This window comes from Melozone crissalis, unplaced genomic scaffold (genome assembly GCF_028551555.1).
Source record: "Melozone crissalis strain CALT ecotype California unplaced genomic scaffold, PUWL_Pcris_2 ptg000035l_1, whole genome shotgun sequence".
In the NCBI taxonomy this organism is placed as follows: domain Eukaryota; kingdom Metazoa; phylum Chordata; class Aves; order Passeriformes; family Passerellidae; genus Melozone; species Melozone crissalis.
The window spans coordinates 585,340-657,097 of record NW_026535813.1 but is presented as its reverse complement, the minus strand read 5'-3'; the positions used below and the strand labels follow the sequence as shown (position 1 = coordinate 657,097).

Below are 71,758 nucleotides of genomic sequence, written 5' to 3'. Positions count from 1 at the left end.
CCTCCTTTAGGCATCCACCTTCCCCGGCATGGGCACCTCCCCCATGGGCTGCAGGTGGATCTCTGCATTCCCTGTGGACCCATGGGCCACAGGGGGACAACCTGCTTCACCATGGTCATCACCACAGCCTGCAGAGGAATCTTGACTCTGGTGCCTGGAGCACCTCCTCCCCCTCCTTCTGCACTGACCTTGATGTTGCCATGTTTTTTTCCTTCACATGTTCTCACCTCCTCCTCTTCTCCAACTAGGAGCAAAACCTGTGACTTTGTTTTGATTTTCTTCTTAAATATGTCATCACAAAGGCATTACCAACCTCTCCCATTGTCTCAGTTTTGGCCAGCAGTATGTCCATCTTCAAAATCATCAGAGCTTGGCTCTGCTGGACATGGTGGAAACTTCCAGGAGCTTTTCACAGAAGCCATCTTTGTGGCCCCCCTGCTACCAAAAACCAGGCTGTGCAAAACCAATACAGATGGGATGTAGCATTTGATTTAGAGTTCCCTTTGGTGGTGATGATCATCCAAATAAGGTGTCCCACCAGCAATGTTCTCCATGTTTCTTTACTCTTTCTAAGACATGGTGTATCTTCTCTGTATCATGATAAATGGTGATTAAAGTTCTGTGCCCATTGTCATGGACATGCTCTAGCAGTTGACACAGGTCGTCATGCTTCAGTAGTTTCCTCACTAATGTAAGATTCCTTCCAATGAGGGTAGGCAGTAAAGTTTGATACGTGTCTAATTAGACAGTAACAATTTGTGGGTTGTGAGAGGAGCTGAATAATTAGTGTCTCATTTCCCAATTCTGGAAAAATTACAGACACAGATATTTGAGTGATTGCTTGTCTCTACAGTGGTGTTATTTGTAAGTATAGAATCACAAAGGGTCCTCATACAAATACATCCATCTCCAATGTATAGAAGTACAGTTTTGGGGGTTTCATCGGGGGAAATTTTAAATGACAAACATTTTCTTCGGTGTCAAGACACATGTCTTGGGCCTTAATTATGTTACTTTGACAAATAAATCCCTTTTGGTGACATATAACACATGCATCAACATCAGCGGTTTGCCATTTGTTCCCATTTTGTTGGGCCCATACTCTGTTCTAATGGATATAGTCCGTAATGCAAAGATTGGGTATATGGGGTATACCGAAGCACTGCATGTTGTCAAAACAAAAACTGTTGCTTTACTGTCACTAGGGTCAAAAGTGAAATTTACTAGATGTCACTTAGATTGGAATTCCCTTTCAAATTTAGTTGCACTATCCCAAATTACCTTTCAAATCCCAGCGAGTAAGGTAGCCTCATCACTTTGTCTTATAATTGCTGCCACCGTAGATTGAATCCACAACTGAGCTTGCATACAACTAAGAGCAAAAGAGACATTGGTTTGGGTGGTACCTAGAGCATTCATTATCAGTTGATGATCCTTTTTGTCAATCCTCTCCCACTGAAGCAATATATCTGATAAGAGCCATTGGTTGGTTCCTAACATTGATAGAGAAGATGATAATGGATGTTCTAATTGGTATAAATTACTCGTGGTCAAGCTTATTTTGTTTGCTAAAACTTTGGCATCTATTGAAGTGAAGGGGAGAAGGACCATCTGATGATGCATCGAACTCTGATTTATTGATCAATCAGCCACTTTATATAACAGTGTTAATTAACTTCATGCATATTGCAAAATCCAAGCTCACGATAGGTTAACAGAGAAAACTCTAACCACTCCTTTTGTTTTACAATACCTACAATTGTTTATTAAAAACAGAACCAACGTTCCCACTGTGATATGAGAGTTTCCCAAAACTTCCATATCTGTTCCCAGGGAGCCAGCTTTTCCCAGACATAGTGCTTTGCTTGTTATGGGAAGACTGTCTGAGAACCTTATTATTTATAAAATCAAGCCTGGGAACTGCTTTAGGAACTGCTTTACTTCTACCTTTTACTTTTCTCTCAATTGTATGTCTTCATGGCCTTTTTCTTTAAGCCATGCTTGAACTAAACTCTCCAACAGGTATCCATGATATTTAATATTTCTAATCCTGTTCCCAAAATACCAGTCACATCTCTCTTCACTCATTTTAGAGAGGTGGCAGTTCATCCATGTAACCATGCTAACTATCCTATATATGATGTATCCAGGAATGGTGAGCAGGTAGGTTTAACTGCAGATATAACCTGCATTGTTAGTTCCACTCATTTGAGGAACCATGAGGGATTAAATAGAACTTGATACTGGTCCATATATCTGATGGCAAAGGCTCCAGTTTTAGAAATTTGAGAGGATGGAAATTTTTTATCTTTTACAATGAGGGAAAATGTTAAGTGTGAAGTGGATGTTGTTGTACTGGGTTCAGGAATATCTATTTTAAATATAAACATTAGTCCTATGTTTTTATGAGCCCAGAGAGTCTATGACAACAGGTTGTACCTAGGCAAAATTGTATCACCAGTCCAACTTTTGAGTTTCACAAAGTTTAGAATCATCAGTGTTTGATGTAGCATAGTGCATGGAAAATTGAGATGCCTTTTCACGAGTAGACCCATTAATCATTTGGCATCCTACTTTAATTTCTTGTTCTGCCATTTCCCAAAGTTGGAAAACTTTATGAGAATATCTTTCACTTCTACCCCATCTTCATTCATTTTCTAAGCATGCTTTTGTTCCATGCATGACCACAGTGGCGAGATTCAAGTTCTTTCTCTTAAGAGTCTGCTACCATTGTTCTGGTGTATTTAATACAAGCATGAAACCATGGCCACTCTAGGTTTTCTCCAGTCAGACTTCTTAATAAAACTGGGGGAGTATTCAAAATGGGTACTGACACCATTGTGAAAGTTTTAGTGATTCTGAGGTACTGTTCCTAGTATTATGTTGTTCTCCCTTAGTGTTCCATATGCATGATATTTTAATATAATTTCCCTATACTATGTCATGTAATGAGCAACAATTTATATTACAGAATGCCCTATATGGTACATAAGAATTGTTGTGAATAATCATAACATATATATATATATATATATATATATATATATATATCTCCTTCAACAGGTGGTCATGTTTCACTAGGCACATTTCTGTCAAAGAGTTGGTTAAAATTAAGATAGCTGTCTTATCTGTATTGACCCAATCACAGCTGATTTCCTGATTGACAATTAGACTGAGACATATGGGTATTTGTGGGTAAGCAAGTGTTACCAATATCTTCCACAGCAGCAGGGTGATATATTACACTTTCATCTTAAAGGAGGCTGCAAGACAAAAAGGTAAATCAGACTGGTCTCGATGGGGTTTTTCCAGACAAGTTACCCCATTAAGAAGAAGAAAAAGTCCACCATGCACTAATTCTGTGTTTTGCCCCACTGCTATCAGTAGCTTCTCAAGTAACTGGACCACAGGGTTTCATTAGAGTCATAAGCACAGTTTTAATTTGTGGTAAATTTATCAAAATGGGTTGTCCTGGCGGTAATATGGTTGGATTTCTTTTTCATCCGAAGGTGGAGCAATGTGTTTGACTTTTGCAAAGAATGCTCTACTCACTGGGCTCCCAGTGGACCCATACCAATTATTCAATTGGTGAAATATTTTGGAGAGTCGAGTATCCCACTGAGCCTCTATGGCAGGATGTTTCCCCCTACCACAGAAGAGCTTATCTGTCCATCAGCTGGTTCAATAGTTCCGGGCATTCTCCTCCTCACATGAATTGATGAGATAATTGTCATGATCCACTCTATGAGCGGGGAGTCGTGATCGCTCGTTTTACTGATCTCGGAGTGCAAAAAACCAACACAGAAAGGGGATTGCAGTATCAATCAAAACAAATGCACCTTTATTGAATGACCACAGCAAATGCATTAAAGGAATTAGGGAAAGGAAAAGAATAGAAAAGAGGGGAGAGAAAGAGAGAGAGAGGAGTATAGCTACCAAACATAGAGACAAAGTCCTTTGTAGTCCAGCCAAAGGAATCCATCCGTCACGTCGGGGAGATCTCAGAAGGTACTGGTTAACTCAAGGTTCTATTATAGTCCATTACTGAGGGGGGAACAGGTCTTCAAATCACTGAGGGGAAACAGATACAATGAAGAATGAGTCTATTGAAATCACTGAGAGGAAAAGAAGGTACAGACAGTCCATGTTCTCAGCAGTAGGCGAGAATCATTGCCTTCTTGGCCCAATGGCCACACCTGCAGGCAAACATCTTGCTTTTGGTCAGGTCGGCTCCCCCACATACCTCTCCTGTGTTAGGGGTTTCATGTCTCAGTCCTTGAGGGAGAGGTTTCTCCCATTTCAGTCCGTCACGGTGATTGAAAAGCAGATGATGGCTCTTCTGTGAAGCAGGACCACCAAAGGTTACCCTAGAAAACTCCAACCAGGCCAAGAGGTGGGGAAATTCTCAAGCTATTGTTGCGAAACAGGTGCCAGTATATAGGGCGTGTCACCCCCTTGGCAGGCCCTGCCAGAAGCAGTCATTGTAGACACAGCTGCGAACAATCGCTTGGCAGGTCAGAACTCTGCTCAGGGGCCTCAGGATTATTTGGCATTCATCCACCACTGGCAGGCCAGAATTCTGATCAGGGTCCTCAGGGTCCTGATCTCTGTCCTTGAGACGGTCGCGAGGCAAATGAGGGGAACTCCAGACCGTCTCTCACAATAATCCAGGCCAGATGTGTCCGGTAGTGAGTTATCTCTAGCTAGTGAGTTATATCTCTGTCTGGCATCAGAGGTGGAACTCCCAGTTGCCAATAAAAATTTTGTCTTGAGAAAAATATGTACAGAGATAAGCTGCTGGAATTTGACTGACAAACACTTCACTTTACAAACTATAAAAGCTACACAAATTTTCACGAAGTTAGAAGTCTCCTACACACACCCAGGAAATGTGTAGGACTTCTCCCCAAAGTTTGGATGCATCTTTGTGGTTACTTTTCCAGAAATTGAGTAAAAGGACTCTATGTTTACTCCATCATTAATTTGGTGGTGAGCTACATTGACTCCTAATTTATACTATTTCTTTGCTAGCTGTAATAGAGGTACCTTTTATTGTGCACTGTATTTTTATCTAGTAGTTCTTTTTAATTTATCCTGTGTAGTAAGTAGTCTGTTTAAAGTCTTATGTCTGTTGTGTGTCTATTCAATAAGTAATTAATTTTGTAACAGATCTAATTGGCCATTCTTCAGAACTTGGGAGCAAGAACCATTTGGGGTGCAGGTTGCCTCAAACAGAGCTACTACCAGAAATCTGATTCAAAGGCAGGACTTGTCTAAGCTCTCATCTCCATTTGTAACAGCCTCATGTGGCTTAAGGTTCCTTTTCAATAAGCCATTAGCTCTTTCCATAATTCCATTTGATTTGGGGTACTATGGGGTATGGAATACTCATTGAATTACTTCCTGTTTAGCCCATTCTTGCACTAGGGAAAAGGGAGCAGACAAACCCTCACTGCGAATGGGGGAGCCACTAGTAATAAGCTGAAAATGATCTGCTTTGGTTAGCAAGTTCCAGTGCAAGGAGTGTTTGACCATGATAATAATTTCTGTTATTTCTGTCAAATACAAAATTATCAGGGACCGGTGAAGTAGTTACTGTAAGTAAGAGAAATTATTACATACAGAGCGGTGTTTGTGCCAAGAGGCCACCAAAACAGACCCACTTTCCAACAGATCCCCTGCACAGGACTGTTTCCTTGGGGTGACTATGCATGCTGCCCTTGCCAGCAACACTGCAAGAAAGGGAGCAGCTGAAAGTAGGTAAGGCCCTTGCCTCCCCTTCCACTGTCCAGACTCAGTGACAGGGCTAGCTCCTGGTAAAATTTGAAAGTTTAATAAAGGACAATAGGATACAAAAATAAAGCAAAGTTTAATGGCCAGGTGCTTAGCATTCAGTCAAGAGCACACCTGCTATTTCAGAGACCCCCTTTACATACCTTTTCTATTGCATCAGCCTATTGCATATTCATAAACAATTATGCATATTTAAAGTTTTCCCCAAACTAGTTTACATGTTCCAAGAACTGTTTAGCATGGCTCCTCCTCGAGTCCACTTTTTTAGAACATGCACATTTCTTGTCTGTAGTTTTAGTCTGTTCTTATTATCACCTCCAGCTTGGGCTTTGGTCCATACTTTCTACAGATGGTAGGTGCTGATAGTTGGCATGTCAGTAGCAGGGGTCTTCATCATTCGTTCATTGAATGTTATCCCAACCAAGCAGGCAGATCAATTATCAAAAGCATGACTATATCAGCTATTTCACTACTATGTCTAAATTTAGTTAATAGCAGAAATAAAACCTATATCTTTATAGCAAAGTTATTTTAATATTATAGATATAGTATCCATTTTAATATTTGCAAAAAGCCAATGTTATATTATATATTTATGTCTTGGTTTGAAAAGACAGATGTTGCTAAGGAAGACAGGAGCCTCCCCTGAAATGGAAAATGTCAACCCTCTCCCTCCGAAATTGTTATAATTTTGAAATTAAGGGGCACTCTCAGGCAAAGATATGGGAATAGGAATAGCAGTTCTTTACTAAGGAAGCAAATAAAATTAAAATAAACAGTGCAGTAATACAAAACAACACTGACAGAGTCAGAACTCAACCTGACACCCTGTTAGTCAGGGTGTTGGTAGCAGTCCAATTGAAATGGTGGCTGCAGTCCTCCTGGAGTGGCAGATGTCGTTCTGTTGAAGCAGTGATCCTGTAGAAGGGTAAAGTTTTCCTCTGGAGATCCAGTGGTGGTGTAGATGGGCCTGGTCTTCCTCTGGGAATCCAGTGGGAAAAGGCTGCTTGTGGTGTTTGAAATCTCAGATTACATCCAGGTAGGAATTCTTGGCTCCTCCCTCTGGGCGGAGCATCTCACAATGGGATGATGTAATTTTTATGAGTCATGCAGTGAGACTCAATGGCCCATTAACAGAAGCTATCTTCCGAGAGGGAGGATTGGTTATGGAAGAGATAAAGAAAACCACCCAATTAACAGAAGATAACTATGCCACCTCTAACAGATAAGAATAGAATGCCCATATTTCCAGACTAAGACAGTAAGTTTCCATCTTGCCTACCAACTCCAGGTGAAGACCCTGTCCACACACTGTACAGACAATCAGCATAAAACATGGAAGGAACAAGTGGCCTAACAGTTTTCTTGTCATGTACCTTTGAACAAGGTTTGCCTCTTAATAAAGTCAAGGGATGGCAGGCATGCTTGGACCCCACCATCTGTCCAGGCAGGGGATGCCTATATGCATGGAGCATCATCTTGATCCCCAAGGTTTGCTGTGAGGAGACCAAGAAAACAAAAAACAGGTCGCTGGAACCTGCTCTTCATATTTAACTGCATGGGGACAACATAAAGATTCACATGGCCTTTCACCCTGAGCTGTTGATTTAGCAGTCAGAAAATAGACTGACCACAAGCAGCATCCCTCCTTGAGGGAGCCCAGTACCACCATGATGATATCACCTGCCTTTTTCCTTTCAAAACTTTTCCCTTCTTCATTTTAGCTAAATCTCTGAGGGTTGCCTTAATCAGGCTTAGAACCCTGAGCTGGACTGGCGCAGCAGTGTGATGTTTTCCCCTGTGGGCCCTGGTGTGGAATACCAGCCCACTTGGGCCTGGGGAAAGTGAATTAAGCATTCCCTTGTGAATAATTATGTGTTCTCCCCAAAGGGAACTATGTGACATCTCTGGGTTATTTTCCCTTTTGTTCTAAAAATTAAATGGGACTGTATGCAGTTGTTCTCTAAGAGACTCAGGGTGCACAAAGACGCACTCCAGATGCATACTGTGAATAAAACTCAGCAGAGAGCATATGTCAAGTCTTTCTGCTTATTGAAAACTGTTATTTTAACCTCACACTGCTACAAACAAAACAGAAAAGCATCACTTTTCATACATATGCATATAACCACACAACCTTTCTCTCCCTACCCAAAGAACACTGGCATCTCTTTTTTTTTCTTTTATGAAAATTCACACGATTTAACCTTCAATCTACTAAATTGTTATAAATACAGTCATATTTGAAAAACAGCTTCCTGATTTGAAAAACAAGCGTTCCTGGTCCATAACAAGCAACAACTCTTAAAATATATAATTCTCCTTTCATGTCTAAGCTTGGAATATTTGAGGCAAACTTTTTGGTTAAAAAAGGATTCTAGGCTATGTAGTAAAACTCACAGGTTTAGCAAGGGCCCCGTGGAGAATCTGAATAATAGAAATGCTGACACAGCAGCAAAGAAGCTTCCTGACTCCAGGGACATCTGCCCTATAACCTATCCCTATAACCATGTAAGGCAATATCTTGTTAACCCTACTATTGGTCACTTATGGTCCCTCTAACCCTTGCCATTGGTCAAGATTGGAATCGGGCCAAGGCTATGAAAGTAGCATACTGTACCCCTACTAACTTAGAAGAAGAGCTGAGACCCTTCACGGACCCCTCCAATAAAGCCATATTCGTGGAACAGCCGGCGTCTTCTCCTTCTCCTCTCTCTATCTGTCTGCTGGAGCCTCAAGCCAAGGGCAACCTACCTAGCAAGCAAAGCTGAAATCATAAGAGCTGGCTAATCACTAAGAGCTAAATATCCCCCTGCTTGCTAGGGGCTGACCCACGGCCTTGGTCTCGGCGAGCTGGCCTCTGGCACCCAGTCCCCTTGGGGGCTGAGCTCTGGAGCTGTCATAGCTTGCCTTAGGATAAGAACAATTAAGGCTCATTAAGGCTATGAAATAGATATCTATTGATTTAATGCATGTTGAGAGTTCAAAATCAAAAAAGCCTTTTCCACAGTTTGGTTCATACACTTATCATTACTTCAATAGCTGGTGCATTCAATCAGCCCATCACACAAGGTTATTTCAATGCTCATTTAATATTATATGTATTGAAATGTAGAAACACCCATCCATATTACCTCCATAGAAACGTAACAGGAACTGAAGTTCAGTACATACTCCTTATTATTTTTTTCATTCGGGCATCTTGGAAATAAAACTGTGATGTGGTTGTGGCTTAGAATTCATCCAATAGCATAAAAATAGTTTTAAACTGCCTAATCAATCCCCTGACAGGATCCGTACAGAACTGAGCTTTACTCCCATGAGAGAGACCTATTTTTCTTTTCTCCTTAATTTATCCTTCCTTTTTTTTGTCTTCAACTCTCTACTAGTGCTAACAATGTTTTGCCTGTGAAGATCATATTCTCACAGAATCACTAGGTTGGAAGAGACCTTCAAGATCATAGAGTCCAACCCATGCCCTAACATCTCAACTAAACCATGGCACCAAGTGCCACATCCAATCTTTTTTTAAACACATCCAAGGAGGGTGACTCCACCACCTCCCTGGGCAGACCATTCCAGTACTTTATCACTCTTTCCATTAAAAACTTTTTCCTAATATCCAACCTATATTTCCCTTGGCACAGCTTAAGACTGTGTCCTCTGGTTCTGTCAGTTGCTGCTTGGAGGAAGAGACCAACCCCCACCCAACTACAGTCACCTTTCAGGAAGTTGTAGAGAGTGTAAAGAGTGATAAGGTCACCTCTGAGTATCCTTTTCTCCAGGATAAACAAACCCTGCTCCCTTAGTCGTTCCTCATAGAGCTTGTGTTCCAAGCCCCTCACCAGCCTCGTTGCCCTCCTCTGGACGCATTCAAGTGTCTCAATGTCCTTCCTAAACTGAGGAGCCCAGAACTGTACACAATACTCAAGGTGCAGCCTCACTAGTGCCAAGTACAGGGCAAGAATGACCTCCCTGCTTCTGCTGGCCACACTATTCTTGATACAGGCCAGGATGCCCTTGGCCTTCTTGGCCACCAGGGCAAACTGCTGGCTCATGTTCAGTCAGCTGTCAACCAGTATCCACAGGTCCCTTTCTACCTGGACACTGTCCAGCCACATCATCCCCAGCCTAGAGTGTTGTGGAGGATTATTGTGGCCAAAATGCAGGACTCATCACATGGACTTATTAAACTTCATCTTATTGGACTCTGCCCATCCATCTAACCATTCCACGTCTCTTTGCAGACCCCTCCTACCTTCCAACAGATCAACACGCTCCCAGGTTATTGTTGTCCACAAATTTACTTATGAAAGACTCAATATCATCATCCATGTTTTCAATAAAAATATTGAACAGAACTGGCCCCAGCACAGACCCCTGAGGGACACCACGAGGGACTGGCCGCCAGCTGGATGCAGCACCATTCACTACCACCCTTTGGGCCTGGCCATCCAGCCAGTTCTTAACCCAGCAGAGAGTGCACCTGTCCAAACCATGGGGTACTAGCTTTTCCAGGAGTATGCTGTGGGAGACAGTGTCAAAGGCCTTGCTGAAATCCAAATAGACCACATCTACAGCCTTTCCCGCATCCACCAGTTGGGTCACCTGGTCATAAAAGGAGATCAGGTTGGACAAACACAACCTACCCCTCCTAAACCCATGCTGGCTGGGTCTGATACCCTGCTAATCCTGCAAGTGCCAAGTGATTACACTCAATAAAAACTGTTCCATTACCTTATCGGGTACTGATGTCAGACTAACTAGCCTATAATTACCAGGATACTCATTCCCACCCTTCTTGTGAGTGGGCATCACCTTGCCCAGCTCCCAGTCATCTGGAACATCACCAGTGAGTCAGGACTGTTGGCACATGAGGGAAAATGGCACCACAAGCTCACCTGCCAGCTTCCTCATTACCCTGGGATGGATTCTATCTGGTCCCATAGATTTATGAACATCCAAGTGGCTCAGCAGTTCTCTGATTGCCTCCTCCTGGATAACAGGGGGACCATTCTGCTCCCTGACACCATCTACCAACCCAGGAGGACACTTTTCCTGAGGACAAGCCACTAAAGACTGAGGCAAAGAAGGCATTAAACACTTCTGCCTTCTCCCCATCTGCAGTTACTAAGTTCCCTCCTGCATTCGGTAGAGAAAAACAGTTGCTCTTACCCTTCCTTTTGCTGTTAATATATTTGTAAGAACATTTTTTATTTTCCTTTACAAATGATGCCCAATTAAGTGCTAACTGAGCTTTGGCCTCTAATTTTTTTCCTACATGCCCTAACAACCCCCTTAAATACTTCCTGACCTGACCCTCCTTCCAAAGACGATACATCCTCTTTTTATTCCTAAGTTCTTTCAAAACCTCCTTGCCCATCCAGGCTGGACATTTGCCTCGTCAACTCATCTTTCGGCACACAGGGACAGTCTGTTCCTGCGCCCTCAGGATCTCTGATTTGAAGCACACCCATCTTTCCTGAACTCCTTTGTTTTTAAGGGCTGCTTCCCAAGGAACTCTCTGAATAAGTCTCCTAAATAGGCCAAAGTCTGCCCTCCGGAAGTCCAATGTAAAAGTTTTATTGATGTTCCTCCTCATTTCACCAAATACTGAGAACTCTAATTTCATGATCACTGTGCCCCAAGTGGCCTCCAACCACATTTCCCACTAGCCCATCTCTATATGCAAACAACAGTTCTAGTGCAGTCCCTCCCCTGGTGGGCTCACCCACCAGCTGTGACAAAAAGTTGTCCTCCACACACTCTAAAAACTTCTTGGATTGTCTTTTTGCTGCTGTATTAAGTTCCTAGCAGATGTCTGGTACGTTAGTCACCTATAAGAAAAAGGGCTGGTGATCCTCAAACATTCTCCAGCTGCTTATAGAATAAGTTTTCCGCGTCTTCTTCCTGGTTGGGTGGACAATAACAGACTCCCAGTAGGATGTCAGTCTTGTTGGCCTTCCCCTTAATTTTTACCCATAGTCATTCAACTTCATCATCATAAGTTTCAACATCCCTGGCAACAAAAGCCTCCCTAATATAAAGGCCCCTCCCTCCACTTCTTCCCCCTTTCGTGTCTGTTCCGAAGAGCTAGTAGCCATCCAGCGTAGGGCTGTAGCTGTGTGAGTCATCCCACCACATTTCCATGATGGCAACTACATCATAGCTTTGCTGTTGTACCATGGCTTCCAGATCTTCTTGTTCGTTACCCATGCTGCATGCATTAGTGAACATGCACATCAGCTGGGCCATCAGCTTCGGCACAACAACGTGCATAAGCTAATATATAAATGCAAAAGCCAATATTATCTGGTCATTTTTCACACCTTTCTTCTGCCAATGAGAGAAATGGATTCCAGAGGGTAAAAGTGAAAAAAATTAAACTGTTTATTTAAAAGAAAAAAAATTAGGGGGCCCGCAAGGCACAGAAAAAAATAAAGAAAAAAAGAGAGAAAAAAATATGAACCTTACACCCCACCCCCACCTTCTCACATGCCCGAGAGGCAAAGATGGCGACTGCCCTTCTTTGTTATGGGGATGGGAGGAGAAAAGAGCTCACAGCAGCTGGGAACCTGTTGGATTTTTGGCACGGGTCTTCTTGCAGCAGCTGAAGCAGGTGGGTTTTAGTGTCCTTTCTCGTGTCAGTTAAGCTCCTCCAAGGTCTTGGGTTCCGGGCGGTCCCATCAACTCCCTGGATGAGCCAAAAAGAAAAAACAAAGCCAAGCCAAAACAGTTCAAGGAAAAAAGAAACAAATCGCCGAGAGTATTCCCAGTACAGCCTCCAGGCTAGGGGAAGGGAAAAAACCTTATTGCTTCATGCTAGCAAAAAAACCCCAATCCAACAAAAGGAACAGTGTTGCATCCCAGTCGCGGCTGTCTGGAGAACCCGGAGAAAAAGAGAAAAAGAGCTTGAATAGAGCCTGTGCAGGATCCCAAGGTTCACTGCCCTGCCCCCTCCCCCCCCCCCCCCCCCCCCCCCCGGGGCCATCTTAAAGCTACAGCACTTATTATTTTCTGGCCATGAAGCAGATACATAAAGCATCATCATAAAATCACCCCAAGACAAAAGTTCATGTGTCATAGCCACAGCTGGTCTAAGGCTGTACAAATTTGGCCATAATAAGAAACCAAATTCAGCTAGACTAGTTTGTCATAGCCTAGAAGTAAACAAGTCCCCGAGTGAGGCAATGGGTAGGATTCCAACTCAAACAGGGGACCCCAGCCAATCCCATTCAAACCTGAATGCAGACATATCATTGGCCAGGGAGCTGGGCAGTACTGACATGTTGACCAATCAGTTCTTCAAGCTGGGGAATTTTGAACCCTCTGTAAAAGGGGGCTTCCATAATGAACATGTGCTGTTTGTCACATGATCTTAGTGTGTTCAGTCATGTGCCTGTCTCCAACTATGACTGTAATGTAATAAACATGAAACAAATGTACTAAAATGAATCGATTTGCTGTGCTCCATCAAGCATTTTTTTCCTGCACATCACTGTTTTTAAGCACCTAGACCTGAGAATCTCTGAACTTTAACAGTTTAGAGATATAAGTGTTTTTTAGTTGGTTTTTCTTCTTGCTTGTTTTTTTAAGGAGTAACAAGGAACTTTCCAACAGCATGACCGTCAGTCTATGCAGCACCTTGATCTGGCTTTGAATAACTATAGGTCCTGGGCAGCCTGTTGGCTGTGGAAGATGGCCCCTGAGCCCCACTGCACAAATCCCTCATCTCCACTGCTCACAGCATCTGTCAGGCATCCAGGAGGCAAAGAAACAAGATAGCCCAGCTCCTACATTCAGAAAAACTCCAAAATTCTTAACAGCTAGAGATCTGGGCCATGAAGCCAGGGGTAGCAGGGAGGGCAGTGGTCAGGTACAGGCCACTGCTGGTGCTCCACAGTGTGTCCGACTGAGGCGCAGCTCCTGCGTGTGCCGGGGCCAGGCCTCCTCACAATGATGTTCCTGATGGAGAAAGGCAAGTGGGCCAACACCATGCCGCTGCTGGGCTTGGGGGCATGCAGTGAGGCCACCAGCACTAGGCCTAGCAGGTGCATGTTGCAGAAGGGCATCCATGCCAGTTCCGCTGCTGGCAGCAAGGGGCCCAGCAGCGCAGCAAAAGCAGGCAGTGCTGATCCAGGGACACTGCTGGAGGTAGTGAGGGGCTGGCGGGCTGGCAGGGAGGAGTGATGGAAGGCAAAGAAAGTGGACTGGCGATGGTAGGGCTGAAGCTGGAGGCCACAGCCATAGGGTCTGTAGACACAGGGTGGCTGCTGCAGATCCTGGGGGCAGGGGTTGAAGGAAGAAGGCAGCAGCAGGGTTCATGGTATGCAGCAGCAGCTTGGGCGCCAAGAGCTGTTATTGCTTAAAGTACTTTCGCCAGCTCAGGAAGCTCCTGTTGTCAGACATGTTGACAGACATGGGGTCCAGCATCCAGTAGTTGCCCTTGCCAGAGTTGCTGGGATTCTGAGGAATCTTGACAAAGTAGTCACTGAGGGTGTGGTAGACAGGGACAGGCGTTCGGAAGATCTCGCGATGTGACGGAAAGGCAGGACCCTCTGTTCCCCTTAGATAAGACCCTCTGTTCCCCTTAGATAAGAAATTAACATAGGAATGTAGCCTCCCTAAACCGAATACCAGTAACTTTCCATCCCCTACCCAGTAACTTTCCACCCCTTACTAACCATAGATGGTAAAGACAGACCCACTCTGACGTAGACAGACCCCCAAGATTATAAAACCCCAAGAGATGAGATAATAAAGGCTTTTGGACCGTCCACCACATTGGTGTCTGCGTGTGTCCTTGGCCCGAGCGACCCTGGAGAGTGGGTCGCCGTGCCGTTTCCTCAGAACCAGGTCGCCTTGCCTTTTACCAGAAGGCAACATGAGGGAGATTGTGGTAGTGACGCCTTGTGAAGTCTGATCTAGAACAGAGGCTAGACGGAGTTAAAGAATAAAGTAGGTATTTATTAAAAGGCCTCAATGGATACACCTTGGGCAGTACAAGAGCCCGGACAGGGCTACACCCAAGATGAACCCCAAATGGACACAAAAATGGACGACCGGTCACGAGGTCTCTCACTTTTATAAGTTTTGGTCCATTTGCATATTGGAGTTAATTGTCTAATTATAGCTTTAGCTTATGAAGTCCCATCCTTGTTGTTTTTCTCTCTGCAGTCCACGTTGCTTATGCTCTTAGGCCTGAAATTTGAATTGGTTCTCCTTGGTCCCAAGCTAGGAAAGGAATTGTTTTGTCTACTTACTCTGTGAAGAGAGCTTACCATCTCTTAATATGAAGCTCAGAACTATACACTAACACAGTACAGAATCTGAAAAAAATAAAAGCTAAAACCGAAGGCTTCAGTGGATGCTGTTCCGACATGCAGGGAACTTCTCTCAGTAGTAGGGGAAGTGCCTGCTGATGAATTTGCAAATCTTGCTCAGCGTCAGCCACTTCTCAAGGCTCTGCAGGATGGCCATGGTGATAAGAGCAATGTAGGGAGTAAGGTGGCTTCACCAGATTGTTCTTGCCACCCCTGTGCACCCCACTACTGCTGCCTTCTGTGGACCATCCTGAAAGGGGGCCGTAAACTGTCACCCACCCCACTGCCACCACACATGCGTGACTGTAGTAGCAGGGTGTTGTCATGGAGGTCACCCACACCCTCTTTGTCTTCCTCCTCATCCTCAGTGTAGGAGTGGCAGCAGGGGTGGTGGGACTGTGGTTCCTTGTCATCCTCATCATCAGTCATCAGTCTCCTCAGGCAGCATCGACACTTCAGACATCTCCAAGTTCAGGGTCATGGCATGATGACAGGACAGTGCATTGGCAGAGTCCGGTGCGGCAAGCGAGCAGATGTGTTCCTAGCTACCACCAGGTACCTGTGCTGCTCTGCAGAGAACTGCCAGTTGCTGGTACTGCGATGCAAAAGCGCTCTTGCCACCTGCTCAGAGGCAGCAGCTGTTTTCGATTTTATTTTGGGATATTTTTGCTGCCTTGAAAAATTTCTCTCTTCTCCCCTCCTTTTTTTTTGTCTTTAGCTTTTTTGGGGGTTTGAAGGGCTGTGCCACCATGCCTGCAAATCTGTTCCCCGTTCTTTCTCCTCATTTCGACCCCCAGACATTAATGGATGCAGGACAGGAGGGAGAGCACCTAGTCCTGTGAGGAGGAGGGGGGAGAAGAAGGAGGATGCTGTAGAAGAGGAAGGGTGGAGGCAATGAACAACTGTTGTTAACCATCCTCTTTCTACTATTCATGATTTTGTAGATTTTATCACACTTTGCTAGGTCAGCTCTTTTTCAGGATGAAGCATTCTGCTTGAGAATCACTGGATTCTGTAACCCTAATTCTGTATTGTTGACAATCCTTGCCATTCTTGTCTCTGACTTCTTGTTCACCTCAGGCTGTAAGTGTTCCCAGGCATCTGTGATTGCAACAAGAGCCACATCCAAATGATCCTCCAGAAGAGCACAAGATGCCTACATTTGCTTTTCCAGTTTTTATTTTAACGTATAATTTATACTCTTTTAAGATAGTGTCTATTCACAATGCTAGTTGTGAAAAATGCCAATCACTTGTTTTTAAAATTTTAAAAGTTTAATCGTAATAAAATGGTTATAAAAATAGTAATATAATTAGAGTAATAAAATTTTGAACAATTGAGATTAGGACAATACAAGACAATAAAAACCAAAGAGTTATGGACAGTCTGGATACCTCTTTCTGGGCAAAATAAGTCCGAAAAAGGACACCCGTTAACAAAGGATTAACCCTTAAAAGCAATAGGCTGTTGCATATTCATAGATCTCATCCATTATGCATAAATTATATTCAAACAAAGGATTCTGTCTGGTCAGTGTCAACTTCTTCCTCTTAATCCTGATGGTGTCTTCATGGCTAAGCAAGGCAGGAAGAAGTTAGTTTCTTCTGATAAGAGAGCAATAAATTCTCTTTCTCTGAAAGATTTAGGTGTCCTGTGGCTGCTATCTGGTGCGAGTACCTCATTCCTTTCTTAAAAAAATATCCCACATACATAGGTCCTATTTTAACTACAAAAGTTACCTTTTGACTACAAAACTACATTTACAATACTATTAAAATGTTAATACAGCACTACTAATCAAGACAGCATAATACATATAGTAAATATCTGCGTAGAGCCATATAGCATGCACTTTTCACACTAGTGGAGGAATCATTGATTTTCAAAATGAAGCACTGGACCTTGTAGCTAATGCAGCAGGGTCTTCATCATATGAACAAATGTTTGTTTCGGTTACATTTGATTTCATGTCTCCACTAGCTATTGAAAACCTTTCCAACATTCTCCAGACCCAAATTTTTTGTTGTAGACAAGCTCTGGCAAATTAGGAGGAAGATTCCATAACTAATGTCTCAGATATTTCAGATATTTTCAATTTAATTCTGTAGCAAGGCAAATAAGCCCTGAAGGAGTATGATCCCATTCATAAATGCAGTGAAGATTGGCAGGTAGGCTTTTTGTTCACTTATAAATCTTTGGGGATAAGCTATACTGTGATAAAAGAGGAGATTGATTTTTCATCTAAAACTAAGGGGGTGGCAGGTTCCTACCAGGGCTTGAGCAGAATTAATTGATAATACTACAGAAGGAGGATAATGTTGGGGGTTGGGTTTTTTCTTTTTTTTACTTGTTACTTGTGGAATTTTTTTTCCCATTGAGTTGCTAAGAAGCACTGATGGCTGTGTGCTCTAAGAAGCACTGATGGCTGTGTGCTTGAGAAGGCGGGGAGGGGGAACTCCTTTGGGTTTTTTGAGAGTTTCTCTGGAGTGGGGGGGGGGGGAGGGGATGGGGATGGACGACACAGATATCGAGAGAATAGAGGCAGCTAAAAAGACGAGGGCTGGAGAGTTGGGAACGCTGTCTCTCACTCTGCTGAGTGTTGGAGGAGTATGGTCGGACCTGCTGCTTGGGGAAAGGAATTCACTGCCACTACCATAACCCAGCGGAGAACCTTCCTTCTGCTGCTGGGCCCCGCATCCCCCTGCCCTGCCAGGACATCCCGCAGGTTCCAGCTATTGCCATGGAGTTTCTGATACATCTCGTCCACCACCCCGGGATTTTCTGCTCATCCCTGCTGTTCCAGCCTGCTGCTTCCGAGAGTCCTGCTAAGGGCACCGGGATCGACTGCCCCAAGGGTTGGTGAAGCAAATTCTCTCTTCCATCCCTTCCCATCTCGGCCGAGCCGCCATTGCCACCTGCTCCCCAGGCCCGTGCCGGAGCGCCCCCTGCAGCCGTGTGGGGATCATCGCACCTGCCCTACCCACTGGGCAGCACCCCTGCTGGCTGTGGCCGTAACTACACCAAAGGGGAAAAGTGCCTGCAGCCGAAAAGGCTGTTACTGGATTCCTGGTTCCTGGTTCTGTTATTATTAATGATGTAGTTGCTGTTGCTTTGTTTGCCTTGTTATACATACTAGTAAAGAATTGTTATTCCTATTCCCATATCTTTGCCTGAGAGCCCCTTAATTTCAAAATTATAATAATTCAGAGGGAGGGGGTTTACATTCTCCATTCCAAGGGAGGCTTTCTGCCTTCCCCAGCAGACACCTGTCTTATAAAGCAAGACAAAGACCTTCACCCCCATCCAGCCTCCCCACCTCTGGCCACCTGCACTCATCATTTACCTCCCACTGAACATCAAACTGGATCAGGAGGCCTAGAAAGTCAAAGGCAAAATCCAGAATCAATTTCACACTTGCAGCTGCCAAGACATTAGTCTAAGGGTGCATGTTGAAAGGTACACATCTGAAAGCGTGGCAAATTTAGTCCTGGTTCATCCCGGGCTATAAATGTGCCATCCTTGGGTAGGACTGTTCTGGTTTGGGGTCATATCTTAACAACTTTTTTGACGTGCAACTCAGCAGTGGTCAAAACATTTCTGTGATCATGGCTTAAGCAATCAAGTTTTCTTGAATTCTGGGTATAGGACATCTACAGGAATAATCTATTTGCTTGATCCTGTCATCTGTGCATTAATATAAGGTACCATCTTTTTCATACATAGACGGTGAGGAATGCTGTGACTTTTGACTTTTATCTATTCTCTAGCAAGATCTTAATTGTTGCTTTCTACCATGAGAGACTAACATGAAAGCTTTTCTAGGCAAGCCTTTACCAATCTGATTAACATCTACTCTGAAGTATTTGGTAAAGAAGTCAGGGGATTCTTCATGCAGCATTTCTCTAACTATTCTCTAATTGTCCTCTGTGGGTTGTTATAGAGACATCTCATAGCTCATGAAAGGCTTGTGATGTGGCTTGAAGCCCAGGTATTTTGGGTTGCTGAGTTTAAGTGTTACAGGCATGGTGAAAAAAAGAAACTATTTACTGAGGAACTCGATCTCTTCCTAGACACTGAAGTCTATTACTCCATAGAACCCACCAATGCATAGTACAACACTAATATATGAGATGAAAATAGCACTGTACCTAAATTTCTTCTTCCTGGGCTCCCATTCAATGTTTATATATTTAGTATCTCTTCAAAAGTTAAGGATTCTTTAGTGAATCTTATGTCTCAACTTTGAGAAATAGTTTCTTTTCTGTTCATATCTCTCATAACACCTTTGTTCCTGGACCCCCTAATGCTGCTATTTTCCTTCACTAGATTAATAACATATGTTCATATTTTAAAAAAAAATTATCAGTTCCCCCATAATGTCCTGGAGCATCTACATTAGGAATGAGAACATTATTATTTCCTATGGTGCTTTGTTGATGTGCCATATACTTCTGCTTTCTTGACTGTTGAATATAGCACTCTTTTGAACAAACATTCCCTAAAGAGACTAAATGTTAGGCAGATTTCCTTTACTGCCTGAAAATACATTGAATATGTGATCTTTGTGATCATTGTCAATCAGGACAAATACTACTCCCCTTTAGCCCAACCACTTATGTCTATGATCTGTGATTTGTTTCCTGAATATGATACTAACTTAACACCTCAACATACCATGTTATTACTTAGTACTGGACATGCCTTTCAGGAGAGCTTTTCCACTGGCACTTTAATAGCAACTTTTGTCATTATTCTGCCTTTCACATAATTTAGGAGACAATTTTCATGATGTCAGGAAAATTAATCCCCAAACATCAGAGGTTTCTGTCCAAAAAGGAGACAGAAGAGTCCTTTTACTTTATTCGAATAAAGGGAGAGGCCATGGGGCATTCCCCTGGGGTTCAAATTTTTGGAGGACGCAGCCTCCTTTTTATCATAATTTCCTGGCCGCATTTCCCTTCTCTCTTTCCCCATTGGCAGTCTGTACTTGAGAGGTACAGACTACCCGATATGCCTGATACCAAAGATTTCCCTCTAATGTATTACCCTCCCTTTTAATTTTTCATTCTTATGGAATTTAGGGGTTTCTCCCATTGTTTCTTTCAATGTCCAATTTCATTTATCAGCAAACCTAAAGTTTATTTGTAAAAGCAAATATCTTTTTCCATTCATCAATCAGTGGAATCCTTCCCATTGTTTCTTTTATCTCTTAGTGCTAGTTTTCTCTACCAGCAGACCCACAGCTTGTTTATAAAGACAAATCTGCCATTCCTCTCAATGACTAACCATTTGAATGGTCTTTTTCCATTTCTATGATGCTTCTGTGCAGCTAATGAACTTTGCTTCAATAATGTATATTCTTTGAGGATTAAGATCCTAAGTTTCATCCTTTTTCAGAACTGAAAGGATGCTTGCTGAGCTCACACTGTTTCAGTACTACAGGCTTTGGCTCTGTTTCATTTCTCACCAGAAGTTCTTCAGATACAAGTAAAAACAGTTTTAGGTTTATGTTTTCTATGATGCAATTACACAAAAAGGACTGGAGAAAAGAAGCCAATAGTATTGTAACATTCTAAAATGCTTTTTCTCTGATGCAAAGGTTGCTTTTGGAAGGTCAGCTGTTCATTCCAGGAAATGTAACCAAATTTTACAGACTCCCTTAAACTGTAGTTCTTCAATTGATTCAGTTGATTCAACTCAGTGATGTGGTTTTCAGCATAATTTGTCTTCAAAACCTCTGTAGAAGTCCATCCGAAAATCCTTCATTTTTTGCCTCACAATTGTCATGAGAAAAGACTACCGAAGGGTTAAAACTGGTGAGCCAGTTAGGAAAGAAAGTCTCATGCTTATCTAGTGTGTTCACAAGTAGTGTTTGCAGAACACGCCATGCTGTACTGGAAGGGGGCATGCTGCCCTTTTCCGGACAATTGAACTGGACTTTCTTCCAAACTCCTGAGCTGGCTGGACTGAGCTCTGGGGTGGCTCCCCCCCCCGCTCCATGAGAAGACCCCTCTTGCCTGTCTTCAACCACCGTGACGGACCAACAGAGATGCGAATCCCCTCATCAAGGAACCAAGAACCCCTCTGGCACCCTATTGGCACCCCCATGGCACCCCCATGGTACCCCTCTGGCAACCTCCTTTCAGAGACTGGGACTGTACTCCCTCCCACCTCAGGGAGGGGGAGAAACCTAACGTACCTGTGAGCATTCGGCCATGATTCTTCTCCCCTCCATGGAAACCTAATTTCAGCCACCCTTCCCCCATCCAAGAACAGTATATCTTGGGGGTTCGGTTCAACTGCCCTTCAAGTACTCCCCAAGATGTGTACCAGCGAGTTTCGGCGGCGGGACCCCGAAGACATCACGTTTTGGTAGCTATATCCCATTCTCTGATCTCCTTTCCTCCCTTTTTCCTTGTCCTACCCTTCTCTTCCCCGGATCCCCTAACCAAACGCATATTTAGCTGTGGTTATCATCAATAAAATTGCATTTTGTTGATTTGTTACTGCAAAACCCCTGTGCCTTTGTTGGTTATATTTGCACCCAAAAGTCGTTCGTCACCCGTTCATTTCGGGCGGACCTTCACAACCTCACACGAGAGAATATGATATTATACCTCCAAGCCAGTGAATCCTAGCCTGACAGCTAGGACTGCACTTTCTACAACTTCTATCTTGGAATAATCTTTCTGTGATTCATTTTCACTTCAGTATTTCAGCTTATTAAAACATTTTGTATGTTTGCAATCATCAATTTGCCTTGTAATTCTGAAATATTTTTTTTATATTGATGTCAGGCTGTGAATCTGAAGAATTGTATGGAGTTTACGAGGCCAGGTTTTGGTAGCAGGAGGGCTACAGGGGTGGCTTCTGTGAGAAGCTGCTAGAATCTTCCCCCATGTATGGCAGAGCCAATGCCAGCTGGCTCCAAGACAGACTCACCAATGGCCAAGGCCAAGCCAATCAGAGATGGTAGTAGTACCTCTGTGACAACATATTTAAGAAAGGAAAGAGGTTAGTGTGCAAAAGCAATTGCAGCCAGAGAAGAGAGGACTGAGAATATGTGGGAGCAACAACCCTGTAGGCACCAAAGTTAGTAGAGAAGGAGGGGGAGGAGGTGCTCCAGGCACCAGAGCTGAGTGTCCCCTGCAGTGCACGGTGAAGACCGTGGTGAAGCAGCTGTCCCCCTGCAGCCCAGGAGGTCCCTGAGGAAACAGAGATCTACCCGCAGCCTGTGGAAGACCCCAGGCTTAAGTAGGTGGATGCACCCAAAGAAGGTTTTGACCCCATGGGAAGCCCATGCTGGAGCGAGCTCCTGGCAGGATATGTGGACCTGTGGAGAGGAGGACCCCCACACTGGAGCAGGTTTGCTGGTCAGACTTGTGACCCTATGGGGGACCCACACCAGAGCAGCTCATGAAGAACTGGATCTAAAAGAAAAATCATGGATACGGGGACAAGGTTTGAATTGCATCACCAAGAGAGAAAATACAGCATTTAAATATCTTCTAGGGAAAAAAAAAATAAGGACATATCCATTAATCGAAAAAAAAAAAACCCTGCCAGGCGAGGCTGCAAGCAAGAGAAGGTGGGGGAAGCAGGGAGGGAAGGGAGATAGGCCACACACCCCAAACCAGATCGCAAACAGAAACGAACACGCCCGAAGGGAGGGGGGAAGAGGGGGAAGAGAAGGGGGGGCAGCGGGGAAGAGGCGCGGACTTTACCTTGCATCCCAGCTCAGCCACAAAAATAAATTTTCTTTTAGCAGCACAGCAAGCTTACTAGACTCCATGGCTCTGCAAGTAGCGTCACCTCCACTCACTGTCTCATGCTTTTAACTCCTCCCGCGGTGGCGGCTCCTCCTCTCCAGATTTCACTGCCGTATAGGGCGCACTCTCCTGGCTTAGGCAGTGGCAGAGCGGCGTGCCTGGTCTCCCTTCCGGCCGCCATCTCGCGTGTTGTGCTCTATCCTCATCCCACTCCCACAACTCTCATTTCTCGGCGCTCTGGCACCGCTGCTTCCGCTCTAAGAAGGTACAAAGGAGACGGTGGGGGAGGGACTAGCGTGGAATTTGTTGCGCGACCAAGGGCTGCGGGTTAGTGGGCGGCTGTGGTTGGAGCAAGGCAAGGCATGGCATTTACGGGCAGGGCCTCAGGAGAGCTGTGTATGGCACTGTGTGTGGCAGACCGACCGCTCCGTTCTCCATTAGGGCTTGGACGGCTTCCCGTCGGGTGTGCGAGTGTAGTGAGGGGTAGCTGCGGAGCCCCTTGAACTCACCTACCTTACTGCCGGGCCCAGGTTGTGGCCTGGGCCGCCGAGTGCTTCCTGACCTGTTTTACATGGGTGCTCTTGTTGCTTCCACAGATGAAAGAAACGATCATGAACCAAGAAAAGCTTGCTAAGCTCCAGGCCCAAGTGCGCATTGGTGGCAAGGTAGGAACTGTCTCTCATCCCTGCCTTCAGGATTGTGTGTCACGGTCCATACACTGGGCCTCTGATGTGGGATCCTGAAAACTTGGGTGGGGAGCAGCCTTAAAGACTCCTGCCTTGGCTGGACTGTCCTTGGGGGAAACTGCACTGCTGCAGTGATCTCTAGTCAATTCAGTAGAAGCAGAATGTAGGAGTTGAACCTCCAGCCTTTTCTGTTTGGATTTATCTTATAGCTGACTTGTAGCCTATATTCTTAGATAGGCTATATTAAAAGGCATCTGGGATGGGGCAACCCTGGATGTATGTACGAACTAAGGAATGAAAAATAGAGCAGCACTACAGAAAGGGACCTTGGGGAACTGGTCAATGGTAAGTTGGATATGAGTCAGCAGTGCCCTGGCAGCCAGGAGGGCCAGCCGTGTCCTGGGGTGCATCAGGCACAGTATTGCCAGCCAGTCAAGGAAGGTGATTGTCCTGCTCTGCTCTGCACTGGTGCAGCCTTAACTCAACTACTGTGTGCAGTTTTGAGCACCACAATATAAGAAAGTGTTACAAACAACTGTTTGAGATCACTTAAAAAATCAGCTGCAAGGGTATCGGTAAAGTCCAGATTTAATATTAAGTGACAGCGTGACAAAGTTTGTTGACAAAATTCACTCTATTACTTACTAGACAGTTAAGGCACACCAAGGAAAACAAGCAACAACAAAACCAAACAAAATCCAGGCAATCAAAACAGAAATGAACTGGGAACTATCTGGGGGGGATGCGGGGGTATGCATGTGTGTGGGCATGTGGCAAAAGGATAGTGAGGGCAAGGATAAAAAGGAATACAGCCTAAAAGCTTAACAGCACTCAAACTTAACAGTACTTTAAGTTAACTTATACTTGAAACCTAAGAATTTAACAAAGGAACAACACTTATACTATAACCATAACAACTGAGGAATAGCACTCGCAGCATTTAACTTAGCTTATGACTTAACCTTACTTACAGGCCTAACCTACTTAGATATCTAAGGTACTTAAACACCTAAGAAAGCAGCATTTCTCCCAGGTTTCCTATAGCACATGTGCATGTGTATGCACACAGACATAAAGAATCAGTGCAAGTTACCTGTGAAAAATTCCCCTCAAGTGTAAGTGAAATATTAATTTCAGATGGCTTTGCACCTCCCCAGTGGGTGAAGGGTCAGGCCTTGAGGAGTGGAGGTGTTGTCCCAGGACTCGACGTAATTCAGCAATCCTCTGAGTACAGCAAACATGAGAGTTTGCTGCGTCTAAGAGGCCCCACTCAGAGGGAGGTTGCTGTTCACAGCCTGCTGCAGTCTAGAAGAGCTCAAAGGGTCTCATTTTAGACCATTGTTTATAGGGTCGCAAGAGAGTGGGCTTTAGTCATAACAGTGTTTCATCCTGGACACAGTTTGGGTCAACACTTTCTTTGAAACTGTGAGAACAGGGATATTATGCCATTCAGACAAGGAAAACAGTTTCCAAGGCTGTTCATAAAGAAAAATGGAGCTCATTAGCAGCAGTTCCTGGGAGCAGACAGTGTTTCTGATAAGCTCAAGAAGAGCTGAGCCCATGTGCTGTTTGTCAAGGCTGAGGCCTAACAAGCATTTCTGAGATCACAGTGTGGCCTGGAAAAAGGGGGGTATGCATCACCACAGAAAGATATAAAGCTACTAGAGAGCATCCAAAGGAGGGCTACAAAGATGGTAAAGGGTCTAGAGGGGAAGCCATATGAGGAGTAGCTGAGGTCACTTGGCTTGTTCAGACTGGAGAAGAGGAGACCTCAGGCTACAACTGTAGTTTCAGTCTACAACTTCCTCACAAGGGGAAGCGAAGGGCAGGCACTGATCTCTTCTCTCTGGTGACCAGTGATAGGACCCGAGGGAATGGCATGAAGCTATGTCAGGGGAGGTTTAGTTTGGATAGTAGGAAAAGGTTTTTCACCCAGAGGGTGGTTGGGCACTGGAACAGGCTCCCCAGGGCAGTGGTCACAACCCCAAGCCTGTCTGAGTTCAAGAAGCATTTGGACAATGCTCTCAAGCACATGGTGTAAATCCTGGGGCTGTCCTGTGCAGAGTCAGGAGTTGGACTCTGATCCTTGTGGGTTACTTCCAGCTCAGGATATTCTATGATTAAGATTTGAAGTAAGTAGACCTTTAACAGTAAATGATCTTGGGTATAGTTTTCATAATAGACTAGAGAGCTATACTCCAAATTCTCATGACAAATCTTTAAGATGCCCATGGCTGTTTTCTTGCTTTTTAGAACAAAGCTGGGGTTTCTGTATTTCTCATACTCTTATCATTGTAGAATAACATGCGTAGAAGACCTTTTTATTTTAACATCTGAATTTATGTAGCTTTGTGATTACTTATAATCTGAAAATAAAAAATTATGTTGAGTATAGTTGTATGCTAGTAAACATGTTAATTACAGTTTCAGTTTTAAGGCAAGAATTTGTTAGCAATTTTTTTGTTTCTATACCTGAGAAATGTGCACACAATACAGGCTTGTATTTAGAACACAAGCTATTCTAAAATAAGACAATGGGAGCAGTGGTAAAGGACTCTGGAGTGCAGGTAGTTTTTTCATCAGTCTTCCTGATCAAAAGGAAGGAGTTTGAAAGTGTTAGTCAAATTTGGCAAATCAAAAAATGGTTACAGTACTGGTGCCACAGTTGGGGGTTTGGCTACCTAGACTATAGGACTTGGTTTGAGAAACCTGGTCTGTTAGGGGATGATGGGTCCATCTGTCAGAGAAGGGAATCTTTTTCAGTCATAGGCTTGCCAAGCTGGTGAAGAGGGTTCTAAACCAAAATTGCCGAGAGAGGGGAAACTCAGTCCATCCCACTCCTCCTGGTTAGATGCCAGGGCCGGGGAGAGATGCCCAAAGCCTGGAGAGGGATCACAGGTCAGTAGGAGAGCATCTGAAGAGCAGCACCAAAGAATTCCAGCCAGTAAATCAGCTTCATCAGGGACCCAACTTAAATTCCTCTATGCAAACACATGCAGCATGGGGAATAAACAGGATGTGCACATGCCTCCAGGGCTATGATCTTACTGGCAACACAGAGACATGGTAGGAGGCTCCTGTGATGAGTGTTTGAATAGAAGGACACAGGCCCTTTAGGAAGGACAGGCAGGGGAGACAAGAAGGTGGTGTTGCCCTTTATGTCAATGGAGTGCATGGAGCTCCACCTGGGGATGGATGAGAAACTGACAGAGTTTATGGGTCAGGATTATAAGGAGGGCAGGGACAGGTGACATTATAGTGGGAGTCTACTACAGGCCACCTGATCAGGAAGACAGAGTGGGTAAGACTCTCTACAGACAGCTAGAAACAGTCTCACATTCAGAAGCCCTGGTCCTCGTGGGGGACTTCAACCACCCTGATACCTGTTGGAGGGACAACACAACAAAGCACTAGCAATCCAGGAGGTTCCTGGAATGGGTTGATGACTTCCTTCTCCTAGTGACAGAGAAGCCAATGAGGCAAGGGGCTATGCTGGACGTTATTCTCACCAACAAGGAGGGGCTGGTGGGGAGGGTGAAACTCAAGGGCAGCCTGGGCTGCCCTGACCATGAAATGGTGGAGTTTGAGATCCTTGGGGCAGCAAGGAGTGCACACAGCAATCTCACTGCCCTGGGCTTCAGGAGAGCAGACTTGGGCCAGTTCAAGGATCTGCTTGGTAGATCTCGGGGTCTCTAGTTGGTTAGAGTGACCCCGAGATAGGTTAGAAAGTGTCTTTTCCCAGCCCGGCGGTCAAAGAAGGAGTCAGAACTCTTAATTTCTGGGTCTCAAGGTTGTTTATTGTATCTTATCTATAAAATTCTTTCTCCTGTCCTGCTGAGGTCCGCTCAGCAGGTCAGTCAGAGGCACTCTGCCTGCCCCCGGGGTGGTGTTATCTTTTTATACTAAAAACTACATGTACAATATTTACAATTACTTTCCAATACCTATCACCTATGTCAGAGAGTGAGCTTCTATTCTAAACCAATCTAAAAGTGCTAACATCACAGCAGAAGATGGAGGCCAAGAAGAAGAAGGAGAAAGGCTGGACATGCCCAGATTCCTCCATCTTGCTCCATGAACCCCCATTCTAAAAACCTCAAAAATCTATTTTTCACCCCATGATAAATTCACTGTCATTCTACTTAAACTTTCGTGGCTTGTAATTCTTCATATAAAGTTTGGTAATTGTTTTTTCCAAGGGCTAAATCAAAGGCACAGGGGTCTTGGGCTCTGTGCCAAGGTCTCTGAGCCCCCTGGGCAGGGGCTCAAGTCCTCCAGGGCAGCCAGAGGAATTTCCTGGGTTCTGACAAATAGAGTGCCATGGTATAGGGCCCTGGAGGGAAGAGGGGCCCAAGAAAGTTGGTTGATATTCAAGGATCACCTCCTCCAAACTCAGGAGCAATGCATTCCAACAAAGAGGAAATAAGGCAAAAATGCCAGGAGGCCTGTGTGGATGAACAAAGAGGTCCTGGACAAGCTCAAACAGAAAAAGGAAGCCCACAGAGGGTGTAAGCAAGCACAGGTAGCCTACGAGGAATACAGAGAGATTATCTGACCAGCTAGAGATCAGGTTGGGAAAACTAAAGCACTGATAAAATTAAATATGGCCAGGGATGTCAAGGGTAACAAGAAAATCTTCTATAGGTACGTCAGTGATAAAAGGAGGACTAGGGAAAATGTGTGCCCTTTCTGGAAGGATATGGGAGACCTGGTTACCCAAGACATGGAGAAGGCTGAAGTACTCAATGACTTTTTTGCCTCGGTTTTCACCAGCACACCACCTGAGTTGTAGAAGGTGAATGCAGGGATTGGGAGAACGAAGAATCACCCACTCTAGGAGAAAAACAGGTTTGAGACCATTTAAGGAACCTGAGGGTGCAAAAGTCCCGGTGACCTGATGAGATGCATCCACAGGTCCTGAGGGACCTGGCAGAGGAAGCAGCTAAGCCAGTATCCATAATATTTGAGAAGTTGTGGCAGTTCAATGGAGTTCCCACTGACTGTAAAAGGAGAAATATAACCCATGTTTTTAGAAAGGAAAATGAGGAAGACCAAATTACAGGCCCATCAGTCACCTGTTTGGTGTCCAGCAATATAATGGAAGAGATTCTCCTGGTAACTATGCTAAGGCACATGGAAAATAGGGATAATTTGTGACAGGCAACATGGCTTCACTAAAGGCAAATTGTGCCTGACAAATTTGGTGGCCTTCTATGATAGGGTTATGGTATTGGTGGATGAGGGAAGAGTGGCTGATATAATCTACTTGGACTTGTGCAAAGCATTTGACACTGTCCCACGTGACATCCTTGTCTCAGCTGGAGAGACATGGATTTGACAGATGGACCACTCAGTGGATAAGGAATCAGTTGGATGGTCATACTCAGAGTTGTGGTCAACAGCTCAATGTCCAAGGGGACAGCAGTGACTAGTGGTATCCTCAGGGGTCAGTATTTGGACCAGCACTGTTTAACATCTTTGTTGGCCACATGATCAGTGGGATTGAGTGCACCCTCAGCAAGTTTGTTGACAACACCAAGCTGTGTGGTGCAGTCAACACACTGGAGGGAAGGGAGCCCATCCAGAGGGACCTGGACAAACTTGAAAAATGGGCCCCTGAGAAGCTCATGAAGTTCAGCAAGGCCAAGTGTGAGGTCCTGCATCTGAGCCAGGACAATCCCAAGCATGAGTACAGGCTGGGTAGAGAATGGATGGAGAGCAGCCCTGGGGAGGAAGACTTGGGGGTGATGGTTGATGAGAAGGTCAACATGACTTGGCAATGTATGATTGGTACCCAGAAAGCCAACATTATCCTGGGCTGCATCAAAAGAAGTGTGACAGGCAGGTCAAGGGAGACGATTCTGCTCCACTCTTGTGAGATCCCACCTGGAGTACTGCATCCAGCTCTGGCATCCCCAACATAAGAAGGACATGGACCTGTTGGAGTGAGTCCAGAGGAAGCCATGAAGATGCTCTGAGGGCTGGAGCACCTCTGATGTGGTGACAGGCTGAGAGAGTTGGAGCTGTTAAACCTGGAGAAGAGAAGGCTTCAGGGAGACCTGAGAGCCCCTTCCAGTGCCTAAAGGGGCTCCAGGAGAGTTGTAGAGGGACTTTTTAGAGAGTGTCTTGGTTTGAAAAGACAGGTGTCTGCTAAGGAAGGCAGAAGCTTCCCCTGAACTGGAAAAATGTAAACCCCCTCCCTCCAAATTATTATAATTTTGAAATTAAAAGGCTCTCAGGCAAAGATATGGGAATACAAATAACAGTTATTTATTAGGAAAACTAAAAATACAAAGGTAATAGTACAAACATCAACAAAAAATAACGGACAGAGTCAGAATACGACCTGACATCCTGTGGGTCAGAGTGTTGGTAGCAGTCCGATTGGATGGTGGCTGCAGTCCTCCTGCAGTGACAGGTGTGGTTCTGTTGGAGCAGTGATCCTGTAGAAGGGTGAAGTTTTCCTCTGAAGGTCCGGTAGTGGTGTAGATGGGCCTGGTCTTCCTCTGGGAATCCAGTGGAGAAGACAGCTACTCCTCTGGGAGTCCAGTGGGAAAAAGGCTGTCCTAGTGTCCCAAAATCTCAGATTATATTCAGGATGGAATGCTTGGCTCCTCTCCCTGAGCAGAGCATCTCAGGATGAGATGATGTAATTTTATCAGTCATGCAGTGACACTCAATGGCCCATTAACAGCAGATGTATCCCCAAGGGAGGATTGGTTTGTGAAAGAGATAAAGAAAACTGCCCAATTAACAGAAGATAACTGCCACACCTCTAAGAGATGGCAAATAGAATACACACATTACCTTGCAATCTAGGACAGAGAGGCATGGAGTGATGAGACAAGGGGCAACAGTTTTTAACTGAAAGAAAGTAGATTTAGATTGGACATAAGAAGCTTTTCACTATGAGGGTGTTATGGTCCGGTTTTAAAGTTATTTAGAAATTCCTCTGCCCAAATTAAGGTGCAAATGAGACCATATGCCAAAGTCAATAGTATGAGTTTTATTTAATAGTAAATATGAGAGAGAGAGAGAGAAAGAGAGACAAAAGAAGAGAAAGAAATAGAAACTAGGTGGAGGGACAGAAAGAGAGTGACAGAGACAGAATAAGGAAAATATCACCATCTGTGGATCCCAATGATGTTCCATTGATCCTCTCCATCTGGTCTTCTTGGTGGTGAAGGTTTCCCCAAAAGCATAGAATCTGCTGGGTTAATATACACTTAGGCCAGGTGGGAATATCCAGGTATCTCCCCCTGGGGGGGAATCTCTTGCAGCAGACTCTGGATCTGTTGCATCATTTTGCATCACATGCAGTCCTGTGGTGCAAGGCCTCTGGGGACTGCTTTGGGAGGCCTATGATGGATTATGACACCCTCTCAGCTGCCTCTCACGTGAATGTCCCATGAATGTGGCCTGTGGGGTTGGGGATTTTACAGCTGAGCCAGTTTGTGTAAAGGAGAATGGGTGTTCAGTGTCTCTGACCAGAGGTTACACCTTGCACCTGAAACCTCCTTCCCTCTGCCCTCATTTCAGGGGGAGTCTGTGTAAACCTGACTTCTGTGGGCTGTGGTCTTCCCCCACCCCAAACCCAGACAGATGATTCTCAGCGCACCTGCTGGGTTTGGCTTTCTTGTGAATGCATTCCTTTCCCTCAGCCTTGTTTGTTTCTCCTTAGACCTGAGATGATTGAACTATAGTGTCCCCTTTATCTTATCTAGGTGGCTTAACTAACAGTCCAAAGTTCTTCAGGAAGGTTTCTGTGGTTGTAGCTTCTTTATACACTTTTTGCTATAATGGGCAAAACTCCTTCATAAAAATGTTTAAGGCCTGAATAATTTAGGTCCTGGACAGAGCATGATGAGGCATTGGCACAGGTTGCCCCAAGAAGTTGTCTTTTTCCCATCCCTGGAAGTGTTCAAGGTCAGGTTGGACAGGGCTTAGAGAAACCTGGTCTAGTGGAAGGTGTCCCGGCCCATAGCAAGGGGTTGGAACTAAATGATATTTGAGATCTCTTCCAACCCAAACTACTCTGTGATTCTATTCAGCAGAACTCTTGTTGACAGTTTCCAGTAGCGTTTATTCATGCATTGAAACTTTTTGCCTTTAAATGGATATTTAGTGTGATAGATGAGTAATGCGATGGTTGACTCTCACAATTAAAAGGCAAATATTATGTATATATGTTAAGAGAAGTTTTATAGACTTATGTTTTACCCTGCTTGTGTTGTTATCAGAGGGTAGCCAGGGTTTGGGACATTTGGGAGGGTCGGCTTGTTACTATGGCAACGTCTGACCTCCAATCAAAATTTAAGGAAGTAAATTCCACCACTGAACAGTGAAGAAGGAGTCGATGGATAGAACTTTGAGAGGGGCAAAAGGATTAAAAGGTGGAACATCCATTGTGTGGATGAGCACATGGTGGGAAAGATCCTCTGCTCCCTGCGGCGTAATATTTTCTCTATTCAGTCTTCTGTTGTATTTTTGAGAAGGTTTAATAAACCTTTAAATTTTTGGAAGTGAGTATCATTTCTCACAATGGGGGCTCTCCCTGGGATTTACACCTTGCCCCGGTGGCACTAGAAGTTCTCAAAAGGGGAGCCCCCTCACCACAAATTTGGCGGAATTTATCAGACTCTCCCATGGCCACCAGTGGTCAGAGGTTGGAATCCCAGAGACAACAGGAGGCTGGATAAAGAAAAGAGAAGAAGAGGGGTGAGTAACATCCTCATAACTATCTTTGGCCAGATAATTATTCTATAATTCTGGTATAGGAACTTCATGCCATTACTATACTAGACCTGTCCTGGTCTGTTGAAGTTTTAGGATATTGGAGAGTAGGAGGGAACGGTGGGACACGTGGTGAAGCAGAAAGCGGGGATTTCCCCCGTGGCTGGTGAGATGCATGAGATTGAAGGATTTGTGAGGGGTTTGCAGCACTGAGCCAGCGCACACGGGGGGAGTGAGTGAGCCCACATGGGGCACTGCCTGACTCTGGTGCGCGGCCGGCGCTGTGGTTTCCCGGGCCAGCTGAGTGGTGGTAGCCGGTGGTGGCGCCAGGGGAGACCGAGCAGCAGTGGCGCTAGCCTGGCTGGCAGGCTTGTGCTAGGACGGGGACCCATGGCAGGGTTCCCAGCCAGCACACGCAAAGGGAGTCAGTGAGCCCACATGTGGCAGCACCTGACTAGTTCGCAGACAGCGCTGTGATTTCTGGAGCCAGCCGGGACTAGACTGGGAGAGGGGGGACTGCCTAGGTTTGCAGCGAGGGGGAGGGGGTGGTTGCCCAGGAGTGGGTGTAATGGTCAGCGTGGAGCGGTGGTTTGCTCACCGTTGAATTGTGACAGGGCGGAGCCAGCTGCAGGACCAAATCACAGCGGGGGAAGAGCTGCTGAGCCAGATGGGGCGGGGAGCAGAGTGTGACCCTGGGATGAAAGCCCCAGGATCATCGGTGTTTTTCAGAAGAAGTAAAGTTTTTTTCCTTTTTTCTTTTTTCTCCTTCCTTCCTTCCTTCCTTCCTTTCTTCCTTCCTTCCTTCCTTCCTTCCTTCCTTCCTTCCTTCCTTCCTTCCTTCCTTCTCCTCTCCTTCCTTCTCTCCTTCTCCTCTCCTTCCCTTCCCTTCTTAGGGAGGCAGACCTTACTGGGAGACTGTGTAATTGGCTGATTGGAGGAGGCAGGCTCTGTCAAGAGGGCCTGTGGTTGGAAAGGTGGGCTCTGTCAAGGGAAGACCTGTGATCTGCTGGTCAGGATGGGGTCATGGATGAGTAGCGAATCCCCAAGGGTAGAAGCAGAAATTGAGGAGGAACCAATGGGCATACCCCCAGATAGTCCACTGGGAAAGAAACTAGCCCGGTGGAAATATGATCCCAACACCAGAGATAAGGACAAGACCAAAATGATTCAGTACTGCGCAGTAGAATGGACCAGAAAGGAAATTAGGAGCGACCATGTATACTGGCTCAGATATGGGTCAGACAAAGGATAGATATGTCAGGCATTAAACATGTATGTAAGAGCTAAGAAACAATTAAATCAGTATTACGGCAGGGGGTTTTCAGGGTCTGTCCGACCCCGACTGCCGTAGGTGTCTGGATAGTGAAGTCTTGCTAAGCACAACCTGTCCAGGTCCCTCAGGCAGGCTCCCAGCCACAGGTAATCTTAGCAAGCAGCTCAGCTCTTAAGTGAGATCAGCTCTTTGGTGAATTCAACTCTTTAGTGATTTCAGCTCTTTGCTTGCTAAGTGCCTTGGCAGACAGAGGGGGAAAGAGGAGAAGGCTGTATGAGGTTCCACAGAGGTGTCTTTATTGGCAGCTTCTGCGAAGGGTGACAGTGACAGCTCTTCTGCTGAACAGCACAGAAATAGGAGTTTATATAGGGTATAGGGGTTTTGGGAAACAGTCCAATAGTAAGGGTCAAGGCGAATATGACCTATCGTCTTACAGACAGATAATGAGGGTCCGAAGGCGAAAGAGGGGCTTCTTAGATCCAGTCATCATGACTAGGCATTACTCATCTTAGGCAACTGACTGCCAGGGAGGCCTTGCAGGCCCTGTGGCTGCTACAAATCAGGAAGAGAGTGACTATGCTGTTTGCTGGGAAGGGGAAACCGCACCCTGAAAGGTGAGCATGTTTAAGGTAGCAGAACATAAAGAATGGGACCCATTAGACCACTTACACCCCCCCCCGCCACCTCCAGTAGCTCTAATTACACCTCCCCTACCCCTTGTTGGGCCTAGCTAAAACACCAGAAACAGGGTAGCACCCCGGGAGGAAAGCAGATCAGAGGATGGGAGCCAAGAGTCAGGATTATAATTATACCCCCTGAGGGAAATGCCACTGGCTGGGGTGCTGGGAGGAATTGGATTTGTAACCATAACTCTCAGTTCCTCTGACATGAGAATGTTTAAAAAGGAATTAAAAGGACTATTAGAGGACCCCATTGGATTAGGGGAGCAGTTAGACCAGTTTCTGGGGCCCAATATTTATACATGGGAAGAAATGCAGTCAATAATGACCATGTTGTTCACACCAGAGGAAAGACAGATGATCTGGGCAGCTGGGGTATGGATTTGGGAAAGGGAGCATGTGCAAGGACCTCCTGGGGATCTGAAAATGCCTATAGTGTGCCCCAATTGGGACCACAACAGCACTGGGGGGAGGCAAGACATGGAGGAATATAGAACATTGATTATAAGATGTATCAAAGAGGCATCACCATGTAATCAAAATGCCTGTAAGGCTTTCGATGAGCAGCAAAAGTGGGAAGAAACCCCAACAGAGTGGTTAGAAAGATGGAGGAAAAATATGAGGCAATATTCAGAGGTTGACCCTGACACAGTGGCCGGACAGATCTTACTAAAGATAAATTTCATCACTCACGCCTGGCCAGATCTATGGAGAATGTTAGAAAAATTAGATGGTTGGCAAGAAAAGAGGTTAAAAGGATCTTTTAAGGGAAGCACAGAAGGTGTATGTAAAGAGAGATGAAGAGAAGGCCAAGGTGAAAGCCAAGGTAATGGTAACTACCATTAGGGAAGGAAACATGCACATAAAGAATTACTCAGGTAAGGGGGGGGGGGGGGGCCAGAATGCCCGAATGCAGGAAGATAGATGGAGGGGGCATGAAGCCCCCTGGGACTGGACACAAAGATGAATGTTTGGGGGACAGGGGAACCTAGGACCAGTTTGCTTTTACTGTAAAAAGAATGGGCATATCAGAAAGAATTGCCCCCAGAGGAAAAAGGACCTGAGGGTCTATGAGACTGAGCAAAAAGGAGAAGCAGAAGACTAGAGGTGTCAGGGGCTTTACCTCCTGGGGACAGAATACCATCAGGAGCCCTTGATAACTTTAAAAATAGGTCCCCATGATAAAGAATTTGAATTCCTAGTAGACACGGGGGCTGAAAGAACTTGTATTTGTAGAATCCCAAAGGGGTGCAAAAAGGGTCAAGATACCGTGCAAGTAGTAGGTGCAAAAGGTGAAGGGTTCAAAGTCTTAGTTGTAAAGGAAGTAACGTTTGAAGAGGCAAATAAAATAGGAATTGGGGATGTTCTATTAATTCCAGAAGCAGGTGCAAGTTATTAAGATGGGATTTACAGGTGCAGTTAGACATTGGAGTACTCCCAGAGGAAGGGAAAATAAATGGTAGTTAAGCTTCTCCAATTAAGAGAAGAGAATGAGGAGAAAATTCATGAAATTGTGTGGGCAAAACCAAAAAATTGAGGCAAATTGAACATGAAACCAATAGTAATAAAAATAGTTAATGAGAACCATCCAGTTCAGGTATGACAATACCCACTCTCACCTGGAAGGGAGATGATGACTGCAACTGGTCTTCCAGGACCTGCTTGAAGAAGGGACCTTAGAACCATGTATGTCCCCCCATAATATACCCATATTACCAGTAAAGAAGTCAGATGGGACTTTCAGGCTTGTCCAATATTTAAGAGAAGTAAACAAATGAACAGTGAATCGATACCCTGTAGTGCCTAACCCCTATACACTTTTGAGTAATATGCCCCCATCACACCAGTGGTTTAGCGTGATAGACCTAAAAGATGGGGTTTGGGGCATGTCCACTGGCAGAGAAAAAGTAGGGATATATTTGCCTTTGAATGACAGGACCCTGATTCCGGGAGGAAGCAACAGCTTCGGTGGACTAGGTTACCCCAAGTGTTTTCTGAATCCCCAAACCTATTTGATCAAGCCCTGGGAGAAGTACTACAACTCTTCTCCATCAAACCTGTGATAAAACTCATTCAATAATTAGATGATTTGCTTCTTTCAGGATGGGAACAAAAAAAAGTTCGGGAATCCACCAAAGCATTGTTAAATTTTCTGGGAGACCAAGGACTTTGAGTATCAAAAGGGAAAATGCAATTTTTAGAGAGGGAAGTAAAATACCTAGGACATGTCATTTGCCAAGGCCGCTGATGACTGAACCCTGTGAGAATTGCGGGGTTAGTCTCACTCCCATGGCCAAATACTAAGAGGGAAGTTAGAAGGTTTCTCGTCTTGTTGGGATATTGTAGGCTGTGGATTGAAGGATACACTCAGGCCATCAGGTTCTTGTATGAAAAGTTAGTAGAAGAGGAGATTAGGTGGGATGAAGACAATGAGCAAAACTTGAAGCTTTAAGGCAAAAATTAGTCAGTGCGCCAGCACTGAGTCTTCCCGCCTTAGACAAACCCTTCTATCTGTTTGTAGATAAAGAAAGAGGGGTAGCTCATGGAGTACTAGCCCAGGACTGGGGAGGATCCAGGAAACCAGTGCCCTATTTATCAAAACTGCTGGACCCTGTTAGCTGAGGGCAGCCAACCTGCATTCAGGCGGTGGCCGTGACCACCGTACTCCTAGAGGAAACAAAAAAATTTACCTTTGGGAGAAAACTGAGAATATATACCCTGCACTGAGTGAAAAGTATCCTAAGCCAAAAGGCTGAGAAATGGCTCACTGATTCCCAAGTGCTAAAGTATGAAGCCATCCTAATAGGTAATGATTTAAAGCTAAACGTGAGTAACAAACTCAACCCTGCAGAGTTTTTGTATGGAGAACCAGGTGAGGAATTAATACATAATTGCCTAGAAGTTATAAACTATCAAACTAGAGTAAGAGAGGACCTAACGGATCAACCTCTCTAAGGAGGGAAACAATTGTACATTAATGGATCATTAAGAGTAATCCAGAGGCCCCAGGTATAGGGATATGCTTTAGTGAATGAAGGGTTAGTAGCCATAGAAAAGGGATAGTTACCTTCCAACTGGTCAGCCCAAGCATGTGAGTTATATGCCCTAAAACGAGCTCTGGAAATATTAGCACAGAAAAGGGGAATAACATATACAGACTCAAAATACGCTTTTGGTGTAGTGCATACCTTTGGAAAAATTTGGGAAGAGAGGGGCCTATTAAATTCAAAGGGAAAGGGACTGATTCACAAAAAGCTTGTTTTAGAAGTGTTAGAAACCTTATAATTATCAGAGGAAGTAGCAGTGGTACATGTTGAAGGACATCAAAAAGGGGAGACTCAAGAGGCATGAGGGAACAATTTAGCTGATTTAGAAGCTAAGAATGCAGTTGAATCAGGGACAGAAAAACTAATGATGGTGGTAAACCCTCATGGGAGAAGTGCAAGAAGTCACGGTATTTAGTGCAGCAGAAGAGGAAGAACTCCTTAAAATAGGAGCCAAGAAAGATAATGAAGGGAGGTGGAGATTAGCAGATGGGAGGCAAATGGGATAGCTAAGCAGGTGACTGAACAGTGTGGGATATGTCAACAAGTAAATAAGGTCATGAGGAAAAAACCCAGGGGAGGGCAAGAACTAGCCTTACGGCCCTTTCAAAACATCCAGGTAGATTTTACTGAGTTTCCCCAGGAACAAAGTTGCAAGTTTTTGCTAGTGGCAGTAGATCACTTGACTCATTGGGTAGAGGCGGTACTCACTGTGAAAGCCAATGCCGATGTTGTGAGTAAAACACTCCTAGAATCAATCATTCCCTGATATGGGATGGTAAACAGGATTGATTCAGACCAAGGAACTCATTTCACATCTAAGATATTGCAGAAAATTCTTCAAGCCCTGGGAGTAAAATGGGAATTACACACTCCATGGCATCCACAGAGTTCTGATGGGGTTGAGAGAATGAATCAAACTCTTAAAAGAACTCTAGTTAAGCTAATGATTGAAACCCAAATGTCATGGATAAAATATCTCCCTTTAGCCTTATTAAGAATTAGAACCCAGCCCCGGTCATATCTGGGAGTGTCACCCTATGAAATGATGTTTGGGTTACCCTTCTTGACCTCACCTCAGAAGGTTGCCACCTATGAGGAAGGAGAAACCAATGCCAAGAAATATGTTATGTCTATAGCAGAAACCTTAGAAGGACTGAGACATAAAGGGGCAATTCCTCAAACCACCACCCTGGATATCAGAATCCATAATATTAACCTCAGAGGTTGGGTGATGATCAGCCCCTAACTCATGGAGAGATCAGCCCCTAGCTCTTCAGTGGGAAGGTCCCTTTCATGTACTGCTTACCACTGAATTGGCTGTGCGAACTGCAGAGCAGGGATGGACTCACGCCAACAGAGTCAAAGGCCCTGTAGAAGAACACAAAGAATGGGCTATAACATCCAGGCCAGGTGAAACAAGATTGATTTTCAAGCAGAGACCAAGAGATGACCAGAAAACCAACAACATGCTCAAAAAGTAGAGTCAAGCTTCCACCAGCCACCTCGAGAACTGTTTTAATAGGTGAGAATTACCAGCATCTGTTGAGGGGAGGGACACAAGTGGGCCGTAAAAGGTAATGGGACAGCTTCCTTAAGAAAATAAGACGAAGGAGGGCAAGACCGGGTTGGCCCCTTTGTTCACTACCAGGAAGACTCCATAACCCTGCTGCGGGTAACAACCCCGTAGGCATGGTAAGGTAAGGGCAAAAAGACCATGCCGGACTTCTATAATTCCTCAACTGTCTTCCTCAACAAGAGAGACTGAAGGGCAAGACCGAGTTTGCCTCTGTACCCACACCTAAGGTACGCCTACTATGGGTAGCAACCCCTTAGGCACGGTAGATGGGGGTAAAAAGCCATGCCCGACCGCTGTAATGTCCTTTTGTTCATTCCAGATAAGGGTGTTTAGAGTGAACTAGGGATTTTTTTTCTATTTGGTTTCCTCTGTCCTTGCCCACATCAACAGATGCTAGTGTGAGTCATTGAATTCAATTGTTCGAGCCAAATAACTTGAGGAAAAGGGGAGATTGTGATATATGAGTAATGTGATGGTTGACTCTCACAATTAAAAGGCAGATATTATGTATATATGTTAAGAGAAGTTTTATAGAGTTATAGTTATGTTTTACCCTGCTTGCGTTGTTATCAGAGGGTGGCCTGGGTTTGGGACATTTGGGAGGGTCAGCTTGTTACTATGGCAACATCTGATCTTTAATCAAAATTTAAGGAAGTAAATTCCACCACTGAACAGCAAAGAAAGAGTTGATCGACAGAACTTTAGAAGGGGCTAAAGGGTTAAAAGGTGGAACATCCATTGTGTAGATCAGCACATGGTGGGAAAGATCCTTTGATCCTGGCACCATAATATTTTCTCTTTTCAGTCTTCTATTGTATTTTTGAAAAGGTTTTAATAAACCTTGAAATTTTGGAAGTGAGTATGATTTCTCACACTTAAGCAGCTTTAAATCAGGATTAATCCAGTAATTAACTGGCTTGGTGATTTTGTGTATTCTTTATATGGATTACTAGTTAAGCAGAGGACTGCTGTATTATATTGATGATTATGTGCATGTTGCTAGCATGTGTGTATTGGCTACAGAGGGCTTTAACCTTGATCACAACTGTTTTGGGGTTTTTTTCTTCTTTCTTGTGAGAAAAGTTTGCACATTGCCTCTGATGGAAGATTTTGATAACATTGCAGGACTGCAGATCTTAAAAAGAAGATAAATATTCTATTTAGGTGGAGGGCTGTTGCGGTGTGATGTCATGGTTTGCCTCAGTTTCCCGATCCTTCCCCAGGTGCCAATCACTACTCCTTTCCCCCCTCCCTTGCCCCCTGCTGAGTGCTGTCTGTCAATCCAGAAATTCCAGAAGGGCATCCAGTGATTGGCAGAGTTCAAAAGATGCCTTTCAGCCCTGGGGACATTGGGCCATCCAGGTGTCATTTGTCCCCTGAGACTCCCTCCCCTTACCTGGTTGGTGGGATCCCTACCCCTTCCCTCCCCCTCTCCCCGGGGTTAAAAGACACAGCAACCACGCGGTTGGGGAAGTTCTGTTACAGCTGTTACTCGATTCAGAGGCCTGTGGGCCAGGAATAAAGCTCTGGATCTAAACCCTCCAGCAGAACCCGACTCCTTTCTTTCACCTCGCCTTGAAGCTTCTCCAGCAGAGGTAAACATGAGCTCCTGCATGCCTGGACTTGTCCCAAGCGCCCAGCTGCAGCATCCAGCCAGCCAAAGGTGTCTCTGAGGTGAAACCACCACAGCTGCCGCCTTTGGTCAAGCAGCAAGGGCCAGACGAGCCCAGGCACGTTCCATCTGTCTATATTGGTATTTAATTCCAATAACAATGGAAGTTCATCCTAATTTTAGGTAACTTGTTCCACCTAAACAGTTGGCATTCAGAGCTCTAGGTAATCCCTAACATAAACCAGATGCAACTCCATATTGTGTTACACTGTAAAGAATAACGGATAGAAAAAAAGAGAGATCATTTGTATTTACTGGGATGGTAGACTAAAATCTGTTGTACATTCTTCAATAGGAAGCTGATGGTTAGGGGCATTCCAGCAAAGGTTTTCCTGACCATTGTGGACCTGATTTCCCCCCCCCCCCCCCTCCCCTTTACCACAATGGTATAAATTACTGGAGTGCAGACATGGCCTGTCACTACTCTGATCATTAGTATTGCTATAGCAGTTATGCTTGCACACACCTCCTGCTGTGCAGTACATATACTTTCAGGAATTACACTGCTTTGTCTGGAAATGAATGTATAACCAGTTGAATTAAGAATTCAGTTACTCGGAAGTTTAAAGATCAAAGATATTGTTAGGGGTTAGTCCTAGGAATGATGTCTGAATAGATCTTTCTGTAGAGGTTGATTTGTCACCAAATTAAGCTTGCAACTCTTTATGCATGCAGGACTGTAGAGTATGTCAGTCTTCAGGAGATGATCAGTTTTCAGTTTTATGCCTATGGTAACAGACAAGGATACACTTGAAGTTTTTCTTTCCTAAGTAGGATGTTGCAGAATCCCCATGAGACTTGGGAAATAAAGCTTCTGTGGTGCATTGCATCCTAAAATCTCACACTTCTCACAAACGTGCAAAGCTTATGTGGTGGGTTTTATGTTGACTAAATTGCTAGGCACTTACTAGAATTATTTATTATCTGCTGTGAGATAAGGATTAGAAGAAGAGCAAAGCAGGCTCAAACTTTAAAGGGTATAAAGAAAACTTTAATGACAGAACTAAAAGAAAGAATAATAAGAATCAAAAAATCTTCAGAACATTTCTTTCTCACTCTCTTTTCTTTCTTGCTAGCAGTGTAAAGAGATAAATTTGGTATTTTTAGTCCGTTTACTATTGTTCAAGTAATTTTTCTTTAGTTTACTTAGGGAGAGGAGTCTTTCTCACTGTGCTGTGGAGACTTTTCCACAAGAAACAGTTATCTCATGGCTTTTAATTTTTACAAATAGCAGCTGGCCAGAAATCTGCAATTGTGAAGTCTTTCTTATCTTTTGCAGCTTTCTCACAGTTGCCTTTATGGGTTATATTAAACTTATGGGGTATTATTTTAAGGATGAGCTGTTTAAAAGCAAAAGTTTTTTTTATCTGTCTTTTAGATCATCTTCATCTCTGGGAACAGAGGTTTTTTACTTCTTTCTTTGGGGGTGTGAAACACACCAATCACTTATTTTTAAAATTTTAAAAAGTTTAATGATAATAAAATTGTTATAAAAATAGCAATATAATTAGAGTAATAATATTTTGGACAGTTTGGATTTAGGACAATATGAGACAATAGAAACAAAGAGTTACGGACATCCGGGTACCTTTTTCTGGGCAGCATAAGCCCGAAAAAGGACACACGTTAACAGAGGATTAACCCTTAAAAACAATAACCTGTTGCATATTCATACATCTCATACATGATGCATAAATTCCATTCAAACACAGGATTCTGTCTGGTCATCATCAACTTCTTCCTCTTAATCCTAACGGCGTTGTCCTGACTGAGCGAGGCAGGAAGAAGTTAGTTTCACCTGATAATGGGGCAATAAATTCTTTTTCTCTGAAAGATTTAGGTGTCCTGTGGCTGCTATCTCGGTGTGAGCCCTTTCTTTAGGAAAAAAGTATCCTACATAGCATAGTTTCTATTATAGCATTTTGTTATAACCTAAAACTATATTTAAAACACTACTTAAGAGAATTAATACAGCATAACTTTCTAACACAACACATATAATATTCATTTTAATATTTGCGAAAAGCCAATCATAAAATACGCATTTTTCACAAGGGCAAGGGGTCTTCATCACTCATCTCTGTTCAAGCTTCTCATTTAAATCAGTTACTTTAACACTTGCTTTGCTTTAGCATAGATGCCTTTGCTCATGTCTATAGTTTGAACACTCTCTTCATGCTTTTTCATTAATTAAAGGGATATTTTAGTGTATTACAGTTCATTACCATGGCTTTATCAAAAGAATTTTAGCTTAAGACTAAGGCATCTCTTAATTTTCTTTTTATCTGGGACTTGGCTCTTTCTTTACTGATTTTCATGTCTTATGTTGTTCTCTATGTGTCTTCATTTTTTTTTTTTCTTACTCGAGAGAGGATTGATATTTGTAGGTTTCATCTATGCACTAAAAGACTTCATATCTCGCCTAGGGCCTGCGGAGGGCTATGTGATCTCTGCCAGGCAGTGGTTAGAGCTGTTTACGGTGGAAGATTCTATGGGGCCGCGCTGGAAGGAAGCTAGGATCTCAGCAGCCAGGCTAGGACTCAGCAGTAGCACGCTGCGGGCTGACGGCTTCCCCTCCCTTTGCCTGGTAGTTTCTGGTGTAACTCAGTAGTGGCAGAATTTCAGTTGAGCTGTGGGTTGGCCTGGCCGCGCTGGGGAGGGGCGGCGGGGGGAGGGACGGGGACCCGGAGCTGCTCCCGGGACCTGGTGGGCCCCCACTTGGCCCGGGCTGGCGGCAGGCTTTAGCGTCGTCAAGATGTTAGCAGCCGCGGCCCGGCCCAGCCTCACCCGAGGCCCCACAGCCTCCCCTCCCCCCGCCAGGCCACCGCTGGGGCCCGGCCTGGCCCAGCCAGCCCGCATGGGCCGCGGCAGAGCGGGGCCGGTCTTACTGGCACCCAGTTACCTCTTCAAGGCCGGAAGCAAGAGAGCGATTCTCGGGCTTTGCTCGTCTTTAAATGTGTATATCACAGAGGCAGATTCAGCTCTTTTAGGTGGTTTAACAGATTGCTAATATTCAAAACTAGTAACTGGTTTTGTCAGGCACAGAGGAAGTTCTTAGTAGCTCCTCATAGAGAATAACTTCTGTAGCTGACGTTTTTCCCTCGTTACTACTGTGAAAAACACATTCACTCTCCTGTGAAAATTTTAAAGTTTAATAAAGGACAATAGGAGACAAGGACCATAGAGCAAAGGTTATTATGGCTGGGTGCATCTTGGCATTCAGCCAAGGCCACACATCTTCAGGCTACCCCTTAAATACCTTTTCCATTGCATCAGCCTGTTGCATATTCATAGACCCTTATGCCTAGTAAACTTTTTTCCCCAAACTAGTTTACATTTTCCAGGAACTATTTTACATGGCCCCTCCTTGGATCTGCCTTTTTAGAACATGCATGGGCTTTGGCTGTGGTTTTGCCTCCTCTTTATCACTTCCAGTTTGGGCCTTGGTCCATACTTACTTCAGACAGTGAGTGCTGATAGTTGGCATATCTGTAGCAGGTGTCCTTATCCTATGTTCATTGGATGTTATCCCATCCAAGCAGGCATTTTAACACAAGCATAGCTATTTCACTACTATGTCTAAGCTTAATTAATAACAGAAATAAAAACTATATCAAAGTTACTTTAACACTACACATATAAATCCATTTTAATATTTGTGAAAATTCAGTATTATAATATGTATCTATAACACTACAAATCAATTAATGCAAAACCAGCACAGCTTGCTTTAGCAAGGAAAAGACTGTTGCAGTACAGTTGAAGGAGTGGGGTTGTGTGCTGTAACACAGAAATAGGACCTTGCATACAAAGTTGATTTGTAGATGGCTGAAGAGTAGTTATATGGCCACAAGAATTAGAGTTTGCAAACAGCTAATTAAATATTAATTCATAACCTTTTTTTTTTTTTTTACAAAGGGTACTGCCCGTAGAAAGAAGAAGGTTGTTCATAGAACAGCTACAGCAGATGACAAGAAACTTCAGTTTTCTTTGAAGAAACTGGGTGTCAACAATATTTCTGGAATTGAAGAGGTAATTGTTTAAAAGGGGAAAATGCTTTTCTCTATAGAAGTATAAAATGTATAAAACATAATTTCCTTGAAAGTAACATGTTAAACTTTCCTGTAAATTATCTATAGGTGCTTAAATGAGCTTTAGGAACTTCAACTAGTTTCCTGTTAAATTGAAAAATCTTGCTAAACTGCTTGAAATACTGGTGTTGTTTTGTTTTCTCCCCTTGCAGGTTAATATGTTCACCAACCAAGGAACAGTCATTCATTTCAATAACCCTAAAGTTCAGGCATCCCTGGCTGCTAACACTTTCACTATCACTGGCCATGCTGAGACAAAGCAGCTGACAGAAATGCTTCCTAGCATTTTAAATCAGCTTGGAGCTGACAGTTTGACTAGCCTGAGAAGATTGGCAGAAGCCCTACCCAAGCAATGTAAGTTAAAACTTGAATGCATTTCCTGCTGGCAGCTATGGGGCTTATTTGTATAGCTGCAGTGAAATTCAGTGCACTCTTGCTGTCTGCAAGCATATTATAAAATGCTGAAGAAATGAGACACTTAAATCTTATTTATAGCTCAAATCCAACAATTAATATAACAGAATAAAGCAGAGGCCCCTGTTTCTCAGCATATCTTGCAGCTGGTCCAGGACTAGAAAGTTGTCGCCAGACTTGATTTCTTGGTAGTTTACTACTTGCTGTGGCTACCATACTTTGGCATACCTAGTTCATTAAAGCTAGATAGAGTTACTCTGAGAAAGTTAGGTTTTAAAAGAAGGTATGTCCGTTTTGACACTTTTAATGGAAACATAAACAATAGGGAGAGGGACTTGAGGACAGACATCTTGCTACTGCTTTGTTCCCTCACAGGTGTGGTGAAGGTATTATTTCTTGCATGGGCTTTTTGATAGCTAAGAGGCATTTATACAACATTTGTAAGGAAATATATTATAATTTCTGTGTGTGTAGAACAGTGTAGCAAACAGGACTGGCATGATCAGTAAGCTAGATACACCAATTTCATATTCTATCCTTAGATTAGTAAAAGAACCTGAACACTTTTTCTCCCTAAAACTATGTTTGAAAAGTAGAGGAGGGACCTAAGTATCTGGTGTTTGGAAAAGGTGCTGCTGCTGCTGCTACAGGGTAAGATTTGGGAGCAGAAGACAGGCTTGTTGATATTGGGAGTGATGCCTTAAGTTTTTAGCATTTATATTTTTCAGATCCTGTACTGCATTAGTGTATAACTCTGAACTCCATATAGAGTGTTAGTAAGCTCTCTTCACATTTTGGTCAGACAAAACAATCCTTCCAGGCCTGAGAACCAAGGACACCCTCTGCCTCAGGCCCCGAAAAGTATAAAAAAAAGTGTATGGGGGAGGGGGGGAAGCAAACCAGAGCAATATGATTTCATTACCTAAAGCTGTAATTGGAGAATTAACCTCTGATATGCAAATAGACCAAACTTATATCTGTCTGAAAAACTCATGACTGTCATCCATCTGGGGGGTAGTCTCTGCAAGGCTTTTGCACTGCCCAAGGTGTATCTATTGAAGGCCTTTAATAAATACCCACTTTCTTCTTTTAACTCTGTCTAGCCTCTGTTCTAGGTAGCCACTGCAAGGCATCAGGACCATGTTTCAGTTCCTGCATGTAGGGTTTTCCTACTTACTTTCTGCTTTTTGTGGCAGTTATGAACTTGACTGTTATGGTTTTTCTTTCTGTGCTTTGCTGACAGCAAAGATAGACTCTATTCCTAAAGCTGATGATGCTTCTCTTCTCTCAACTTCCCACCGAAAAAAAATCTGCTAGAAGTAGTGTTCAGGAGGTGAGGTAAACTGCTTTCCCAATGAAACTCAGGTCCCTCCTTCCTAGTGTCAGCTGTGTGGTTTCCTTCTGGTAGAAGTGGGTCTTGAAAGAAAGAAAACTTGAAGGATTTAAAATGAACCTGTTAAGATCTCTCTTCTTATAAAAAGGTGAGACAACTATTTATTTAAGGGAGGGGCTATTTATCAGGGAATGTATAATAGGACAAGGGGTAACAGTTTTAAACTAACAGAGGGCAAGTTGAGATTAGATATTAGGAAGAAATTCTTTATTCAGATGGAGGTGATGCACTGGCATGGGTTGCCCAGAGAAGCTGTGGCTGCCCTGTCCCTGGAAGTGTTCAAGGTGAGGTTGGACAGGGCTTGGAGCAACCTGGTCTAGTGGAAGGTATCCCTGTTCATGTCAGGAGGGGTGGAACATGGTGGTCTTTAAGATCCATTCCAACCTAAATGTTATGGTTTGACACTGGCACAATGCCAGTGCCCCCATGAAAATTCCCCCCTCCCTGGCGTCTGCTGTGAGGTGGTACCCGGAAATAAGCAAAGCAGGCTCCTGCTTAAGGAAAAAGGGAAAAAAAACTTTATTAACTAAACTACAAAAACTAAACTACAAAAGAAAAGAAAAAAAAACCACAAGTAAAATGAAAACTACACAGAACCACTTCCCCCTCCTCCTCCTCCCAGATCCCCAGTACATTTACATTTCCCAAAATTATCCACACTCGGTCTGGCACCACCCTTTAGAAAATCAAATCTTCAGCTCATGAAGAGTAGACGGAGTCCTTCCTTGTCCCACGGACTTCTCGTCACAATTAGCACGGCCCGGAGTCCTGCTATCTCGTGACATCTCCTTTCCATGCCAAGGTGCTCTCACCACCAGGCATGGGATGGGGCAGAGGCCTGCTTTCAGGGTGGACCTTTTTAAGGATGCCTCGTCTCGTTCCAAGCAGAGCACAGTCTCATCTCTGGGACCTTTGTCCCCCCCATTTCTTCTATACCCCCTGGGGCCGAGGGGTCTCAACACCAAACTCTCTTGACTCCGAGCCTCCGCTTCCCCCTGCAATGCAGCCTCTGTATCACCAGGAAACAGTCCATGGATATACAACAAAAGAGTCCAGCAAAATTGCCACTCCATCTTCCTCCATTTCTTCAACATCTCTCTTTCTCTTTGCCAGACCCCCTTACTGGCCTGTTTCTTCCTTCATCTTCCACTCTTATTCCTTTCCTGGGAAAGGTAATGTTCCGTGAAGTTCTCATTATCCACAAGGGTTAAAAGCTCTCCCAGGCAGCTGGGCTGCTCGCTGCCCCCCCCTTCTCCTCCCAGCCGTGCTGCCGGCACATGATATCAAGTTTCAAAGTAACAGTTCAAGCACAGGCTGCATTCTCTCCGTTTCCAAAAAGAGGGGGGGGATAAACAGGTCGCTCGATGCTCCCTCCACCCTTCCACCGAGTCCGGCCTACCGTAGATGGACCACGTGGCTCTCCCCTCCCCCAGCCCAGCCAGCAACTGGGCCGGGGGAGAGAGACCCAACTCCTTCCCGCCGGAAATCCCAAGAGGGCTCTGAAGGAAAAGAGCCCTGCATTTAACTCCTTGGGTTTGTAGTCTCAAGAGGCGGATCCAATACCCCACTGGTCAAACCAGGTGCTCATCTTAAAATCCGACCACCCATTGGTGACCACAGCAAAAACGACATATCCCAGATGTCCCATTTCTGGTCAAACCACGACACTAAACTATTCTGTGTTTCTATGATTCATGTTAATTCCTCCCTGTTGTTTTGGATGCCACCTGTCCCAGGGACAAATGCTTGTAACAGATGCCTCAAATCAATGTGCCTGCCACTCTTCTGCTACAATTGTTTTTTTTTTCACTTCATCACATTTTTATATGTGGAATAATGCTGTTCCCAATAATAGCTTTGCTATAGTTATGATAAAGTTGTACTTTTGTCTGGGAAAGGGTGGGGCTGTGTTTGACTTGACAAGCATGTTTGTCATGGTGTAAGTCATTGCTGCTGGGGAAGAATGGAGAAACTTGTTCAAGTCATACAACTCCTGTGGTTTGAATTAAGGCAGAAATCTGATATAAACATGACATAAATAGCTCCCAGCTCTTTTATCTCTGAGGGCAGTTTCCCAAGGAATCCCACGCAATAGTGCTCTAAATGGCTGAAAGTTTGCCCCTATGAGGTTTAGGGTCCTGACTACTGTTTTACCCATCCAGTACCCCTCAAAATTGAGAATTCTATCCAGGCATTATGGCTGCAGCCCAGGCTGCCTCCAGTCTTGACCTCTCCAATAAGTTAGAGAAACTTTAGAATCATAGAATCATCAAGGTTGGAAGAGACCTTTTAAGATCAAGTCCAACTGTTAACCCAACACTACTACTGTAACCCCTAAACCGTATCACCCAGCACCAGATCCAGATGCCTCTTAAACACCTCCAGGGATGGTGACTCTACCACCTTGCTGGGCAACCTATTCCAATGCCTGACCACCCTAACAGTAATTTTTTTTTTTTTTTGTAATATCTGATCTGAATCTCATGTCTCAGGTTAAGGCCACAAGTTCTTCCACATTAGTGAGCAACAGGTCCAGCAGTGCCTCTCCTCTGGTTGGGCTCTTCATCACCTGTACTAGAAAGTTGTCCTCAAAGCACTTGTATTGGGTCTGGCTGACAAGGAGTTAACTTTCCCCGTAGCAGCTCTCACAGTTCTGTGTATTGGTAGCTAGAAAGGTGTTGATCACATACCAGTGCTTTGTCATTGAGGCTGTCTCTCCAACAATACCCCCTCTTCACCCTCCAAGAACAGTAGGCTGGTGGTGGGCAAATATCTTTGGAAGGGACACAGCCAGGATAGCTGATCCCAACTGACCAAAAGGATATTAACATCTGCTCAGCAATAAAAGTTAAGAGAAAGGAGGAGGAAGGAGGGGGCATTCATTAAGATATTTGTCTCCTGGAGCAACTACTACACATACTGAATCCCTTGTCCCAGGAAGTGGTCAGACGTATGTTGATGGGAAGTAGAGAATAAATCTTTATCTTCCTTTGCTTTTGCATGTGACCTTTGCTTTTGCTTTATTAACCTGCCTTTATCTTGACCCATGAGTTTTGCTCCATCTTATTTCCTCCTCTCTCAGGTCCTGCTGAAGAGGGGAGTGATAGAGCAGCTTGGTGGGCACTTGGTGTCTGGCCACAGTCAACTCACTTCAGCACTCCACTAATTTCTTGGACTGCTTGCAATTCACTGTGACATTTTTCCAGCAGATATCTGGGTGGTTAAAGATCCCTATCAGGATCAGGGCATGCGAGCATGATGCTTCCTGCTGTTGCCTTTTTCTCAACCTGGAAATGAAACTCGAGATATTTTTAGTAAGGAGGTAATATAAAAGGGGATCTTTATTTGAAGGCTGCAGCTGAACCACTAAGTTTATTTTCTTGACTTAGTCTCTAATTTTCACCCATAAGCTTTCGACCTGCATATTGCTGTTCTTCAAAGATCACTTCATGCAATCAATCCTGGTTTTGGCATAGACAGCAACTCCCTCACCTCTCCTTCCTTGTCTGTCCCTTCTGAATAGTTTGTAGCCATCAATCATAGCACTCTAATCATGCAATTCATCCCACCAAATTTCTGTGATAGCAATCAGGTCATGGTTTTCCATCTGGGCAGCTGTTTCCAGCTCCTCCTGTTTGTTTCCCATGCTGCATACACAGGTATAGAAGCACTTCAGCTGGGCTGTCAGCCACATCCCCTTTTTAGAGGAGCTCACCCTAATTCCCTTGAGGCAATTCACAGGTGTTTTCTGTTTATTCCTCATGCCTTGGCAGCCCTGGTTCTTCTCAAGTGCCTAGAAAACCATGTCCTTCCTCCAGTAAATCTAGTTTAAAGCTCTGTTTATAAGTCCAGCTGGCTTATTACTCAGGACACTCTTGCCCTGCTTGGTTACTTGAGCCACATGAAAATTAATTTATTCCCCTTCTGGCTGACTTACACCTTTTAATATTAAGCATCAGGAGATGGTACAGTTCTTTCTGGTTTAGGGAAGTTTCTGAGTAGAGTAAAACCATTATAGCTAGCTCATGCAGTCAGGGTTTGCCATTAGTATATGTTGGGGGTGGCATTCGGATAAACAATCCCCATGCACATCTGCAGCATTTCATGCTCCAGTAATTCCTACCCAAGAGTGATAGCCTTAAAGATGTTTTATGTGGGTTTTTACTGTTGGTAGAAGCTGGAGTAAATGAGCCTTACTTGGTCTTATCCTGGGGCAAGCTATCACAGCTCCAGAGCTCAGCCCCCAAGGGGACTGGGTGCCAGAAGCCAGCTCGCTCTCAGACCAAGGCCGCGGGTCAGCCCCCTAGCAAGCAGGGAATATTCAGCTCTTAGTGATTAGGCAGCTCTTGTGATTTCAGCTTTGCTTGCTAGGTAGCTTTTTCCCTTGGCTTAAGGCTCCAGCTGACGGTCGAGAGAGGAGAAGAAGAAGACACTGGCTGTTCCACGTGTATGGCTTTATTGTAGGGGTTCCGTGAAGGGTCTCAGCTCTTCTTCTTCCGAGTTAGTAGGGGTACAGTATGCTACTTTTATACCCTTGGCCCGGATCCAATCCTGACCAATGGCAAAGGTGTTAGAGTGACCATAAGTGACCAATAGTAGGGTTAACAAGATATTGCCTTACATGGCTATAGGGATAGGGTATAAGGCGGATATCCCTGGAGTCAGGAAACTTCTTTGCTGCTCTGTCAGCATTTAGATTCTCCAAGGGGCCCTGGCTAAACCTGAGGGGTTTACTACAACTCCACTTTCTGTTTTTACAAAAAATGCAGTCGCGATAGTTCTTTTGAAACAGTGAACAAGGCACAAGAACATAGTTAACACAATAAGAATTACAAGGAGAATCAACAACAATCCCTTGACCAAAGATGCAGTCCATCCTGTTAGTCCCCAGTGCCCGAAAAGTTCACTGACCCAATCTGGGATTCTTTCTACTTTCAAGTCCTTCACGAGATCTTTCAGTTTCTGGATGTTCACATGGATGGACTCCGAACGCGAAGAGAGGTTGAAGCAGCACATTCCCTCAAAGTCCTCACATCCATGTCCATGGGCAAGCAGCAGGAAGTCGATTGCTGCTCGGTTTTGGAGTGAAGCTTGTGTTGTGGTTTCTTCTTCCTTTAATAGATCACTCAAGGCTGCTGATGTGGCGTTAGCTTGTTTACCGAGCCAGCACCCAAGGTGATTGATTTCACCGAGGGCTTTAGCTGCAGCTACCCAGGGTAAAAACAGAGAGACAGCAATCTTTTTCGGTCTGTTCCAATCGTACAATCTCGGATCGCAACTTTCATTGAATTCAGCGTAGGACCTTTTTTGTCGTTTTGATTCTCTTTCTTTTTTCCAATTATGTAACAGGGTGATGTTTGGAGTAAGGGTAGAAAGTTTTCCCAGAGTACAGGGACCTCCCTGGAGTCGGGAGGGGATCCCTGCCCATACTCTGTCACCACAGATGAGAAACATTCCCTTGGGTAATACTTTGGGATGGAGAGAGGACACAGAAATTACACTAGTGGTGTAATTGCACCAATCATGAGGGTTATAGGCTTTGTTAACTGGTGATACATCTTTTCGATATGTGTTTTTGTGTTGGTCAATTTCTGGCCAATCGTTTTTTGGACGCCTAAAGTAAAATCTGACACAATATGTGGCTTTGGAGGATCCCAATAGATCCAATTCTTGGGGTTCCTCTCAAGCATCTGGCAGAATTTTTGTCCACTCGTCCCAAGTATCAGCCCCATTGGGTCTCTTACCTGTGGTGCGGAGAACCTCTGAGTTCTGGACAGGCCAATCATCTGCTACAAAGGGAATTCCTGCTAGACATGTAGAAAGTGGATTATCAATGCTTCCCATGGACAAGCACATGTTGTCTTGTTTTAGTGTTTTTGCTAAGGTTACCCAAACATTATGGCTGGGCTGAGGGCTAATCCAGCCGAAGGCACGCGGTACAGTGTAGAGCATCCAGGCAGCGGTGAGGACAGCACCAATGGAGATATTTTTCATCTTTGGGCAGGATTAGGGCTTCTGATAGGGAATATAAGCACAATTTGTTATCTTTATGATGAGAGGGATTTCTGCCTTGTTCTTTTCTGTGTTCCCCTCCTCCCCCCCTTTTTCTTTTAATTTCTAAGCTACACTACGGGAGGAGTGGGTAGAAGGTTAAGGGGTTTTAAGGTTAGGAAGAGGGAATAATATGGTTTTTTTACATTACAAAACACAGTGTAATAACACATAATTCAGAGAACACTTTTGTGTTAAGGCTATCTGTGGCCTGTTACAGCAGACTGTTATTTAACTTTCTGTTTTGCCTGCTGCCTTGTAATGGGGCGGTCTGTTCTTGTGTTTGTGGGTGTTCGGCGATGTCTTCGTCTCCAGGCTGAGCTGGCTTGGTTTTGAGGTGGTCTTGTGTTTGCCTCGGGAGAGTTCTTGTCTTCGTCTGCAGTAGTGTTCGCTGTGCCTAAGTATGGTTTTACGTATTTTCCTGGGTACCACCTTGGACCTGATGGTAGTAGCACGTATGCATAACCTCTACCCCAAGTAATCAACTGATGAGGCCCTGAAATTTGGTGTGTTTCAGGGTCCTTCACGAGCACAGGTGGTTTCTCCGTTAGCTTTGCTTGTGTGGTATTCGCAAAGTGGCGAAGTATTGGTGGGTCAGGCTCTGAAGCTGTGCAGTTCAGGAAGTTGATGACATAGAGAGCCTTACAAAGTCTCTCCACTGGAGATGTGATTTTCATGTCTCTGTTCTGTTGCTTGAGGACTCTTTTGATGGTTTGATGTGTCCTTTCCACGATGGATTGTCCTGTGGGGTTAACAGGTATGCCTGTCTTGTGTGCTATGCCCCATTCATTGAAGAACTCCTTCAACTTGTGGGAGGTATAGTCTGGCCCATTATCTGTTTTAATCTCCTTTGGTACACCCAGGGTGGCAAAAGCGAAGAGGAAGTGTTTTATTGTGTGCATAGTCTTTTCTCCTGCATGTGATGATGCAAACACTGCTCCTGAGAACGTGTCGACTGAAACATGCACGTACTTTGACCTTCCAAAAGGTGTGAAGTGAGTTACATCTGTCTGCCACAGCTGACAGCTATTCAGACCTCGGGGATTGACTCCCGTACCCATTGATGGTATCTGGTAGTTTTGACAGTTCAGACAGGTAGCCACGATAGCTTTTGCCTGATCCTTTGAGAGCTTAAACATTCTCATAAGGGCAGGTACATTTTGATGAAAGAACGCGTGTGACAGCTTTGCCTGAGCAAAGATGTTAGGAACATTAGCAGTTTCTGCTGCCATGGCTAATGCATCTGCTTTCCTGTTGCCTTCTGCAATAAGACCTGGGAGGCCTGTGTGAGACCTCACATGCATTATGTGATAAGGTTGCTTTCTGTGGGAGATCACGTGTATTAATTTAGAGAGCAGTTGGTATAACTTCGGGTTAGAGACCTCTTTGAGAAGAACATGTTCTGCTCTCATAGCTATTCCCGCAACATAAGCTGAATCTGTGACCAGATTGAAAGGCTCGTTTTTAAATTTTTCAAAGGCTCTGACAACAGCTGCTAATTCTGCAATCTGTGGCGATCCTTCTACTGTCTGCACGTCAGATTGCCATTCTTGTGTTTGGGGGTCTCTCCAAGTAATCACTGACTTGTGGGATGACCCTGAGCCGTCTGTAAATATGGTTAGAGCCTTGAGAGGTTTTCTACTTTGGATTTGTTTTGGAATCAAATGGAAAGTTTCATTCTGGTTGAAAAGCTTGTGTTCTGGGATGTCTGATGAAGTTTGACCCGTATAACTGTCCAGAGCAAACTGTAGACTCGCATTGGTCTTGATCAAATCCTCAAAGTCTTTAACTGTTATTGGCAAATATATGCATTCAAAATCACAACCTGAAAGGGAACAAAGGCGAGTCCTAGCCTTTTTTATTAAGTGTGCTATAATCTCCTGGTAGGTGGTGTCTTTGTAGGCTGGCTACTTGTAAAAGCCCATTCCAGTATCAACAAAGGATCTCGCAGCTTAGGGTCCCATTGGAAGATCAGTCCATGGAATCTGGGTGCTTTTCCCAGGACGATGAACTGAAAAGGCAGACTGGGGTCGTAGCGATGGGCTTTGCGTGAAGACAGGGCTTCCTGGACTTTGACAATGGCACCTCTGGCTTCCTCTGTGAGGGTGCAGGGAGAGTCCAGTTCCTTGGGTCCACGAAGAAGATTGAACAAGGGAGCAAGGTCCTCTGATGTAATTCCTAGCAGTGGACGTATCCAGTTGATGGATCCGCACAGGCTGTGTAAGTCCCTGAGGGTTTTTGGGTCATCGTTGATGACGATCTGCTGAGGTATGATGGTTCTTTCCCGGATCTGGACTCTAAGGTAAGTCCATGGCTCGGTGTACTGGATTTTGTCCTCACGAATTTCCATTCCTGCCTTTTCAATGGCTTCAATAGTCTTTTTAACTGTTTTGTCCAAGTAAGCTTTGTCTGAAGCATACACCAGAATGTCATCCATATAGTGATAGATGAGGGCATCTGGGAATGATTTCCGAATGGGAGACAGGATGTGAGACACGTACCACTGGCAGATAGTCGGCGAATTTTTCAATCCCTGAGGAAGAAAATGCCAATGATATCTTTTGAGCGGAGCTTCTTTGTTAATAGAGGGAACGGAGAAAGCAAACCGTGGAGCATCCTCGGGGTGCAGTGGTATGCTGAAGAAACAGTCCTTAATGTCTATGATAGCAAGTGTCCAGTCTCTAGGCAGCATTGATGGTGAGGGCAGGCCAGGCTGAAGAGGGCCCATGTCCTCGATGACTTCGTTGATTCTGCGAAGGTCGTGGAGAAGCCTCCACTTGTTTGTACCTGGCTTTGGTAGAACGAAGACCGGAGAGTTCCAAGGGCTGTCGGACTCCACTATGTGGCCTTTTTTGAGCTGTTCTTCCACAAGGGCGTTTAGGGCGCGCAGCTTGGCTTTCTTTAGGGGCCACTGCTCAGTCCAGATAGGCTTGTGGCTTTTCCAGGTGAGACGGGGTATTTCTGGCAGCGTGCTCAACTCAGTGGCCCCAGTCAAAAATCCTGAATGGGAATGCGTAGGGAAGCACCCCACTGGGATAAAACGTCTGTGCCCCAAAGGGTGACGGGGGTCCTTACCACAAATGGACGGATGGTTGCCAGCTTGCCTTCTGGCCCTTCTACCAGGATGTTGTTTTTGCTCCTCATGGATACTGTAGTTCCACCAATCCCGGAAATCATGCCTGCAACAGGTTGTAGATTCCAGTGTGCTGGCCAATCTGAACGGGCGATGATGGTCACATCTGCTCCGGTGTCCAGCATCCCTGGCAGGTGGGTCTTCTCTCCTTTGCAGGAGAGGCCGCACTCGATGGTAGGCTTGGATGGTCCCATGACTTGTGCCCACATAGCTGTAGGGTTGAGAGGAATCTGTTCCTTGTGATTCTTTGGGAGTAAAAATGCCTGAGCTATTGGAGTTCCCTTAGAAAGAAAAAATGGTAAGTCTATGCAGTATACCTGCACGAGGATCTCTTGTCCTGGTTGCACTGTCAGCACTTCTGGAACAACAAAGATTTCCTTTGGAGTATTAAGTGAGTCACCTGTAATTAAAATGTCTGAAGGACTCCCTTTAGGTCCATATTTTCCTGTGGGAACACGGTAAACATTCTTATCATTAAAGTCAATGGACAAAGCAGTTACCAATTGCCGGCGGGTACCCCTCTGGGTTGTCCCGTGGGTTGGGGCTTCTCCTTTGGGTCTGGAGCAGCCTGGGTTGGTGCGTGATTGAGTCTGGGTGGCCTTTGATTTGTATTCTGCGCCCGAAGGTCGAACGGGCGGCTCAAGGAGTTTAAAGGACACAGTTTGTAGCATTGCTGATGTTGGGGTCTTTGATAATAATTACGATGGTATCGAGGAGGTGATCGCTCCGGGCAGTCCTTTATATAATGTCCTAGCTCTCCACAGTGATAGCATTTAGCTTGTTCCTTAGAGGTTATGACTGCATATGCACCCGAAACTCCTTCAGCAATACCCTTAGCAACTGCTTGGGCCACTGTATTTTCAGTGGACATGTGACGTGTACAGCATTCTAGCATTTGCTCTATAGTAGGGTCTGAATCCACCGGTAGAGACCTCAAAATGGCCTTGCATTTCTCATTTGAGTTGCTGAAAGCAAGCTTGCATAAGAGTTCCTTTTCTGCTTCTGCACTCTCTATTTGTTTCTCCAAAGCATCTCTAAGTCTGTCCACAAATTTTATAAAGCTTTCTTCAATGCCTTGTTTTATAGTAGAAAAATGCATTGGTGGCATTGACTCATCCTGCATAAGAAGCAAGGAGGTTTTAGCTGCAATTGCTACATCTTGCAGCATTTCTTTATTCAGAGTTTCCATTTGTACTGCTGGCTTTTGAAAGTCTCCTTCGCCGGCCAACTGTTCTACTGTGAAGTTGGTCTTAGTAGCATCGGCAGTATATGAATCTGATAGCATTTTTAAGTGTTTCTTCCAATGCCTATCCCATAACAAATATTCTGCCGGTGACAGAAGGCATTGTGAAATATTTTTTACATCATGAGGAAGCAAGACGTGCAGAGAACATGGCTTCTAGAAAATTTCTAAAGATATGTGAACTACGCCCATGTTCCTTGGCTATATTTCTCAATTGCACTAATTCCTTATTAGAAATTGGTTTCCATGTCTTGAAATTAGATTCCCCACCATTCCTTCCTTGCCTATATTCAACTGGAAAGGCTGAGGTTTTCTGTGCTAGGTCCCAGTTCCCAGACTTTATAGCTTCTATCTTAATAAGAGCCCATGGGTCTATATTAATCGCATCAAAATCAGATTCATCAGAAGAACTCTCATCATCTGAGGAACGCTGTGAGGGATATGCTACCCATGAATTCCTTTTTTTTCGTTTAGAAGCGTTTTTCATAGTTTTCAATGACTGGCCAGAAGTTGGCACTATTGGATGGGGGGTTGCAGCACAGCAGGGACCGGATTGGGTTGGGGGGGGGGACGCCACAGGTGGTCTCTGATCCGTTCGGGTGGCAGGAGGGTTGGGTCAGGGGTTGGAGGGACACGTGGGGGCAGGGGGGGTGGGCGGGCTGGGGATGCACGCCTGGGGGGTTTGGAGGTGCGCAAATAGTGCTGCTGGTTTGGGGTACTACAGGTAGAGTGAACTGGTGTTACTGCACATGTGTGCGGCTCGGGGCAGGGGGATAGGGTGTGGGCGTGGCTCGGGAAAGCGGCGGGAGGGGCCGGAGCAGGGGCGGTGACGGCGGGGAGGGCGGTCGCGGGGGTGGGGGGTAGCAGCGCGGGGTTGGGGGGGGGCGGCAGCGATAACGGGACCGGGGGGCGTGGTGGGCGCGGAGGGAGGAGTTGAGGGCAGGGCGGGGATAGCAGCGGGAGCAGGGGGTACCGCGACGGAGCAAGCAGGGGCGGGGAACAGCGGCGCGGGGATGGGGGGGACCGGGATCCCGGTGACGGGAGGCGGCAACGGCAGCACGGGGGCGGGGGGAGGGAGGAGGGGGTAGAGCGGCGCACGGGGAGGGGTGGTCGCAGCGGAGGGTACGGTGGAAGAGGCTGGGAACTGGGCCCCCAGGGCCAGACGCGGGAAGGAAGCGGAGCCGGGAAGATGGGGGGCTGCAACAGGAAACGGGGAGTTGGGCAGCGAGGGTCCCGCGAGGGGGGGGAATGTGGGGGGGGCTGCTTGGCTTCTGCCTGCGAGGTGGTATCTGCAGGAAGCTCTGCAGAGCCCAGTGACTGTGTGGCATGCAAGCCACATACCTCTGTTATCTTATCAGCGCAATTAGCATATGAAGAGGAAAGATCTGTTAGTTTGGAACTTTTTTCAGAGTTCAATTTTTCAATCGTTTTTGTTATTATATGAAATAAAGGTAAGAAGTTAGTAACAGAAAAGTCCTGTTTTGTTTGAGACATATAAATGGTGTTTCAAACTGTATCCCAGAAAGAATTTTCAGTAATTGTGGTCTTATCAGTTTCAGGGAAATGCAGCACAATCCAAGATACAAATTTTTTAAGAGTCTTTTTTGACAGATTACCTTTAGAAAAAGTGAAATTGTTAACAGATAAGGTTTCTACAATGGTTAAATATAACTCTCTCTCAAGTGTGGTGAGTCTTAGGGTGCTTAAACAAGTACCCATGATTTTCAAGCCCTTTTCACAGAAAAACAAGAAAAAAAAGAAAAAAAACGAAAAAGGTTTTTTAGAGCACCCAAAGGTATGCGCGCAGTCTTAATACTTACGTCCTTTGGGGTCAGGGGTCTGTGGAAGGGTGTCTGCTCCTCAATTCTCCTCGGACTTTATCCCATCCAGATGTTTCTTGAGGGTCGAATTGAGCCTTCCGTAGAGAGGATTTTCTAAAACGAAAAGTCCTTTCGCAGAAGGAGAGGCTTCCCGAACAGGCAATAACAGGAGGCCCTGAAAGGCTCCGATGCTCCGGTGACGCTTTGCTCCTGGGGGCCAGGGTCCGACGACACGTTTGGGCTGCCACTTAAATGACCCTTACTTGGTCTTATCCTGGGGCATGCTATCACAGCTCCAGAGTTCAGCCCCCAAGGGGACTGGGTGCCAGAAGCCAGCTCGCTCTCAGACCAAGGCCGCGGATCAGCCCCCTAGCAAGCAGGGAATATTCAGCTCTTAGTGATTAGGCAGCTCTTGTGATTTCAGCTTTGCTTGCTAGGTAGTTTTTTCCCTTGGCTTAAGGCTCCAGCCGACGGTCGAGAGAGGAGAAGAAGAAGACACCGGCTGTTCCACGTGTATGGCTTTATTGTAGGGGTTCCGTGAAGGGTCTCAGCTCTTCTTCTTCCGAGTTAGTAGGGGTACAGTATGCTACTTTTATACCCTTGGCCCGGATCCAATCCTGACCAATGGCAAAGGTGTTAGAGTGACCATAAGTGACCAATAGTAGGGTTAACAAGATATTGCCTTACATGGCTATAGGGATAGGGTATAAGGCAGATGTCCCTGGAGTCAGGAAACTTCTTTGCTGCTCTGTCAGCATTCAGATTCTCCAAGGGGCCCTGGCTAAACCTGAGGGGTTTACTACACTGGAGTATCCTACAGGTTCCAGGATTCACTGAGTTCTCTTCTTCCACCAGCATACAAAATTCAGACTTCCTTAGATGTGACCTCGTGCACATCTACACTGGTGTCTAGGCAGACCTCTGTCAGGAACTGTAGACTAGATGGATTATCATTCTGCTTTAGTGTGTCAGCCTGCTCACATTTGTAGAACAGACAGATCCTCTACTCCCATTATATTTGCTCCACGTATAAAGCATTGAAATTATTTGTACCTTGTAAATTGATTTGTTTCAAAATATGAAATGGCTTTTACCTTTTCTTTTTCGGTTATGTCTCACTTCTGTACCTTTCCATTCTCATTAAGAAATAGAGTATATTTGATAAACTATGTTAGCAGACTGTAAGTTAAATTCCAAGGGGGACTTGTGGCTTCAAAATATATGTATTAATGCACAAAAATGCACTACTATATTTTCTAGGAGGATGCACATCTACCTGAAACCTTGTCATTTTATGTAAGCAAAGAAACATAACCCTTTTAAACAAAAGCCTTTTTGGATACAGTGGGAATGTTATGATGCCTGTTAACGATAGACATCATACCACCTATGCAGACTAGCTCGGCATGCTGCTTTTGTGGTGCATTTTTGGAAGCAACTGTTCTTTGAGCCTGTCCTGGTTTAGGTCAAATTTGGAAGAAAACCTCCAAAAGGCCCCCCAGAAAGCAAGCCCACATGGCCCCTCCCTTCAACCAGTTAAGGAAGAATTTCCTCAGGTAGAAGTGGAAGAAAACCTGTTTATTTAACAGGCAAAGCACTCCCCAGCACAAAAAATGAACAATACCAGATGACAAAACTCATTCACCTCTCTGAAGAGATAACAGATTCAGAAAGTCTCTCCTGGGGGTGGTCGCTCTGTTATCAGTCCCTCCAGCACTGGGAAAGGCTGCTGCCCAGAGTAGGCCCTGGTGGGCTACAAAGTGCGAGCTCTCGCTGTTTCCCCGGATCCCAGTCCAGAGCAGGTTTGAACGGTTCCAAGAAAAGGGAAAGAAAAACAGTCCAGGGAAAATTTGGACTGCCTCAGATAGCTAAGCTAACTAAAAAGCAAAAGGAGCACTGTGTTCTGCCCCGTCCATGCCCAGATGACAACGGTGGAGTTCTGTGTTCCAGCAGACTGTGGGGGAGAGTGCAGCTGATAACGAAACTCCGTGCTTCTTCCTCTTCCCTCCTTCACTGTCAGAGCCAGTCTTGAAGGCACAGAATATAATATCCAGCATAAACAGAACAGATGATTTGGGATACAAGCATGTCGCAGCGCAGGGAGGCTCGGGACCCTCAATATGAAAATCAGCAAGCTCCGTTTATTGTTGAGAGCACCTTATGTTTATTTACAACAAGTAATAAGCTCACGCATATTCTGTAAGCTAAGCAGTCTATTGGTTATGCTACAATATCAGCTCTTCTTCATTCTTTAAAACTTACATTTCTTTTTCTCATGTCTCTCTCACTACTTGTTATCGTACTACAGCCATGCTCAAGGACACTGTTTTTTGCAGGTGCAGAAACTCAGCTTAGCTGGGTTCTTGTCACGTAGCTATTTCTCCACACAAGCATCATAACATCACCATAGGACAGAGCTCTTTAGGTTATAATGCTTAAGATAAGCTAGGTGTATCTTAATGGCAACAAATGCAGTTGCAGGAATTTATAGGGTTTAGCCATAGCTTGCGCATTTTTCAACTGTGCTAAAAGCCTGGCTAAATGCTGCCACATTAAGCTTGCCTGCAGATTGCTGTGGTGGGTTGACTTTGGCTGACTGGCTGCCAGGTACCCACCAAGATGTACTCTCAATCCCATCCATCAGCAAGATGGGGAGAAGATACAATAAAAGACTGGTGGGTTGAGATAAGGACAGGGGGAGATCACTCACCAATTGCCATTATGGGCAAAACAGACTCAGCTTGGGTAAATTAATTGAATGTATTACCAATCAAATTGAGTAGGATAATAAGAAATAGGAACAAATCTTAAAACCCCTTCCCCCCCCCCCCTTCCCTTCTTCCTGGGCTTAACTTCACTTCCAACTCTTCTACCCCTGAGTGACATAGGGGAAGGGGGAATGGGGGTTGTGCTAAGTTCCTAATGCTGTGTCTCTACCACTCCTTTCTCCTCACTCTTCCCAGCATCCTTTCCATGGGGTATAGTCCTTCAGGAACAGGCTTTTCCAGCATGGTTCCCCCATGGGGTCACAGGTCCTGCCAGCAAACCTGCTCCAGCGTGGGATCCTCTCTTTGCAGATCCTGCCAGGAGCCTGCTCCAGTGAGGGCTTCCCACGAGGTCACAGCCTCCTTCGGGCATTTACCTGCTTTGGTGTGGGGCCCTCCACAGGCTGCAGGTGGATCTCTGTTCCACCATGGACCTCCATGGGTCACTGACAGTGGTGACCTTGCCCTTAAACCCTTTCAGAATAAAGTTTATGCATTCATCTTTTTTTGTTTTCTAGATATCGGGAAGCAGCAATTTCAAAAGTCTAGTATAAGCCTATCTCTTTGCTCATGCTTTTCTTGAAAATGGAGAAGGATTAATTAGGATTTAATGGCGGTCATGGGCTAAGCTGTCTCATATTCTTAAGGTAGTACAGTTAAGAATAGCAGTAAAAGTAGTGGCACAAACACCTCAGGACTTGAGATATCTATTTTTAGCATTATACTGCTTCAGTTTCACAGATGCTCATTGGTCTACTACAATGGACAGGGTTAAGTCTCACTAGCACTGGCAAATGTAATGGGAATAGTTAAGAAATTATTGAGTCAGTAGAGATGTGGACCAGGACATGTGGTTACCTTAATCACTGAAGTATAAAATTGTGTATCCAGTTCCATATTCCTCTGGCTTTGCCAGGGAACAATATCTTTAATCGTCTCTAGTCATGTGTCTACTTGCAGCTTCACAATTGCATCTTAGTTTTCTTGAAGGCCTAGGATCATAAGATCCTAAGATTTCCTTATAACTTGCTAATGCTGTAAAATATATAAGCCTCAAGAACCACTGAGTAATCAATAAACCAAGCTGCTTTTAAGAGAAATTGGTAAAATCGGTCTCTTTGCTTTTAGCTGAAAATTATTACCACACAAAGCACTCTATATATCTAGAACCAAGATGGTGAGTAGTAAACTTGTTTGACATCAATCTTCTCATTTTTCAGCTGGTTTGTTTGAGCATTATTAGTAACATACAATTAGTTGTAGATTTTTATTTAGAAGGGGAACTGGATAGAGAATTAAAATTTAGTTCAGACTCTTTGATAATATTTTCAAAAAGCAACACACCTTTGTAATCAAGATGCTTATGGTGAGCTTGACTGATGCTTTTGAACTGCTTACTCTTGCAGCTATCGATGGAAAAGCACCACTTGCTACTGGTGGTGATGATGATGATGATGATGAAGTTCCAGGTAAGAACATGCATGCAGTGGAGGAAATGAAGTGAATTTTGCTGAGACATAATATATGTAGTATAAGATTGGGCCAAGGACAGTAAGAGTATTGACTGGTCATTCCTTTCAGTACCTGAAGAGGGGCTGCAAGAGAGCTGGAGAGGGACTTTTTACAAGGGCATGGAGTGACAGGATAAGGGGGAACAGCTTTAAACTGAAAGAGGGTAGATATGCATTAGATATTAATTAGATACTATTTAGATATTGTCCCTCCGTACTTGGTATTGGTGAGGCTGCACCTTGAATACTGTGTCTGGTTTTCAACCCCTCCAAGAAAGACTTTAAGGTGCTGGAGTGTATCCAGAGAAAGGCAATAGAGCTGGGGAAGGGTCTAAAACACAAGTCCTATGAGGAGTGAGCTGAGGGAGCTGAGGGGGCTCAGCCTGGTGAAAAGGAGGCTCAGGGGACACCTTATCACTCTACAACTATCTGAAAGGAGGTTCTAGCAAGGTGGGAGTTGGCATTTTCTCCCAGGTAGCGAGTGACAGGATGAGAGGAAACGGCATTGAGCTGTGCCAAGGGAGGTTCAGGTTGAACATCAGGAAGAATTTCTTCACAGAAAGAGTGGTTAAGCATTGAAACAGACTGCCCAGGGAACTGGTGGAGTCCCCATCCCTAGAAGTGTTCAAGAAATGATTGCATGTGGCACTTAGTGCTCTGGTCTAGTTGACAAGGTAGTGTTCAGTCAAAGGCTGGACCCAATGATCTTGGAAGTCTTTATCAACCTGAATGATTCTGTAATTCTGTGATTAGGAAGAAATTCTTTACTGAGAGGGTGGTGAGGCACTGGCACAGCTTACCCAGAGGAGCTGTAGCTGCCCCATCCCTGGAAGTGTTCAAATCCAGGTTGGAAGGGGCTTGGTCTAGTAAAAGGTGTCCCTGCCCATGTCTGGGTTGGAATGAGATGATCTTTAAGGTCCCTTCCAACTCAGGCCATTCTGTGATTCTTTTATAGAATTTCTGTGAGCATTGTTTTCAGATACCATATGAGACTTAGATGGATCATTGGTTTGAGCTAGTATTTTTTTCCCACATAGGAATAATAGCTATGGCTAAGATAATTATTTAATAGTCAATAAGAAGACTGCTAAGAAACTGCCTTTTCAATATCACTACTCTGTTGTGGATATGGTGAAGTTAAATGCTCCTAAAATTGTGGTTTATAATAAAGTATTTCAAACTTAGTTGTTTGAACAAGAAGAATGAACCATAAAACCCATAAATGTTGTTTAGTTTGTACTTTATAAGCTGATTTTATTTTGTTTACCATGTAACCACTAATATGACCTGGAACTTTTTTTTTTGGGGGGGGGGATGCGAAGGAATTGGCAAAGCTGAAGTAGCTCAGACTTGAATTTCAACATTTTTCTTTTTCTAGATCTTGTTGAAAACTTTGATGAAGCTTCAAAGAATGAGGCAAACTGAACTGAGTGACACTTTGTGAATAAAATTAAAACTTGAAAAAGCTACATGGAGCTGTTATTTTATACTGTGACTGCTTTTATTTGATTTTATTTTTATTTCCCGATGAGATTTCAAGATGTGTAACATCTGGAAAGTCCTGAACCTGCAGTTCTTATTCAGTTGTTGCTTGTACACAGTATTGTTTTTGTGGCCTAGTTTAACAAGCCTATGCTTCGAAATAAGTCAGATTGCTAATCAATCTCTACCTAGACACAAGTTTTGAGCATCTTGTCTACAAGCTACCCCATCTTTAATGAACTTTGCCGTACAATAAAGAATATAAAATGAACTGTATGGTGTGGCTTTTTGTCAGAAAAGCACGAAAAATAAATTGACCATAATTATTAAGCAATCATAAAAGTCCTGCTTTTTTTTTCAGAACATCTTCCATTCTGCTCTATTAGAAAACTGGCTTCTAAAAAAAATTATAGTGCATAATGGAGCATTTAAGACTTCATTGGTGAATTCCTAGTGTTTGTGGGTCAGAGCACATGCACTGTGTTCCTAAGACACTTTGTAATGTACTGAATTTAAGAAAGAGACCTGTATTCTACAACTACTTTATGATTGTATGGGGTTTACGTGGCAAGGTTAAGGGGGCTGAAGGAGTGGCTTCTGTGAGAAGACACCAGAAGCTTCCCTTATGTCTGACAGAGTCAGTGCCAGCCAGCTCCAAAACAGACCTGGTGCTGGCCAAGGCTGAGCCAATCAGTGATGGTGGTAGCACCTCTGGGACAACAAATTTTAGTAGGGGGGAAGAAGCTGGGTAACACCAGCCAGGAGCGAAGAGTGAGAATATGTGAGAGAAACAACTGCAGACAGCAAGGTCAGGGAAGAAGGAGGAGTAGGAGGTGCTCCAGGCACTGGAGCAGAGATTCCCCTGCAGCCCAGGGTGAGGCAGGCTCTCCCCCCTGCAGTCCACTGAGGTCCATGGGGCAACAGAGATGCATCTGCAGCCCATGGAGGACAGCATCCTGTTGTATTGCACTAAATAGGAATTTAGTTACACTGGGTGTTGGGGAAAAACGTTATTGGGTCACGTGAATGGCATGTTCCCCCTTTCACATGGGTTCCCCTCACATAACCCCCTGGTTCTGTATGCCTTGTGGTCTGTCCCACGGATGGTCCCTCCCCTCACCCCTCCCGGATGTCGCTCCCATTGACCGTGGTCCTCTTTCCCCGCCCCAACCACCTGGGGCATAAAACCCCACCGCAGGTGAGGCACGCCCTCTTTGCTGCCTGGGTGGTCGCCGACACCAGAGGTGATTTGTCCCACACTAATAAACTGGACACTTTGACCCACGTGGCAGGGAGCGCTTCTCGTCTCTTATCTCGTTCATGCGGTTCTGTGTGGGCTTGGGGCCTGAGTGAGCCGGGTTTGGACTCGTATAAGCCCAGAGATCCACAGATACTGCAGGTGGCGCCCACGTGTTCGTCGCCCACGACGGCCACGAAGTAGCTGGTAATTTCATGCATGGATTACAGTAGCTTTTTGACCTCCACCTTCCCCTGTCTTCTTCGTCACGTTTTTGCCGGCAAAGAACGTGTGGGGGCAGAGTCGGGACCCCGCTGCACCCACAGCGGGCCGATTCCAGGACGGAGACTTCGTTTCAGCTGTTCCAGCCAGTCACGTCCCCGCGCGGGGTATTACCCGCACGGCTTAGTGGGACTCCGGGGGGGCCCTCACAGGGTGGGGGTGCACTCCCGGTGCAGGGAAAAAATCCGGCCCTGAAGGGATTGCGTTTTTCCGCGCGGCAGCCTGGGCGGGGCGGCTCTGGCCCTCCGCCGGTCCCTGTGCGCTGTTTGGGGGGTTGTGTGTTTCCAGCGGCGTGCTCCCACGCCACGGGGCTCGCGGGAGCCGCGGTACCATTGCGGGCGGCGCGATTTAGCAGCGCGGGCGGTTTTCGCGGTGAACCCGGGGCTGCGGCAGCGCGAGCGGCGGCAGAGTGTCTGCAGCTGGTGTTTTTGCCTGGAGCGGACACGCCGGGGCAGCGGCGGACCCCGCTGAGCGGCGCGGACCCGCTCCAGCCCCCCACGCGGCGGCCACGTGGTGGTGGGGGTGCCGGCAGCTGTTGTTCGCCATTTTAAAACCCGCGTGGTCTCTTACGCAAGCAATTTCGTCTCTGCCCAGAGGCGGGGGGGGAGGAGGCTGCCCGGTTTTTCCCGGATTAGCTGTGGACTCAGTGCTTTCAGTTTCGTTCGTACTGGCTGTAAAGGAAGGTAGATTTGAGTGCTGCAGAGAGCAAACATGGGTGCTAAGTTTTCTGCGGCACAGAGAAGCATTTATAGCCTAATTTTAGAAACCCTAAGTAGTGGAAACGTTACAGTCTCCAAAGCAGTCTTAAAACGGTTTGTTCACTGGATATCTTCTCACTTCCCTCAGTTTACCCAGCACAATGTTTACTCTGTCTCTGCCTGGAATAAAATAGGGGCCTTACTAACAGCTAAAGCTGAGCAGGGAGATGGGACAGTTTCTCAGTTTGTACCTGTGTTCCTGGTAATTCGGAAAGAAGTCCTGAAGACGGATTTGAAAGGACAGCCAGATGAATTCTCCCCTCCTGTAGCTTCCCCTACCTCTCCTCCCAAACCCTCTGCCCCTGAACCGAGAGAGACGAGCAAGATCTCTTGGCAGTCCCAGGGTACCTGGAACTACCAATGCTCTCCTGAGCCTCCGCCTCTCTCCCAGTATCCTGGCCCCGGCAGCTGTGCACCAGCTGACAGCATCTTCCCTGCACCCCTCTAACCTAATCCCTGTTACCCCTTTTCGGTGTTCTAACCCCCCCCCCATGCCCAAAATGGCGGCAGCCACGTGTTCCAGCCTTCCACTCACCCTTCTTCCCCTCACAATCCTTTTCGCACACCTGTCCCCTCCCCCAACCGCATTCCGGTTCCACAACCCCTTCCTTCCCTTGGATGCTCCTCCCCCTCCCTTCGTGTCCCCGCCCCCCATTGCATCATCCTGTGACCCTGCCCCTGTTTCCCACGGTTGCCCTGCCCCCTGCCTGCTCTCCACGCCCCCTTGCCCGGGACCCACGAGGGTGGGGCCGAGGCCTGGGAGGGTGGGCCCCTGCCCGGTTATGGGGGTGGGGCAGGAGGAGGGCACATCCCTCCTCCCAGGTACCAAGCCACCAGGGTGGGAGGGGCAGAGGGAGGGGGTGGTCCACTTCCCGGTTCCCAAGGCAGTGGGGCTGGGGGAGGGGGTGGTCCCCCTGCTGGGTCCCATGGGGGCGGGGCTGAAGGGAGAAAGCCTAGGGTCTAAATCAGGGAGGAAGAAGTCATCCCCATGGTGGCCCCTGTTCAGTACACGGGTGGTAGGACCGGTGCTAGAACTTACCAACCCTTCTTATATCACTCAAAGTGTCAGTTATGTAAAAGTCAGTTGGAATTTGGGAGAAATAGTGAAATTTTTAGAAGCATAATGAAAGCTACATTAACATCCCTTGAATTTGTTTCTGCTGGTATCCTAGATCTTTTCCGGTGCCTGCTTACCCAGTCAGAGTTTGATCTATGGGAAAGCTCCTGGAAGAGATCTCTCAGGGATCTTGTGGAAGAACTTAAACAAACCCCTCAAGGTGCCAGAGATTTAGAAAATCTCTGGCATTACTTACGAACATCTGTGCGGCGATGGGGAGTGGGCTAAGCCTGAGGACCAAGCTAGGGTGTTATCAAAATTCATGCTAGATAAGATTTCAAACGCTGCAGATAAAGCTTTTAAGACGCTACCAACTGCTGAAGCTAGTGGTAGTTTCCTTGACATTAAACAGTCTCCTTCAGAAAGTTTCTTGCAGTTTGTCGACCGGCTCTGTGCACAGGTTGCGAGACAAGTATGGGACCCCAAGACACAGATGGAGATAGTGAAAGAGATGGCGCAGAGGAATGCCAATGAAGTCTGCAGAAGGGTGCTCCTGGGACTGCCTCTCAACCCCCTGCCTACACTGGCATAGATGATGGAAGCCTGTGCAAGGAAGGCGGAAATGTTTGCTGCACAGGAGGCGTGGTCAAGGCCGACAGACCCAGAGACAGTGGCAGCTGCCAGGAGTGAGGAGGCCACAGATGTCACCAGAACAACTTCAATACGTCATTTGCTTCATATGCAAAAAAACAGGACACTTTGCACAGGACTGCTCCCAAAACCAGCAACTAAAGACACCCTTCACACCAAAAAACCCCGATGCCAGCGCCCACCCACCCGGCGCCATGACACAAATGCAGCAGGCTTCCCTGAAGGGGAAACCTCCCTCAAAACAGAAAAGGCCGAGGAAGGAAAGCAGGGTGCGGGAACACAAAATAACCATTTACAGGATAAAATCTGGTGGTCTCACAAGCGTTTCAAGCTTGTGACCGCCAAAGCTTTTACTTTCAGGTCTACCCAGTGGACAGTCATTGGAGTGGACATGTCAGAGGACTTGCAGAACTTGACAAAAGATCGCACAAGATTGGACAGTGAGTACTTTGTTATTGGGGACACTGCACACACACCCATGGAGATTGAGGTGGCTCCCATGACCATCAAAGGGGACATACCTAACCTCATTCTCCTGGCGCGCTGTCTACAGCCACCCTTCTATTTGGCCAAGGGGCAAATCATCGCCCAGGCCATTCCTGTTCCAGCGGAAATTTCAGTAGATGACAAGGCACCAGGTGTATACTGGGCAGAAGTGGTTGGTGAGGACAAACCCATTATGGGATGCAACCTAATGCGTGGAGCAGAACATCTCCACGTGGAAGGGTTGCTTGACACAGGGACAGATGTGACAATCATACCTGAAAGGTTGTGGCCATCACATTGGGATTTGCAACCCGTGGCTGGTCAAATCCAAGGTGTAGGAGGAGTCACATTGGCAAAGATATCAAAGAGCATTGTGCAAATTGAGGGACCAGATGGAAAATTGGCCAGCATCCGCCCATTTGTTACTAATTACAAAGCTCCCTTGTGGGGTAGAGACACCATGTCCCAGTGGGGGGTCAAATTGGTCATCCCTAAAACACCCCAGGCTTTTTAATAGCGGCCACTGTAGAGCACCCCACCCACAAGTTAACATGGCTGAAAGATGACTCAGTCTGGGTAAAACAGTGGCCCCTCAGTAATGAAAAGATAGCGGCACTGGAGGAGCTTGTAGCAGAACAATTGGCTAAAGGACACATTGAAGAGACATCTAGCTGCTGGAATTCCCTGGTCTTTGTAATAAAAAAGCCAGGAAAGGATAAGTGGTGGCTCCTTCATGATTTAAGAGAAATAAACAAGATAATTGCGGACATGAGGTCTCTCCAACCAGGGATGCCCTCCCCAACAATGCTCCCCCAAAATTGGCAATTGGCTGTCCTAGACATCAAGGACTGTTTCTTCCATATCCCCCTACACCCGGAAGATGCACCACGGTTTGCCTTCTCGGTTCCCACCACCAACCAAAAAGCCCCAATGAAGCGCTACCACTGGAAAGTATTGCCTCAGGGGATGAAATGCAGTCCATCCTTCTGCCAGGGGTACGTCGCTTCATTGCTGTCCCCGGTGCACGACCAGGAAAAGGAGGCAATCATCCTACACTACATGGATGATGTGCTTGTGTGTGCCCCCGATGACATAATACTCCAAGACACACTTGACCTAGCGGTTAAAGTTTTAACCTCTGCTGGATTCCAACTGCAGGAAGACAAGGTTCAGAGAATGCCACCTTGGAATTACCTGGGCTTGTAAATCACTGCGCGGACCATTGTTCTGCAAAAATTGGAAATTAAGACTGATCCCAAAACCCTAGCAGATCTCCATTCCTTGTGTGTGTCTTTGAACTGGGTCAGGCCTTGGCTAGGTCTCACTAACAGGGACCTAGCTCCCCTTCCTAATTTACTGAAGGGAGAGAGAGAGCTAGCCTCTCCCAGGGAGCTGACCCCAGAGGCAAAAACTGCCCTCCAAAAAGTGCAGAAGGCTTTGGCCGAGAGGTGGGCTCATCGCTATAAGCCCCAGCTGTCTTTTGAGTTCATTGTTTTGGGCAAGTTACCACACATACACGGGCTGATGTGCCAGTGGTTTGAAATACAAAAAGATCCACTTCTAATCATAGAGTGGGTTTTCCTCTCCTATCAGCGATCCAAAACCATCACATAGCCACAGGAGCTAATAGCTCACCTTGTCTGGAAGGCCAGGCTAAGATTGCGTGAGCTGGCCAGTTGTGACTTTGAGTGTATTCACCTTCCAGTCCACCTTTCTAAGGACGGAAAGAGCTCTCCCAAGAGGTTAACCGTAAAGAGGTTCGAGGACCTGCTCCAGAGCAATGCCAGTCTCCAGCTATCCCTGGACAGCTACACTGGACAGGTATCAGTCCAAGCCCCGTCACACAAGCTGTTCAACGAGGAATTCCACCTCATTGCTCCTGAGAAAAGGAGTTGTAGGCCAATCAAGGTGCTTACAGCATACACTGATGCATCTGGAGCATCCCACAAGTCGGTGATGACTTGGAGAAATCCCCAGACCCAGCACTGGGAAGCTGATGTTGAGTTTGTGGAGGGGTCGCCCCAGATTGCCGAGCTAGCTGCAGTCGTAAGGGCCTTTGAGAAGTTTGCGGAGCCAATTAATTTGGTTACCAATTCAGCCTATGTGGCAGGGGTGGTGTCCAGGGCGGAGCAGGCAGTCCTCAAAGAGATCGAGGATGGGCATCTTCACAGGTTGCTCTCAAGACTAATTCATTTGGTTTCGCAGCAGGAGCACCCTTTCTATGTGATGCATGTGAGGTCACACACCGATTTACCAGGCGAGATCGCAGAAGGTAATCGCAAAGCAGATTCCCTTACCGCTCCAGCAGAAATGGCACGCCTTCCAGACATCTTTTAACAGGCAAAGCTAAGTCACCAGCAATACCATCAAAATGTTCCAGGTCTAATCCGTCAGTTCCAGTTAACACGCAGTCAGGCTTGAGCCGTTATGGCCACCTGTCCCAATTGCCGGCTTCAGGCAGTGCCATCCCTGGGTGTCGGGGTAAATCCCCGAGGCCTTGGGAGCTGTGAAGTGTGGCAGACAGACATCACACACATTCCCAGTTTTGGTCGCACGAAATACGTACACGTCAGCGTAGACACATACTCAGGTGCGGTTTATGCCTCTGCCCATGCAGGGGAAAGGGCTGTGCATGCGAAACAACACTTGCTGCAAGCCTTTTCAGTATTGGGGGTCCCTAGGGACATTAAAACTGACAATGGCCCAGCGTATGCCTTCAAGGAGTTCCTAGAGTTTGTCCAGCAGTGGGGAGTGGAGCATAAGACAGGCATTCCCCACTCCCCTACAGGTCAAGCTGTGATCGAGCGTGCCCACCACACACTCAAAGAGGTC

At 45.4% G+C, this 71,758-nt stretch overlaps 1 protein-coding gene and 1 pseudogene across 1 annotated transcript; one reads left to right on the top strand and one right to left on the bottom strand.

The window, feature by feature from the left end:
• Positions 1-13,619: 13,619 nt before the first annotated feature.
• LOC128941391 (forkhead box protein D1-like) lies at positions 13,620-15,597 on the bottom strand (annotated as a pseudogene).
• A 7,884-nt stretch (positions 15,598-23,481) lies between these two features.
• Positions 23,482-52,604, top strand: LOC128941390 (transcription factor BTF3-like). Its single transcript, XM_054283144.1, has 4 exons — positions 23,482-23,550; positions 44,471-44,584; positions 44,796-44,997; positions 52,573-52,604. The coding sequence occupies exons 1-4, from the start codon at positions 23,482-23,484 to the stop codon at positions 52,602-52,604; spliced, it is 417 nt and encodes a 138-aa protein (XP_054139119.1).
• The last annotated feature ends 19,154 nt before the right edge of the window (positions 52,605-71,758 follow it).

What these genes read in the sequence shown, in the direction of transcription:
- LOC128941390 (XM_054283144.1), top strand. Translation starts at nt 23,482, where the DNA reads ATGAAAGAAACGATCATGAACCAAGAAAAGCTTGCTAAGCTCCAGGCC. An exon ending in AAGTGCGCATTGGTGGCAAG is followed by an intron (nt 23,551 to 44,470) that starts GTAGGAACTGTC and finishes TTTTTTACAAAG; the next exon opens with GGTACTGCCCGTAGAAAGAA. An exon ending in ATATTTCTGGAATTGAAGAG is followed by an intron (nt 44,585 to 44,795) that starts GTAATTGTTTAA and finishes CTCCCCTTGCAG; the next exon opens with GTTAATATGTTCACCAACCA.